This window comes from Mus caroli, unplaced genomic scaffold, assembly GCF_978045245.1.
Source record: "Mus caroli unplaced genomic scaffold, Mus_caroli_1 scaffold_3, whole genome shotgun sequence".
Lineage (NCBI taxonomy): Eukaryota > Metazoa > Chordata > Mammalia > Rodentia > Muridae > Mus > Mus caroli.
In genome coordinates this window covers 17,319,397-17,391,485 of record NW_028227258.1, presented here as the reverse complement: position 1 = coordinate 17,391,485, position 72,089 = coordinate 17,319,397, and the positions used below count along the sequence as shown (strand labels likewise).

General features: G+C 40.1%; 2 protein-coding genes and 1 pseudogene across 3 annotated transcripts in view; all 3 read left to right on the top strand.

Moving 5' to 3' along the window:
• The window catches only part of LOC110288302 (guanylate-binding protein 1), a 28,956-nt gene extending 10,688 nt beyond the window's left edge, over positions 1-18,268 (top strand). For both annotated transcript variants that reach the window (XM_085835462.1, XM_085835463.1), the window contains 5 exons: positions 714-994; positions 2,114-2,326; positions 10,172-10,274; positions 10,549-10,742; positions 17,223-18,268. In XM_085835462.1, coding sequence (XP_085691588.1) covers positions 714-994; positions 2,114-2,326; positions 10,172-10,274; positions 10,549-10,742; positions 17,223-17,333 — 902 coding nt within the window. In that variant the 3' untranslated portion in view covers positions 17,334-18,268. The remainder of the gene's footprint in view (positions 1-713; positions 995-2,113; positions 2,327-10,171; positions 10,275-10,548; positions 10,743-17,222) is intronic.
• A 1,307-nt stretch (positions 18,269-19,575) lies between these two features.
• LOC110290791 (guanylate-binding protein 2) lies at positions 19,576-37,493 on the top strand. The gene is made up of 11 exons (XM_029475563.2): positions 19,576-19,954; positions 22,855-23,066; positions 23,724-23,851; positions 24,646-24,755; positions 29,158-29,354; positions 29,705-29,947; positions 31,405-31,685; positions 32,774-32,986; positions 34,658-34,760; positions 35,214-35,407; positions 36,790-37,493. Exons 2-11 carry the CDS (start codon positions 22,877-22,879, stop codon positions 36,898-36,900), a joined length of 1,770 nt encoding a protein of 589 aa, XP_029331423.1. The 5' UTR covers positions 19,576-19,954; positions 22,855-22,876; the 3' UTR covers positions 36,901-37,493.
• A 590-nt stretch (positions 37,494-38,083) lies between these two features.
• On the top strand, positions 38,084-53,432 carry LOC110291948 (guanylate-binding protein 1-like; annotated as a pseudogene).
• The last annotated feature ends 18,657 nt before the right edge of the window (positions 53,433-72,089 follow it).

The window sequence follows — 72,089 nt, the reverse complement described above, 5'->3', positions numbered from 1 at the left end:
TGCCTTACAGTTGGATCTCATGGAGGCATTTCCTCAACTGAAGGTCCTTTCTCTGTGATAACTCCAGCTGTGTCAAGTTGACACAAAACTAACCAGTACAGACCCATTTACAGAGTGTGGAAACAGGGCAAGAAGCATGTAGTACTGAAAACTAAAATAAGTAAAAGAAGAAAGAAGAAAGAAAGAAAGAAAGAAAGAAAGAAAGAAAGAAAGAAAGAAAGAAAGAAAGAAAGAAAGAAAGAAAGAAAGAAAGAAAGAAAGAAAAAGAAAGAGGAAGGAAGGAAGGAAGGAAGGAAGGAAGGAAAGAGAGGGAAGAAGGGAGGGAGGGAGGGAAGGATGGGGAGGGGGGAGGGAGGAAGAAAGAAAGAGGAGCAACAAAATCTCTCAACTACAACAAAAGACAAGAGGAGAAAGGTGATGACAAGCTTTTTCTTTAGCCACTTAATGAGAGATAAAGGAAAGGTAAGGAGAAGGGAATACAGAAAGAGAGGTGATAAAGTAAGGAGACACAGTGTCTTGGTCCATCCAAGCCCTGTCCTGAATGATTCAATACTAAAACCATCTCTGGGATAAATGTAGAGGCAGTAAAAATGGGCTTTGATCTCTGGATCTCCAGGTTAACCCATTATCCATTTGGGTTTCTTTCTCAGAAAATTGTGAAAGCTATGTACTCTGTCCAGCAACTAATAGTCATTTTGGAACTCCTCATATAGGTCTAAAATGCCTGGTGCAGACCTATGTCAGTGCCATCTGCAGTGGAGAACTACCCTGTATGGAAAACGCAGTACTGACTTTGGCCCAGATAGAGAACTCAGCAGCAGTGCAAAACGCCATCACCTACTATGAAGAACAGATGAATCAGAAGATCCAGATGCCCACAGAAACCCTCCAAGAGCTGTTGGACCTGCACAGGACCTGTGAGAGGGAGGCCATTGGGGTCTTCATGAAGAATTCTTTCAAGGATGTAGACCAAAAGTTCCAGACAGAATTAGGGGTAGGTGTGGCACTCAACATCTTGAGAGTCAGGAATATATTTGTCTTTTTGAGAAGAGAATTGTCCTTAGACAGGGATACTGTTTAAGGTATCCCTTAGTGATGTGCACAGATTTATAATGACTATTGAAAGATTAGATTCTATTGGACATTGATTTAAAAAAAAAACCTAGCACTATAGTTAATCACATTTTCTACAAATTTTCTTTTTATTATGAGAAAACATGGGCATTTGATCAGTGATGATCTCTCCCTGATTAGCAATGCCCAGATTTTACAAATGATACATTGTTATGATCAAAACTTCTAGTGAAGCTAACTAGTCAATGTCAGTAGGAAATAGGCATCTTCTTACCTGAGGTATTTTTAGGATGGAATGTATATAGAGGTTCATTATGCTTTCTAAGTTTGAAATTCACATCACTATCATCTTCATCATTCATTAGCTTCAAAGTGACAAAATAACACAGAATTTTACAATATCAAAAAATATTTATGAAACTGGTAGCTGGGCGTGGTGGCGCATGCCTTTAATCCCAGCACTCGGGAGGCAGAGGCAGGTGAATTTCTGAGTTTGAGGCAAGCCTGGTCTACAAAGTGAGTTCCAGGACAGCCAAGGCTATACAGAGAAACCCTGTCTCAAAAAACAAAACAAACCAAAAAGTATTTATTATTTTATTGAATACTTTTAGTAAAGTCTCTGGCCTTAGAACTCTGTCTTACCTCATAATCTGAGTAGAGACCTCTGACATTGGTATTCTCCATCCTGCTTCACACACAAAAAGTTATCTGTCCACAAATGTTAAGGACACCAAGCAGTCCAGTGGCATATTCAGTGAGAACACAGGAACCTGTGTAATTCTAACCTTTGTGATCTGAACTATCCCTAAAATCAGAGACTTCTAAATAAAACAGTTTCCTATGCTGTAGTATCTGTGCTCTGACAATCACTTTCTAAGTCAGGAAGGGTGGGCAGCAGAAGGGATGCAGGAGGATTCCTTCAGGGATTAACAAACTAAAGACCAGTTTCTGAAGGGACATTACAGTGAGGTGAAGAATGAGGCCCCAGTTAGACATTCTCCTGTAATCTGTTGTGTATCTCCCTCCTGTGCCCTACCAGACCCAGCTGGAAGCCAAGCGAGATGCCTTTGTTAAGAAGAACATGGACATGTCATCTGCTCATTGCTCAGACTTACTGGAGGGCCTCTTTGGTCCTGTAGAAGAAGAAGTGAAGCAGGGGACATTTTATAAACCAGGAGGTTACTACCTTTTTCTTCAAAGGAAACAAGAGCTGGAGAAAAAGTATATCCAGACTCCTGGAAAGGGACTCCAGGTAAACTCAGCTGTTGGTAGCATATTGTGGTGCTTGGTGTAGAATCTCCATCAAATGTCAGTGGCTGCAAGGAAGCTACAGTGCAGTCTATGGGCTGTGTGCTTGCCTTACATTTAAATAGGCAGTCGGCCATTATACAGACAGCAGCTTCTTCCTTGGGAGTAAAATTGGACCTCTCAGAAATGTTTGTGGAAATCATTCATTCTCTTATTTAGTCATCGAATCATCCAATAGTGATTTATTTATCCCCAGTGTTTAGAGTACTTCTCAGGGAGCTAGGGCTACTGTGATTTAAGGAATAACCAAACAGAACCAAACCAAACCAAACCAAGGAACTAGTAATTTCTTTCTCGTAAGCTCTAGGCAATGCTAGTTTACAGACTAGTAATAATCATAGTAATAGCAGTTGATGCATAGATTGTCCTCACTTTTTCTAGAAATTAACTCACTGAGTTCTAGCATCAATTCTATTAAGTAATTATTATTATTATCTCATAGAGAGAAAAGGAAATTGTGGCAGAAGAAAGTTAAGACCTCACTCAGGATCACAGAGTCAATGGGCTTTACAGCCTCAATGAAAATCCAGGGTACATAGTCTGCCATGGACCGGCCTCAGTTGGCCTCCCTCAGTCCGAGGGAAATTAGGGTTCCAGACAGGTGGGCAAGGAGTTGGCAACAAAAAGGATGACAAACAGACATGGACACAAAGGAGTGCTTTATCTGGATGTAATTTTTGTCAACGTTAGCATCAGTTTTATATAATACAGAAAACAAAGGAGTAGAGTGTCACAGAAGGCAAGGTACATTGAAGTTATCTGACACAAAACAAAGGAATGCCTTCAAAGGACTGGCAGGAACCAGGCAATGTTTACAGTTAAGAATAATGACAGGGGCCAGGAGAGGATTTCATACCCTAGTCACAATTTATGCTGTTCCTTTGAGCCTGGTGAAAGGTAGCACCAGGGGATTCTGCTCTAGCAAACCTTATCATGAATGATGCAATACTGTAGCTCCTCTTAAAACCACAGGCCTCCTTTTTCCTAGGCCTGGGTAAATTCTTGCATATGAGAGCAACTTGGCTGTTCTTTTAAGTATCTGTAGGGAATCTCCATTTGTCAGAAGAATTCACCAACTTTCTTCTAACATGTAACATAGTTTGCCATACCTGACTGTAATGAAGATTCTAAGTATACTTTGCTAAGCCTGTCCTGAGACTTCCAACTCCTATCCAGTAAAATACTGTAAGAAAGCATGCAAGACCCTCTACACTATTTCAGGAATAAATCTGGGGGTATTCTTGCTATGGGAGTGCCGAGGTTCCAGGAGACTAAGTTTCCGTGAAACTCTTTGCTCTCTTTGCTCGGGACTACTTCCAGGCTTTCTAGGCCTGTCATGCGAGTCACTACTAGAGTGGATGTAGCAATAGTCTTTGCCTTTAGCCATTTTAAACTGCCCTACTTAGGCAGTAGAGGCCAAGATTAGATTTGGCTACATACTATTTATAAAGCACCACCATGACCAAAGCAAGTCTTATAAAAGGAAACATTTAATTTGGAGCTTGCATACAGCTTCAGAGAGTTAGTCCATTATCATCATGATGCTGAGCATGTCAACACACAGGTAGACATGGTGCTAGAAATGTCGCAGAGAGCTTTATGTCCTATGTTCTAGACACTGGCCTGGTATAAGTTTTTCAAACCATAAACACAAGGCATACTCCCTTGAGTAAAGCCATACCCCAAATCCTTCTCAAACAGTTTCACTCCCTGGTAACTAAAGATTGAAATATTTGACTCCATGGGGGCCATTCTCATTCCAACCACCACAATGACACTTCCTGAAATGTTGTGGCAGCATTCTAGGTGCTCTGAGAATAAGCTGCAGGACTCATTAAGGCAGGCAGGAAGGTCATAGCCCAGGAGGTTTGTTTGGACCAGATGACAAGGAAAAGTCCCTGGTTAAAGCTTCAGGTCAGAGTCCATTCCAAACAGTGCATAGCTAACACAAAACAAACTCAATGGTATTATTGTAGACATTTTGTCTCTTGTGTTTGGGTTTTTTTTTGTTTTGCTTGTTTGTTTTTTGTCTTATTGTTCTTTTGCTTGTATATTAATTGCAGTTTACAGTTTTGTATTTTAGTGGATTTTGTTTTGTTTCTTGGTTTTTGGGGGAGGGAGTTGGGGTTGTTTACCTGTTTGTTTTTTTTTTAAAGGCTAGAGGAAGAAAAGGCATGGAGTTGGGTGGGTAAGGAGGGAAGGAGGATGTGGGGTGAGCTGAGGGAAGAGAGCATGTGATCAGAATATATTGTATGACAAATTTATTTTCCAATTAATGAAGGTTACATTTTGAAGTGAAAATCAACATCATTAGGTGATAGTAACATATGAAATAAATATTTTGAGGGGGATAAGGCATCAAAGATGCAGCTAGATGAATGGAGTCACCTGTTACTACAATTTGAACGGCTTGAAATGATTGACTCTGGAATGGGACATCAAGTTGATTTTAAAACCTTAAACTTGAAATATACTGTTTGGAAGGTAATCCCTCAACAAACCTAAAAGAAGACAGCCACAAGAACAAAATGCCAACTTTAACAACAAAAATAACAGGAAACAACAATTACTTTTCCTTAATATCTCTTAATATCAATGGACTCAACTCCCCGATAAAAAGACATAGACTAACAAACTGGCTACACAAACAAGACCCAACATTTTGCTGCTTACAGGAAACTCATCTCAGAGAAAAGGATAGACACTACCTCAGAATGAAAGGCTGGAAAACAATTTTCCAAGCAAATGTCATGAAGAAACAAGCTGGAGTAGCCATTCTAATATCTGATAAGATTGACTTCCAACCCAAAGTCATTAAAAAAGACAGGGAGGGACACTTCATACTCATCAAAGGTAAAATCCTCCAAGAGGAAATATCAATCCTGAATATCTATGCTCCAAATACAAAGGAAGCCACATTCACTAAAGAAACTTTAGTAAATCTCAAAGCACACATTGCACCTCATACAATAATAGTGGGAGACTTCAACACACCACTTTCACCAATGGACAGATCATGGAAACAGAAACTAAACAGGGACACAGTGAAACTAACAGAAATTATGAATCAAATGGATCTGGCAGATATCTACAGAACATTCTATCCTAAAACAAAAGGATATACCTTCTTCTCAGCACCTCATGGTACCTTCTCCAAAATTGACCACATAATTGGTCACAAAACAGGCCTCAACAGATACAAAAATATTGAAATTGTCCCATGCATCCTATCAGATCACCATGGACTAAGGCTGATCTTCAATAACAAAATAAATAATAGAAAGCCAACCTTCACGTGGAAACTGAACAACACTCTTCTCAATGATACCTTGGTCAAGGAAGGAATAAAGAAAGAAATTAAGGACTTTTTAGAGTTCAATGAAAATGAAGCCACAACATACCCAAACTTATGGGACGCAATGAAAGCATTTCTAAGAGGAAAACTCATAGCTCTGAGTGCCTCCAAAAGGAAACTAGAGAGAGCACACATTAGCAGCTTGACAACACACCTAAAAGCACTAGAACAAAAGGAAGCAAATTCACCCAAGAGGAGTAGATGGCAGGAAATAATCAAACTCAGGGGTGAAATCAACCAAGTGGAAACAAGAAAAACTATTCAAAGAATCAACCAATCAAGGAGCTGGTTCTTTGAGAAAATCAACAAGATAGATAAACCCTTAGCCAGACTCACTAGAGGGCACAGGGAAAGCATCCTAATTAACAAAATCAGAAATGAAAAAGGAGACATAACAACAGATCCTGAAGACATCCAAAACACCATCAGATCCTTCTACCAAAGGCTATACTCAACAAAACTGGAGAACCTGGATGAAATGGACAAGTTCCTAGACAGATACCAGGTACCAAAGTTGAATCAAGATCAGGTTAATGATCTAAACAGCCCTATATCCCCCAAAGAAATAGAAGCAGTCATTAATAGTCTCCCAACTAAAAAAAGCCCAGGACCAGATGGGTTTAGTGCAGAGTTCTATCAGACCTTCAAAGAAGATCTAATCCCAGTTCTTCACAAACTATTCCACAAAATAGAAACAGAAGGTACTCTACCCAACTCATTCTATGAAGCCACAATTACTCTGATACCTAAACCACAAAAAGACCTAACAAAGATAGAAAACTTCAGACCAATATCCCTTATGAATATTGATGCAAAAATCCTCAATAAAGTTCTTGCTAACCGAATCCAAGAACACATCAAAACAATCATCCATCCTGACCAAGTAGGTTTCATCCCAGGGATGCAGGGATGGTTCAATATACGGAAATCCATCAACGTAATCCAGTATATAAACAAACTCAAAGACAAAAACCACATGGTCATCTCCTTAGATGCGGAAAAAGCATTTGACAAGATCCAACACCCATTCATGATAAAAGTCTTGGAAAGATCAGGAATTCAAGGCCCATACCTAAACATGATAAAAGCAATCTACAGCAAACCAGTAGCCAACATCAAAGTAAATGGTGAGAAGCTTGAAGCAATCCCTCTAAAATCAGGGACTAGACAAGGCTGTCCACTTTCTCCATACCTATTCAACATTGTACTTGAAGTCCTAGCCAGAGCAATTCGACAACAAAAGGAGATCAAAGGGATACAAATTGGAAAAGATGAAGTCAAAATATCACTTTTTGCAGATGATATGATAGTATATATAAGTGACCCTAAAAATTCCACCAGAGAACTCCTAAGCCTGATAAACAGCTTCGGTGAAGTAGCTGGATATAAAATTAACTCAAACAAATCAATGGCCTTTCTCTACACAAAGAATAAACAGGCTGAGAAAGAAATTAGGGAAACAACACCCTTCTCAATAGTCACAAAGAATATAAAATATCTTGGCGTGACTCTAACTAAGGAAGTGAAAGATCTGTATAATAAAAACTTCAAGTCTCTGAAGAAAGAAATTCTAGAAGATCTCAGAAGATGGAAAGATCTCCCATGCTCATGGATTGGCAGGATCAACATTGTAAAAATGGCTATCTTGCCAAAAGCAATCTACAGATTCAATGCAATCCCCATCAAAATTCCAAATCAATTCTTCAACGAATTAGAAAGTGCAATCTGCAAATTCATCTGGAATAACAAAAAACCTAGGATAGCAAAAACTCTTCTCAAGGATAAAAGAACCTCTGGTGGAATCACCATGCCGGACCTAAAGCTCTACTACAGAGCAATTGTGATAAAAACTGCATGGTACTGGTATAGTGACAGACAAATAGACCAATGGAATAGAATTGAAGACCCAGAAATGAACCCACACACCTACGGTCACTTGATCTTCGACAAGGGAGCTAAAAACATCCAGTGGAAGAAAGACAGCATTTTCAACAAATGGTGCTGGCACAACTGGTTGTTAACATGTAGAAGAATGCGAATCGATCCATTCCTATCTCCTTGTACTAAGGTCAAGTCTAAGTGGATCAAGGATCTTCACATAAAACCAGAGACACTGAAACTTATAGAGGAGAAAGTGGGGAAAAGCCTTGAAGATATGGGCACAGGGGAAAAATTCCTGAATAGAACAGTAATGGCTTGTGCTGTAAGATCGAGAATTGACAAGTGGGACCTCATGAAACTACAAAGCTTCTGCAAGGCTAAAGACACCATCAATAAGACAAAAAAACCACCAACAGATTGGGAAAGGATCTTCACCTATCCTAAATCAGATAAGGGATTAATATCCAATATATATAAAGAACTCAAGAAGGTGGACTCCAGAAAGTCAAATAACCCCATTAAAAAATGGGGCTCAGAACTGAACAAAGAATTCTCACCTGAGGAATACCGAATGGCAGAGAAACACCTGAAAAAATGTTCAACATCCTTAATCATCAGGGAAATGCAAATCAAAACAACCCTGAGATTCCACCTCACACCAGTCAGAATGGCTAAGATCAAAAATTCAGGTGACAGCAGATGCTGGCGAGGATGTGGAGAAAGAGGAACACTCCTCCATTGTTGGTGGGATTGCAAGCTTGTACAACCACTCTGGAAATCAGTCTGGCGGTTCCTCAGAAAATTGGACATAGTACTACCGGAGGATCCAGCAATACCTCTCCTGGGCATATATCCAGAAGATGTCCCAACCGGTAAAAAGGACACATGCTCCACTATGTTCATAGCAGCCCTATTTATAATAGCCAGAAGCTGGAAAGAACCCAGATGTCCCTCAACAGAGGAATGGATACAGAAATTATGGTACATTTACACAATGGAGTACTACTCAGCTATTAAAAAGAATGAATTTATGAAATTCCTAGCCAAATGGATGGACCTGGAGGGCATCATCTTGAGTGAAGTAACACAATCACAAAAGAACTCACACAATATGTATTCACTGATAAGTGGATATTAGCCCAAAACTTAGGATACCCAAGATATAAGATACAATTTGATAAACGCATGAAACTCAAGAAGAATGAAGACCAAAGTGTGGACACTGTGCACCTTCTTAGAATTGGGAACAAAACACCCAGGGAAGGAGTTACAGAGACAAAGTTCGTAGCTGTGATGAAAGGATGGACCATTTAGAGACTGCTGTATCCAGGGATCCATCCCATAATCAGCTTCTAAACGCTGACACCATTGCATACACTAGCAATATTTTGCTGAAAGGACCCAAATATAGCTGTCTCTTGTGAGATGATGCCGGGGCCTAGCAAACACAGGAGTGGATGTTCACAGTCAGCTATTGGATGTATCACAGGGCTCCCAATGGAGAAGCTAGAGAAAGTACCCAAGGAGCTAAAGGGATCTGCAACCCTATGTTGGAACAACATGATGTACTAACCAGAACCCTGGAGCTCTTGTCTCTAGCGGCATATGTATGGAAAGATGGCCTAGTTGGCCATCAATGGAAAGAGAGGCACATTGGACTTGCAAACTTTATATGCCCCAATATAGGGGAATGCCAGGGCCAAAAGAATGGGAATGGGTGGGTAGGGAAGTGGGGGGCGCTATGGGGGACTTTTGGGATAGCATTGGAAATGTAATTGAGGAAAATATGTAATAAAAATATTAAAAATTAAAAAAAAAGATATACCAAATATTATATAATTCAATTAAAAATCAAATCAAGAATACATATATTTCAATAGAAACTAAAGATTTCAGTATGTAATATAATGGGATAACTTTAGTCCAGTGAGACTTTTTTTTTTTTTTAAACAAAAGTTAATATGTTGCTGGGTTTATTGTTGATGTTTGATGCTGGTATTTCTACTACTTTCAAGTAAATGGTCTATCTTTTCAGTTCCTTTACCCTGATACTCATATATATTCTTCCTCAAAAACTCAGTTTCTGATCAGTGAAGCAGGCTGCACGTTTTCACAGTCTGCACACATGCCCGCTGGAACTGTAAATATCAGACAGTCCTGTGAACAGAAATTAGATCCAATGTGAGGATACGTATGTACTGCATAGTAACAATTATGGAAGTTACCAAAAGTGATTTAGTTTTTTGTTTGTTTGTTTGCTTGTTTGTTTGTTTGTTTGTTTTAATACAGTGGTTCCCTGAATCTCATGATACAATGCAGTACATGTAACACTGGACCAGAAAGTGGCTACTGTTGTGTGTAGTCATAATGTCACAGTTTTCTCCAAGCAAATATAAATAGCTCTTTTAATAGATTTAAAAAAAAAAAGAAATATACTGTTTGAATTACAAGGTATTTATTGCATAGTTGATAAAATTAAATTGAACAAAATAAGCATGATTTGTCTTCAACTCATATACTTACTTCCTCATTCTAACTCCCTTCAACATCTAGGCTGAAGTGATGCTGAGAAAATACTTTGAGTCCAAGGAGGATTTGGCTGATACACTTCTAAAGATGGACCAGTCACTCACAGAAAAGGAAAAGCAGATTGAAGGTGAGAGCTACTGAGAATATTCCCAATGTTGGAAATTCTTGGCATATGTTGCAATACTAGTCCATATCACCTCATCATTGTAGAGAAAAAAATGACAAATGTCACTCTTAACTTCATGGTGGCTGTTTTTAAACTAGTAGACATGGCACTCACTGTGCCTCCTTGTTATCCAGTTTTCAGGGTAAAGATTCCACAAGGTGGTAAAAAAAAAAACAAAAACAAAAGCCTCTCCCAAAATGTATTCTTCATCTCCTTTGCTTCTCTCTTTTCTCAGTGGAACGTATAAAAGCAGAAGCCGCAGAGGCAGCAAACAGAGCATTGGCGGAAATGCAAAAGAAGCACGAGCTGCTGATGGAACAGAAAGAACAGAGTTATCAAGAGCACATGAAACAGCTGACTGAGAAGATGGAGCAGGAACGGAAAGAGTTAATGGCAGAGCAACAAAGAATCATATCCCTTAAACTTCAGGTACCTGGCTGCACTGAGTTCTGGCTGCACTGGGTTCTTTGGTTGGTTAGTTTTGCGTTTCTTTGTTTTCTCTTGTAATTTATTTTATATTTAAAATACATCACAATTGCAATCCCTCCCTTCTCTCATCCCAGTTCTGCCCTTATAATTCCTTATCCTCATTACATCTGTCCCTTCTTCTTCTTGGGTACCACCCACTCTAGGACATCTACTCCCAGCAGAACAAGGTATATCCTCTCCTACTGAGACCCAACCATGCAGTCCAGGAAGGGGAAGGGAATTCAGTGGTAGGCAACAGAGGTAGAGACAGTCCCTGCTCCATCTGTTAGTGGAGCCACAGGAAGGCCAAACTTCACATCTGCTACAAATGGGGGTGGGGAAGCTAAGTCAAAACCCTGCCTGCTCTTTGATTGGTGATTCAGTCTCTGGGAGCCTCCATGGGTCTAGGCTACTTGATTCTGTGGTCTTCTTGTGAAGTCCTTGACTCACCTGCCACTTTCGTCAATTTTATCTCCAACTCTTCCATCAGACTAGACCTGATGTTTCGCTATGGGTCTCTGCATGTCTCTCCATATGCTGCTGGATGAACCCTCTCAGGAGATAGTTAAATTAGGTTACTGTCTGCAAACATAGCAGAGTATCATAAATAGTATCAGGGATTGACTCTTTCTCATCGCTCATCGGAGATGGGTCTCAAGTTGGGCCAGTCATCAATTGGCCATTCCCCCAGTCTCTGCTCCATCTTTATCCCTGTGCATCTTGTAGGCAGAACAAATTTCAGGTTGAAGGATCTATGGGTGGGATGATGTCCTCTTTCCACTGGAAGTCCTGCCTACCTATAGGAGGTGGTGAGTTCAGTCTCTATATCCCCTGCTGATAGGAATCTCAGCTAGTATCACTCTTATACACTCCCCAACCCAGGTCTCAAACCATTTGCCTGAAAAATTCAGGATGTCTTTGTTTTTAATAGCTGAATAATATTATATTTAGTAGATGTTATCATGTTTTCTTTATACATTCTCCAGTTCAGAGATGTCTAAGTTGTTTCTAGTTTCTGGCTATTACAAATAAGTCTGCTATGAACATAGTTGAGCAACTGTCCCGCTGGTATAGTGGGGAATCTTTGGGGTCTATACACAGGAGTGGTATAGCTGGGTCTTGAGATAGAGCTATTCCCAATTTTCTGAGAGCTGCCAAAAGTGATTTGTAGAAGTTTGCACTCCCAATAGCATTGGAGGAGTGTCCCTCTTTCTCCACATCCTTGCCAGCATGTTCTGCCACTTGAGTTTTTTATCTTTGCCATTGTGATGGGTATAAGATGGAATCTCAGGTCTTTTTTATTTGCATTTCAGTGATGACTAAGGATGTTAAAGATTTCTTTAAGTACTTCTCAGCCATTTGAGATTTCTGTGTTGAGAATTCTCTGAGAATTGATATTCTTGATTTCTTTATATATTTTGGATATTAGTCCTCTGTCTGATAAAGAATTGATAAAGATTCTTTCCCACTTTGTAGGCTGCCATTTTGTCCTATTGGTGGTTTCCTTAGCCTTGCAAAAGCTTTTCAGTTTCATGAGACCCCATTTATTTTTTATCTTCGTGTCTGAGCTATTGATGTTCTTGTTCAGAAATTTGTCTCCTGTGCCAAGCCAGTGAATTCAAGGCAGTTCCCCCAATTTTTCTCCTATTAGATTTAGTGTGTTCGGTTTGATGTTGAGGTCTGTGATCTACTTGGACTTGAGTTTTGTACAAGGTGATAGTTATGGATCTATTAGAATTCTCCTACATGCAGACATCCAGTTAGATCAGCATCACTTGTTGAAGATTCATTCCTTTTTCTTTGCATGGTTTTGGCTTCTTTGTCCAAAACTGTCCATAGATGTTTGGGTTTATATCTGGGTCTTTCATTCTATTCCATTGTTCAACCAGTCTTTTTATGCCAATACCATTTAGTTTTAATTACTATTGCTCTGTAGGATAGCTTGAAATCAGGGTTGGGGATGCATCCAATTGTTCTTTTATTGCACAAGATTATTTTAGCTTTTCTGGATTTTTGTTTTTCCATATGAAGTTGAGAATTGCTCTTTCAAGGATTGTAAAGAATTATGTTGGAATTATGATGGGGATTGCATCAAATCTGTAGATTGTTTTTGGTAAGATGGTCATTTCCACTATGTATGTTAATTCTCCTGATCCACAAGTAGGGGAGATCTTTCCATCTTCTGATATTTTCCTTCAGGGACTTGAAGTTCTTGCTTTTTCACTTGATTGGTTAGAGTTACAACAAAATATTTTATATTATTTTTTGCTATTGTAACAGGTGTTGTTTCCCTAATTTCTTTCTCAGCCCATGTATTGTTTGTTTTTAAAAGGGCTAGTAATTTTTTGTTTTAGTTGATTTTTGTATCTAGGCACCACTTTGCTGAAAGTATTATCACCTGTAGGAATTCTCTGCTAGAATTTTGGTGGTCATTTATGTACATTATCATACCACCTGAGAACAGTGGTACTTTGACTTCTTCCTTTCTAATTTGTATTCCCTTGATCTCTTTTAGGTGTCTTACTGCTCTAGCTAGAACTTCAAGAACTATATTGAATAGATAGGGAGACAGTGGGCAACCTGTCTACATGTTTAGTGATATTGATTTAAGTTTCTCTCCATTTAATTTAATGCTATCTATTGGCTTGTTGTATATTGCTTTGACTATGGTTAGGTTTGCACCTTTCATATCTGGTATTTCCATGACTTTTAATATGAAACAGTGTTAGGTTTTGTCAAAGGCTTTTTCAGCATCCAATGAGGTGTTCATAAGATCTACTTTTCCTTTCAGTTTGTTTATATGGTAGATGACATGGATTGATTTTCATAAATTGAACCATTTCTGCATCCCTGGGATGAAGTCTAGTTGATCGTGCTGGGTGATGTTTTTGATGTGTTTTTTTTTTTTTGATGCAGTTTGCATGTATTTTCTTGAGTAATTTTTCAATAATGTTCATAAGAGAAATTGGTCTGATGTTCTCTTCCTTTGTTGAGTCTTTGTGTGGTTAGTTATTAGGGTAAGTGTGGCTTTATAGAATGCCTTTGGTAATGGTCTTTCTGTTTCTATTTGTGCAATAGTTTGATGATTATTGGTATTATCTCTTCTATAAAAGTATGGTAGAATTCTGCACTAAAACCATCTGGCTCTTTTTTTTTTCTTTTTGGTTAGGAGACTTTTAATAACTGCTTCTATTTCCGTAGGGGTTTTAGGAATGGTTAAATAGTTTATCCGATCTTCATTTAAGTGCTCTCCATTTAGAAAGACATTCAGTATCATTCATTTCATTTAGATTTTTCCAGTTTTGTGAAGTACAGGCTTTTGTAGTAATACTTAAGGTTTCTTTGGATTTCCTTAGTGTCTGTTTTTATGTCTTCCTTTTCATTTCTTATTTTATTACTATGGATCCTGTCTCTCTGTCTTTTAGTTAGTTTGGATAACGATTTGACTATCTTGTTGATTTTCTCAAAGAACCAGTCCCTTATTTTGTTGAGTCTTTGAATTGTTCTCTTTGTTTCTAATTGATTTATTTCAACCCCAAATTTGATTATTTCCTGCCATGTACTCCTCTTGGGTGTGTTTGCTTTCTTTTTTCTAGACTTTTAAGGTGTACTTTTAAATTGCTAGTATGAGAATTCTCTAATTTCTGTATGAAGGCACTCAGGGCTATGAACTTTTAAGGAAACTTTTAACCCTGCCAACCCTGTTACATAAGTTTGGATAGGTTGTGCCTATATTTTCATTGAATTCTAGGAAGTCTTTCATTTCTTTCTTTATTTCTTTCCTGACCAAGTGATCATTGAGTAGGGAGTTGTTCAATTTCCATTAGTTTTTAGGCTTTCTGTTGTTTCTGTTGTTGTTAAAGTCTAACTTTAATCCATGATGGTCTGATAAGATACAAGAAGTTATTTCAATTATCTTATATATGTTGATGCTTGCTTTGTGAGCCACTATATTGTCTATTTTGGAGAAGGTTTCATGAAGTATTGATATAAAAATACTCTTTTGTGTTTGGGTGAAAAGTTCTATAGATATGAAAATCACTGAAGGATGAACCCAGACTCAGCTAGTACACATAGACAAAAGAGCATTTATTCTGCAGAAACAAATACCATGAAAGGTTTACACATGATTCCAAATGGCAACATCTGCAGATACATTCCAGTTCCTTCTACAACAGGACTTCTTAATTGCTTCTGAGATAACAGCAGACTTCTAAGACTTAGGGCATGTTCCAAGGTGTTACAGAAATCATTAAACAAAGGTCATAAAGAAGATATACACCACAGGACCCAGAAGCAAAAACAGGAGATAAAATATTGACTGAGTTTGTCAAAACAAGACTTCAAGGATGGCCCAGTTATAGTTTTAAACTTCCCAGGACCCTGCAAGAAGAAAGTTAAGGCAGATAATTGTTCCTAGTGTATATGTATGTAGGCATTCTCTGTTATAACCTGTTTTTAAATTAATTATCTGAATATGCAAACTTGCAGTGAGCTTTTACTATGTGAACACAAGCTCCTAGAGTTGTGCAAGACAAAGCTCAAAGATAAATCCCCCTCCCCCTTTCTCCCTGAGACTTCAACTTAGAGAAGCACAATTCCTCCCTCCCCCAAGAAGCTTTACCTGGCCTCCTACTGTGTCACATTGAAGTGCCAACTGGAGACTGGGGAAGCCATCTTTAAGGGACTAGGTCAGGCTGATCAGCTGCAGAACTTCAGAAGCAGAATACCTTCCACCTAGGATAGATAGGAAATGGTCAAAATGGTCCATGAATGCGATATGAGTAATGATCCCCCTCACTGTTAGGTCCATTGGATTCATAACCTCGTTTTCATTATTTCTCTGTTTAGTTCCTGTCTTGATGGCATGTGCTTTGGTGAAAGTAGGGTGTTGAAGTCTCCCACTATCAATGTGTGGGGTTTGATATGTGGTTTAAGCTTTAGTAATGTTTCTTTTACGAATGTGGGTGCCCTTGCATTTGGAGCATATATGTTCAATATTGAGAAGTCATTCTGGTGGATTTTTCCTTTTATGAGTATGAAGTGTCCTTCCCATCTCTTTTGATTAATTTTGGTTGCAAGTCTACTGTATTAGATATGGGAGTGACCACTCCAGCCTGTTTCTTGGGTACATTTTCTTGGAGAACTCTTTTACAGCCCTTTACCTGGTTCTTTATTCTTCTGTGGACCTGGACGGTTTTTGTTAGGCAGGCCTTATAGGGGCCAGCAGAGTTGGCTGCACCATTTAAATTTTCAGTTCTGGGTGTTCCAATCAACAATGTATATGGGGAGGCTGAGGCATTAGGTTCACAAGGTCTAAGCTTGAATGAGTTATGAATAGAGACCTGTGCTCCATCCTCCCCACTCTCAATCCAAGGGCAATAAATAACATACCATCCCCCAATGGCAGAATATCGCTCACAAACTGTAGTATATTCTCATCTCCGTACTGCTCTTTTTCCTAACTATTATTGGTCTTTAAGTCTGCTTATTGCCAAATGAAGCTCTTTACCAGGGTATGTCTATTAAACTGTAGATTTGAATTGCAAATTCTTCTCAGGTGTTATCTAGGATTTCTGTGATAGAATCCTCAACTAACTTATCAAGGACTATTATTTTCTCCTGTGCTAAATAGAGTAATTGTAATATCTACATGTAAAATGGGTTTTTGCATCATATTCTATGACACAGTATTCAGCTTTTAATTTTTTTATATTGAATGAGATCAGTAGAAATTTTGTGTCTGCCACGCCTAGAATGTTCTTAACTCTGGAAGCATCTTAAAGAGTAGAGTCAGTCTCAAATGTTTAAACAAAGTGGTCAAATGCTCAAATTGCCCATAACATCTTGTTTTCTGGCCATTCCTCCACATCTACACTAAGCCTCCATTGTTGTTAATGAAACTGCCTGAGCACTGAAGACCCGCTTGCTTCAATACGTCTTCTGTCTTGGTTACTACAACTGGGACAAGTAGTAAATCCCCTGATTGAACACCTGCCCTGATTCCGATTCAGGTAGTGACATTCCAGTTGGATTAAGCCCTCTTTATCACCTTCTTTCATGTGTTTGAGAATTTGTACAGCATGTGTCAGAGATGAGGCAAAGAACAACAGGCAAGCTGGTGCTGATTTTATACAAAATTGTGTTTTCCATGAATCTAAGGAAGTAAGAACTGGGCCTGAGTGCATTAGGGAACTGGTGTTCAAAACTGTCAGTCTACATTTCTAAAGCTGGAGAAAGAAATGTGTGTGTGTGTGTGTGTGTGTGTGTGTGTGTGTGTACAAGACAGGGGAGAGAAATTATGGAAGTTAAAGAAAAAAAAAGACTTTTCAGAAAAATGTCAAAATCCCCGCAGGGTTCAGTGTATCTACCAAAGCAGAGTCTGTGAGAGTCTGAGGAATGTGAGATGCCTTCTGAGTTCAAATTCCATCTCCATTTTAGGAACAGGAAAGACTTCTCAAGGAAGGATTCCAGAATGAGAGCTTGCAACTACGTCAAGAGATAGAGAAAATCAAGAACATGCCTCCACCTTCACCATGCTCCATACTTTAAAATTTGAACAGACTAAAGCTCTCTACCCTGTTTCCACTCATCAAGGAATAAACTTTGGACACAGCTTTGGACAGTGACACAGCTTGGCACTGAATGAGACTTGAACACAGTGACACTTTATTAGGAAGAAGCGAGAAATAAAGTTCACAAAGTGGAGTTTATATGTGAAAAGAATGTTTGGCTTATGAGGTGACTCAGTTCATGTTTGTGTTAGAAGTAAAGATTCATGTGATTTTTAATCGGTCTTATATTTGATACTGTAAACATGGACTCTGTAGACATACTAAATTGTATTGTTGGGATTGGTTTTTACAACACAGTGATATGGCACCTCTGTTCGGTTAAGACCTTTTTGATTCACACATACCCTTTCTGGATATTCTTAGTCATGTGCTCATAAGGAATTCAAAGATGTAGCTTGCCCTAAGCTGGGATTGGCATGTTGTAAACATGATAAAAGTCTGAACATAACCATAGGACACAGCTCCTAGGGTCTCATGATGTCTGCAGACATTGGTTCCCAGGGTAGACAATGGGCAGTGCTCAATGTGGGAAGGCTCTGTGGCTGCTGGGAGAGCAGAGAAACTCATTGGAGAGTGGGAGAAATTTCCCTCCAGACAGAATGCATAGGTGAGTGGGAGTTGCACCTCCCCCATTTAGAGAACTTCTTGTTTTCTTTCATGCTCCAGCCTACTGTGTTTCCTTAATAATCTCTCTTTTTATTTTCTAAAAACACTTTCTCCTTATAAGAGTTTTAGAATGACTTCTACAATCACAGAATGGAGAACTCAAAATAAATTTCGTTCTATTCCTGTGAGGCTCATGATCACAGTGCCACCTCTTGTGAAACCAACCTTCATTTTTATCTTTCTTTTGCTGCTATGACATGATTTGCATATCTCTGAGGATAAATGCCTTCTACAATGTGGCAGAAGCACGGGTTAAGTGAAAGCTGTTAATAAAAATGATCAAGCCTACCATAATTGTTTCAAGTGCATGCTGTACATTGTTCATAATGTAAGAAATGCCTCTCCTAAATTTCTGTAAGAGGGGAGGTCATTAGAAGACTCTTAGCTGTCACATAGGTGCCCAATGATGAGGGGTTCAGCTCTGCAGCTGAACATTCAGAATAACAGTACCACACAAAGGAAATGTCACAGTCATAGGGCTCTTCACTCTTGTGGAATACAGAAACACAAAGATAATTTCTGCATAAATATTTTTCTGGTGGTGGTATAGTGTTTTAAACCCAGGGCTTTAAAAAAACACTTCTAGTGGTACATTAACTTATAGCATAATAGTGGAGGGTATAGTGTTTCTGTAGTATACTTTTGAATGCATGCTTGTATCATGTGTGCTTGTAGAAGAATTCAACACTTGTACTCAAAGTCTGACCTACTGTCTTATTTGTGTTAAGTCCCTGGAAGGTTTTAAGTACTAGTCCGTGGGTAGATCAGCATAAGGATTAATTAGACATCTTCAGAGCTTCAAAACACAGTTTGGGACACTTCTCACAGCCACAGTACCAGTGGCTTGTCAACTCCATGGTCATTCCCAGCTTTAGCTCAGAGACTCACAGATGTCTGTCTCAGTTTTGACAGTGGCTTCCCTCAGCCTCTGAGAGATGTTATTTACACTCAGTGGTTTAGGGTCAGGACTCTGACTCACTTGTTTCTAAGGAAACATACTACAAATGACTGGAAACTCCACCCCTTTAAGCTTAGAAACAAAACAAACAAACAAAAAAAAAAAACCAGAAAAACAAAAAAACAAAAAAAAAAAAAAAGAAAAAAGAAATCTCTTTTGTTTACTCTTAAATTCTACATGATTGAAAATATTTAAGTGGTGCTAAAATTGTTGTGGGATTGTACATAATGTTAATAGCGATTATTCTAGTCAAAAAGACAAATGAACAAACTAACAAACAAGCTAGCTGATTTCCCAGCATTTGACATGTTTAAAGGAACTCAGATTCACTTTCACTTTCAGTGATTTTTCTTCCTCCCTCCTTCCCTCTCTTTGCCTCCCCCTTCTCTTTCTTCTTCCTTTCTCTCTCCTTGTCCCTCCAAATTCTCACCTTTTTCGTTCTATTTTTATTCTTTCACAGTACAGAGAAATGATTTTTAAACGATTCATGTCCACTTCTGAATTGCACAATTGCTTGCTAACTTTGTGTAACACAGTGGGGCTGGCAACTTCACAAAACAAACACTAATGGACAAAAAAGGACTGAAACATAAGAGAATGATTTCAAAACCACACCCTTTTCACCCTGCATTTTGAAACACCCACAAGAAATGGCACCATTTATCAATCTCTACCTGAGAAGTCCTGAGACCCTCCTCCCAAGAGCAGACCCCTCACTCCTGCTGGGCTGGTTGAGTCATCCCTCCACCCCCACCCCAGTTAGGAACTCTTTTAGTTTCACTTTCACTGTCTTAAACATAAATTAAGAGCGATCTCCTCACAAGTTCTCTGGCAAAAATCTGGAACTTCCCTGGTTTCTACTGGGTCTATGTCACAGTGCCTGTGAGAGAGGACAGAGCACTCTGCAGCCAGACTCAGAGGCAAAGCTGACCTGCATTGAAAGGCTGATTCTTCTCTAAAGGATTTCTCTTCAGGTAAGACAGAGGCAGGGGTGGAAAACTGTTTACCAGACTGCTGGTTTACCCTAACAAGAGGAGGCTGAAACCAGCACAGATGTGTGTGGCCCAGGGCTAGGTGACAGAGGCAGACTTTACCCTAGATGTCCCTGTCCCTACTAGGGCAAATTAATTAAACTCTGGGAAAGAAGACTTCACACTGAGAGCATAAATGTTTTGAGGTTCATATTGCTTTCTCGGTACCATTTTAGATCATTCTTACTATTTAATGATACTCAGACAAAATTCCTGAACTTGTTGCCAGTGTCTACCTAAATAAGTTAGGCTGCTTGGAATTCATAAAAAGAGACAGTTCCCCCACTGAAAATCTATTGAGCTACAATATCTTTGTGTATACTATTTTGAATACACACACGTTATTTATTCCTTGAGAACATCATATATGTCATGTGTTTTTGATTGTGTGTATATTCCCTACTCTTTCCTCCATCTTCTACCACCCATCCCTCACTCAGTTTCATGTCCTTATTTAATCAAGTCACTGCAGCTCATTGAAACGTGGGCATAAGGCCACCTAGTGGAATTCCGGTAACTTAACAGGGGCCATTTACTGAAGAAAACCAACCCTGGAGTCTGTAGCAGCCATTAACTGCCATTATCATCTCAGTTATGCTCTGGGCTTCCCGGTACTCTCACCAATCTATGGTAGAATTTTGATTGCTGGATTTTATGCATGTTTTCTTTTTTCTTTTGTTTTGTTTTCAAAATAGTGTGTCTGTGTAGCCCTGGCTGTCCTGAAACTCACTGTGTAAACCTGGCTGTCCTCAAACTCAGAGATCCATGTGCCTTTGCTTCCCAAGTGCTGGACTGAAGGCATGTGCCACTAACCACCCGCCTTTATGCAGGTTTTCTATAGGCAGCCACAGCTGCTGTGACTTTATGAGTTCAAAGACTATATCATGTTCCAGAAGATACTGGTTCACCTTAAAGCAATGCATATACTCCATGTGATATTTGTGGCATAAATACCACTGTGCACTGAAAGAAACCAAACCTTTGGGAGGAATTCTCAACTCTAGGGTAACATAGGAAAAATATGAGCTGTGTCTGGAAGACTGTGTGCTGGTAGAGAGTACCACAGCACTGGGAATGTCATGGAAGTCTACCAGCCAAGCACGGGATCCAGCTGAGGGAGCCTCAGTGAACACAGGGAACAAGCCAGGCAACAAACTAAGGAATGGTCACAAAGTCCTAAGTTACAAGGAATGAAATAATAAGTACTTAGCAGTCCATACTGATGCAACTGAATGAATGAATGAATGAATGAATGCAAGTAGGAACAATACTTCTACTTGCTGTTGAGCCCCCATTAATAAATATGCAGTATGATAAGAGTAGACAGTCCTCTGTAAGCAAATGCTAAAGTGGTTAATTTATAAACTTGAATTGTTAATAGATGCTGAAAGTAATGATGAAACTACATGAAGTATAGTGAAGTTGTATGTGCTGAGTGTCTTTCTAAAGGCTGCTTTAAATATATATATATATATACACATATATATACATATATATATATTCATACACAGATATACACATCTATATTTATACATATATATATCTATATATACATATGTATTATATACACACACACATCTGTACCTACACAATACTATATGTATCACAATACTATATGTATATACACCTATATCTACATACACACACACACACACACACACACACACACACACACAGAAGCAGTATTTGGTCATTTGGTAGTTCTTGTTGTTTTTGAGGAACCTCCATCCTGTAGCCACAGCAGTTAACATTCTTTTGTTTGTTTGTTTGTTTGTTTGTTTGTTTTGGTTTTTCGGAACAGGGTTTCTCTGTATAGCCCTGGCTGTCCTGGAACTCACTTTGTAGACCAGGCTGGCCTCGAACTCAGAATTCTGCCTGCCTCTGCCTCCCAAGTGCTGGGATTAAAGGCGTGGGCCACCACCGCCCAGCCAGCAGTTAACATTCTTAGCTGCAATTCATAACTCTTTCATTTCTACACCCTTAGAAGCACTTGTTATTGTTTTCTTAGTGCAGGATTATTCTCAGTGGGGTGAGATGGAACCTCAATGCATTTTTCACTTGTATTTCTCTGCTGATTAAACCCTAGACATTTTTTTCTAAGTATTTATTTGCTGTTCAAGTGGTAATTTTGATTACAAAATAGTAAATAGTTCTTGGCAGGTAGCCCCTTAATCAAGAGACTGTATTCAAAAGAGTACTATCAGAGCAAGTCATGTTCACACCATCCATCCTTTGATTTGATCAGTGATGATTGCAAAGTAACAATTCTATGACCTTCTTACCTTGTATATACTAGTCAAGTTAACATTAAGGAAAAAAACTAAAAAATTATCTAACTGAAGGGTACTCTACAAGGTAACTGCTATATACTCCTCTAAGCCATAAAGGAAGGGAGGATAAAGGAAGATTGAGGAGCTACTGAAGATGAGAAGAAGCTGAAGAGATGTGAGGATAAAGCAGGGATCCTGCATTAGATCAGGAAGCAGAAAAGGGGCGTTAAGAAGCAGAGGAAGTATAAGGCATGCAGCCTCATTAGGGCTGTTGTATAAATGCTGCAAACCCAGTCAGCCACTACACTCAGGATATGGAGGGTTCTGAGATTGGACAAAGCTGGGGAAATAGTATATGTCACCTTTTGAACCCAGTACATTAACTTTTCTGGTCCTCAATGAACTTCAAATTAGTTGTATTTAAATAGAAATAGTAAAACAATCTATAGGACAGCCATGCAGGGCTCCAAAACTCTTAGAAGTGTACATTTCAGAGAAGGAAAATTTTAGTACATAATATTTACTTCATCTAACTGACTAGAAATTGCAGTCCAATTTATCTTCTTCTTAGAGACAAAAAGAAACCACCCTGGACATGGCCTCAGAGATCCACATGTCGGAACCCATGTGCCTCATTGAGAACACTGAAGCTCAACTAGTGATCAACCAGGAGGCTCTGAGGATCCTCTCTGCCATTACACAGCCTGTGGTGGTGGTGGCAATCGTGGGCCTCTACCGCACAGGCAAATCCTACCTGATGAACAAGCTGGCTGGGAAGAGGACAGGTGAGTGCCACCAACAAATCTGTGCTTGGTTCCTTCTGTTCACTCATGTCACCAGCATCCTGAAAGCAGATGTGAGGAAAGAGTGTCAGAGAGAGGAGGACTAGGGAAGGATACTGCCTACCACCAGTGGAACTTCTTGCTGTTGAGTCATCCTTACCCATTGGGTCTTTAAACAGTACCTTTGCTTTCCAACTGAAAGGTATAGTAGGTGTGGTTTAGAGAAAGAACTAATACATTGAGAAAGTTAACTTCTTTTTTTTTTTAATTTTATTTTATAGACTAGGTTTCTCCATAGTCCAGGCTGTCCTGGAACTTGCTCTATAGATAGTCAGGCCTTGAACTCAGAGATCTGCCTGCCTCTGCCTCCCAAACGCAGGGATTAAAGGTGTGGGTCACCACCACCTGGCTAACTTCCTTAGGAATGAATTATAAAACATTTTCTAGACTGTCAACATAGGAGAAACAAGTATCTAGCTCTAAGAAATGAATATATTGATCAATATTAGATATTACAAATCCCCTATTTCTAGGCTAGGAGTTCAATCAATACTTGAAGTCGTTTTCTTTTTCAAATGTAACTATGTTATTTTTCAACTCAATATCATGAAGCACCTTCATTGACTGCCCTGCCCATCCCATGCCCATTCTGCTTTGCAGGCTTCTCCCTGGGCTCCACTGTGCAGTCTCACACCAAGGGCATCTGGATGTGGTGTGTGCCTCACCCCAAGAAGGCAGGGCAAACCCTGGTTCTGCTTGACACTGAGGGCCTTGAAGATGTTGAGAAGGTAAAAAATAAAAATACAAATCTTTCAGATGCTACTTGTAACTTGTCAAGAGTTCACCTTGCAGTACACACCCCATTCCTGCATTTATGCTTCTGAAATTTTAGATGTATGTACTATTCTTCAAGTTTGTCTAAGAGCTGAGAATAGCGGATCAGCCTTTAAATGATAGCTAACAATATTTGACTCATTCTTCTGTCAAATCAAAGTAGAATGTTTTGGTTGAGATTGTAATGACAACTTGAACTTGCCTATATGTGTTATAAACATGGCCAACTATTCAGTGTGGGACCATGATGCAAGTACAGTGTTGCAAATTATCAAAGAATTAATAAAATATGTTTTTTAAAAATAGTCATTTCCACAAAGGACTGTCAGTAAGAGAATGACAGTGCAAGATCTTCAACAATATCATTGTTTATGGAGAATCATGAGTTACTATCTGAGACAAAGAAAACTCCTATTGAAAGACCTTACTGTCACTAGTGCTAAAATGGCCCTTACCATACATAACATGTTCTGTGAGTGAAGCCCAGCATGCCAGTTTAGATTTTTGTAACTGACCAATATTATGACTTGTAAGTGTGAATGTCCTTCATACTCTCATATACATGGATGTACATTGTTGTATTTGAATTATACAACATAAATTTAAGATTCATAAAATCATTGTACAGGTACAAATTTATTATGTAGAAGAAATGACTTACCTTTGATGTCATAGCTGATGGGGGGACAGATAAAGGCCATTTGATGGACAGTCTCTTAGTCGCTCTTCTTCACTCACTGACCTGTAGGGTGACAACCAGAATGACTGCTGGATCTTTGCCTTGGCCGTCCTCCTCAGCAGCACTTTCATCTACAACAGCATAGGAACCATCAACCAGCAGGCCATGGACCAGCTGCAGTATCCTTTTGGTGTTCTCTAGCATCGTCCTAAACCTAGAAACAACAGCATCAATATGACATCAGTTAGATAGGCAGACAAGGACCTTAATATTTTCAAGTCTCTCATTAACAAATCCCTGATTCTCCTCATGTGAGTTTGCCTCACTTTTCACTACAAATTCAAACATCTTACATCATATATTGCCTTAGAAAGAGTGGTACACTGCTGAGAGCATCCCTATCTGGCTCGGTATCCTGCATTTGTCCAAATCTTCAACATGATTCAGAACCCATGTTCTCAATAGTCAGTGTTATCATTATCTCTAAATGTTAGTAGCATCCTGACTGCCCACTGAATGCTATAGGTAATATTTATCTTGCAAACTCATCAAGGGGTCTGAGCTGGAGATTACTCTTTAGCTGTACCTCCAGTGTCAGTTATTAATGTTTCTGCAATCTACAGCTTAGTCACTTTTTCATCCTCTGCCATCAGAAACATGGTGTCCTTTGAAGCCAGTACCCTCAAACCACACCACCTCCTTTTATCAAACCCCTAGGCCTAGCCCAAAAAGTCTTCCTTGCTGAAGATTTTATGTCTTGCTGTTTGGAGACTGTTAGCCAGTAGACACTGACTTTCACTATTCTCTCCTGGTTCTTCCTCCTCATATCATTCCTTCCTCTCCCTTCCCAATTACCAACCCTAAGTCACTATCAATGCCATTCATATCCATGAACTTAACCTCAGGTATCATACTGCCTTCTATGGATACTATGGATACTATGCTCAATCAGAAGTCAGATTATCTGATCCCTCAGCCACATTTCAAACATCAATTCTTTTCAGAACCACTTGCTTCTTGATCTAGAACTTCATCATTTACTAATATTCCACTTCCCTCTCTGGCTAACTGGTCCATTGCCTTTGAGGACTCTGAATGTCACAGCTCATCGCTTCCTGCACTTTTCTTCATTCTTTCCTCCTAATCCCTGGGCAATATTATTCTGTCTGATGGGTTTCTGTGCACTTTATATTTCAGTCACTATCAAATTTCCCTTTAAAACTGTGAGAGAATTCAATTTTTTCATATTCATATAGATCTTTAAGAGATGATTTCATCTCAAAATTTACAAAAACAATTCCCCAACTTTTCCCATTATGGCACATTCCCACATGTCCCACAAAGTTCCTCTGCTTAATACTTCATCTTGATCCTTTCCTTCATATCCTAGAAAGGATTCTCTCACATATGTTTAAAACTCTTATCAGCAGAGCTGTTTCCCTATAGCCCAGTCTCACTACCTTGCTCATTGTTTCTAGGTCTAATGCTCTTCCCGGAGAGTCTCACCTGTTGGATGGAATTCCAGTAGGGTGACTTTTTGAAATACTGCCATATCTATCTTCTCTACTCTCAAAATACACTGCTGGCTTCCTGCTTAGTAGAAAAAAATCTTAAAACTTCTTACTTTAGCCTTCAAACTTATATATTCTGCCACTTATTTCCTTAGTGATTTTACCCTATGCAGTGGAGTTCATACACGTGTTACATACACACTCATTCTATCACAGAAATTCTGACTACTATCTGGAAGAATGTTACCCAAACAGAAGTCTCAGATATTTCATTTCATTACTATTAATTGTGTTGTTAAGGCCTAGGTAACTGTTATCTAGATAGTCTACTATAAGAAAACTTTTTCATATGTTTCTGCTGTTACTAGGAAACTTTTGAATGCCAAGGTTAACTAGATATTCTGTTATGTTCTGTGCCCTTGGAAACCAATTATGATAGACGACAGTAGGACTGCTTTGTATAATTACCCACAATAATCTTGGACCTGAAACAACAACCAACACTTGCTGACCTATGTATAAGATTGTATAGTATTTGTCTTTATAAGCTGCCCCTGGAATGGACGCCAACATAAGACAGACACCTGCACCAATATAAGAAACTACTTAGAATAAGACTTACATTTTGAGTAGTGGTCTAGTGAATAAGTTCCCAAGACCTCCCAGGGACCTGACATCCTACTTGGCAGAAAGAGACCAGTACATGGCTAACACATCTTGGTTGGCAAGTTAAGACATAAAGATGAAACAAGTCTCATCCTGGTAGACAAATTAAGACATGAATATTTGACAAGGCAAGTCCCCTACCATGTGAGTCAAAAATGGGGTCCTGTGTCTATCTAACCACAGGGCTCGAGCCACTCATGGAGGTAGACACGGAACGTTTTGACTGTGCTCAACCCCATGGCCCTGGTGGGTGGGCATGCAGGACCCTCCCCTCCTGCTCTGGGGAAGGAGCAGACTGGGGTCCCTGTGGAACCTGCCAGAATTGGCTCAGGGTCCCCAGGAGTGCACAGAGGCCAAGGTAGACAAGTTCTCATGCTCTCATGCAGTTTTATATTTCAGAAGACCTGAGAAGAGAGTGGGGGATCAGCAGCCAGACTCTGGCCTGGGGATGAAGGGAAGGAAGAGGGCTCCAGCTGGTTATTGTGGGATAAGAGTCCTTGGCTTGCTCATCGGTGGCTTGGCTTAGGATGGTGGAAGCCATGGCTGGGAACACAGGGAGGGCTCCTGCAGGAGGTTAGACATGCAGCTCTTTGGAGGAGGACCTGCTCCATTGCTCCAGCAGTGTGGGTCCCGATGAGAAGAGGCAGTTCATGGTTTTAAGGTGTTTATTGTAGAAAGGCAGAGAGAGGGAAAAGAGTAGAGAAGCAGAGGCTGGACATGGCCATGTGGAGAGAGGGGGGATTTTGGGGGGAGCAGGACGGCAAGAGGTGAGAGTAAGAAAGTAAGAGCAAGAGTGTAAGAGAGGGAGGAAGAAGCAAGCAGCCCCTATTATAGTGGTCAGGAGCTACCTGCCTGTTGCCAGGTAACTGTGGGGAGGAGCATACCTGGCTTTTGCCAGGTAACTGTGGGGATGGAGTCCAGACAGAATACCAGGAGTTTGGGACATTGCCTATGTGACTAATGGCCACACAACTCTCTGTGGGGGAGGGGGCCTATGGGTGGCTGTAGCTGTGACAGGAGCCAGGGGCCCTGGAGGCGTGGCAGAACACCTGCTGTACCTTAGGGTCACCAGGGTTCAAGGCCTGTGCTCGTCCAGGGACCAGGCTGTATGTGCACAACTTACTGCCCCACACTGCCACAGCTGAATAACCCAACCAATGGGAGGAGGATAAGTATACAGCAAAGACATGTCCCTAAGGCAATCCTCCTTTCCTGAAATCTTGATTGGTGAAATAACTTGACACAGATGTTTGTAGATTTTTGTCTTAAAAACCCTTTAGAACCTGAATTCAATGTCATGATTCAGTTCCTGGCCAACCAGTCCTGGGGTGTATGCTCTATAAACTATCCTGGTCTGACTGAGATCAGCGTTCGTGTGGTATGTGAGGCACATCCTGGACCCCAACATGTGTGTGTTGATGCATATGAGCTGCTTCCTGAAACTAGAAGGATCACATTTCCTGAAACTTTAATTTCCCCAAATTGCAGGCTTTGGACATGGGTACTGGGGACTGAACTCAGGTCCTCTGCAAGAACATGAACTGCTCCTACCCACTGACCCATCTCTCCAGCGTCTCCACTGGGGCTTTCAGGGATGGATCCTCTAATTCTTTTACATTTCTGCTAACAAGTACTGCACAAGGCACATGAAGATCTCGTAGTAACTAGACACATACATTTATTCTTTAGCCTTTAGGCTAAGGCATTTTGCTACAAGAAGATGGTAGTAAATATCTGAGATTTTGAAATAATTTACTTATTGTTTTTGTTTCTGTTTTTATCTGTTACACCATAAACTCTATGATGGTAGCATTCATTCATTAATTTAAAAATGTATTCCCTGGGATTGCCTGATTTATAGTAGAGACTCAATAGATGTTGGTGAATGATTGAATCCTGTGAATGAATAAGCTAATGTCCTAGTTTGTTTTCTATTTCTGTGATGAACATTATGGTCCAAAACAGCTTGGAGATGAAAGGGTTTACACGCTACAGTCTATCATCAAGGATAATGCACAAACCAAGATGTAGAGGCCAGAGCAAAGATCTTGAAGGATTTCTTCTTGCTTCATGTACTTGCTAGGCTACTTTTCTTATACAGCCTGGAACTACCTGCATAGGGATGGCACCACATATTGTGGGCTGGGCCTTCCTGCATCAATCAGTAGTTGAGAAAATGTCTCCACAGACATGTCCACAGTCCTTGCTAGAGGTTACTTCTCAATTAAGGAATTTAATCACTCTTCCCAAGTGTCTGTAGTTATGTGAAATTGACAAAAACTGACCAACACAGCTAAACAAACAAACAAACAAGAAAAACACATTGATTTGGGGAAGCACTGGTAGAATATTTATCATAAAATGATAAACATGTTTTTCTAGTTTTCTTAACTTCGCATGCCAGCTATGTGACAGAGCTGACTGATCTCATCAAGTCAAAGTCATCACCTGATCAGAGTGGGATAGATGATTCCGCTAACTTTGTGGGCTTCTTTCCAACCTTTGTGTGGACTCTGAGAGATTTCTCCCTCGAGCTGGAGGTTAACGGAAAACCCATCACTTCTGATGAGTACCTGGAACATTCACTGACCCTGAAAAAAGGTACCTGGACTTGGTGAAATGTTCTGAAATGAGCGGAAAACAATTTCATAAATGTCATCTCTTCCCAGTTGGCAAAAGTCTTGAGTTTGTAGCAGTGTTATCCTAACTGGTGTTATAGGAAATGAAAACACAGCTTAGCAGAATCACTTGGACTCCATTTGAAATTTCACAAGCTACATCTTCTTAGAGAAAGGGTGTTTTCTTTCCCATTACTTTAAGTTTTTGTATTGCTCGTTCTTCATTAGCTTTTTTACGGCTTACCTAGGCTTTGCGAAAGTTACGGAAGTAGAAGAGTCATATATAGCAATAATTCATTGGAAGTTTATTGCATCTAATTCTAATTCTTGCAGGAGCTGATAAGAAAACTAAAAGCTTTAATGAGCCTCGACTGTGCATCAGGAAATTCTTTCCAAAGAGGAAGTGCTTCATCTTTGACAGGCCTGCTCAGAAGAAGCAACTTAGCAAACTGGAGACTCTGCGGGAGGAGGAGCTGTGTCGTGAATTTGTAGAACAAGTTGCAGAATTCACCTCATACATCTTGAGCTACTCTTCTGTCAAGACTCTGTCTGGTGGCATCATAGTCAACGGGCCACGTAAGTCATTCTTTTTACTTCTCACCTTGACTTCCCTTCTTTCTCACTATAGAGGATACTCAGGGAGCCACTTCAACTAGACTAAACATCATTAGTTGATGCCATTGAAAATGTAGTGCATGTATCACATGGTAGAATTTACTGGGCAATTAAAGCCATTTCTCACCATCTCATGTCTATAATAGCAAAAGGGAAAAAGAGAAAATGGCTAGAACCTAATTCAATCCTAAAAGCCTTCTCATTGTTCCCATGTATAAAAAGGATTAATAAAAGTCAGGAAAAGTGAAAATACCATATTTATGGAGTTTGCCACTAAGGGCTAAAACTTTCATGTACAAACAAAATGTTTAGTAATGACTTTAAAGAGCCAATTATTGAGTATAATGAGAGGTGAACAGATGTGCTTTCCATCATCCTTCCAACACAATATTTCCAAGGCAACAAACAAACAAACCCCCAAATTCACAGTGATATATAACAATTCACATAATTAATAAAAATAAGGAGCTGTTACTTGAGAGTCAGGTGTTTAGGCCAGTGGAACTTAAGTTGCTAGGGGCAGAGAACATGCTGTTCTTTAAGCTGATGGGTAAGGAGTAGATGAAAATGGGTAAGAGTCATCCAGAAGGACAGAGGGTAACATAACAGAAGAAGAAACAGAATAAATCACAACTTTGCAACTTCAAGAAAATGAGAGTCAGTTGACTGAAAGAAGAGAGTGGATGAGAGAGAGTGCCCCACTGAAGAAGTGTGGAAGGATGGTGTCCTGAAAGGACAGGGATATGATTTAAGGACATCACCATGGGTTCAAAGATCTATGGAGATTTTGGCAGGCAGGGATGTAAAGCTTTCTAGTCTATATGACTAGCTCTCTTGAGTGTTCTGCATATAACATGTTATGGTTCTCCAAAGGACAGGGCACATACCTGGAGTGTGATGTTTTTAGTCTGTCAGCAAAGCTCTGAGAAAACTTAGCTGATCCCCCTCATCAATGTACAGTTAGTGGGAGAGTATCTGGGTTGGTCTGTCATTATATAGCCAGAGATAGGAGAAGAAGGCATCAGCATTTAAAAAAAAAAAAAACCACAACAATGAAGTCAGCAGAAGTGACAAACCTCTCATTTTTTTCATTTTTGCTTTTTTTAATTGATTAAGAATGAAAGGACAAATGAATTCAAGGAAAGAAAGGAAATGGGGAAAGGGGAAGGAGGGTTAGTAAAGGAACTGGATTTAACATCACAGCTCTCCTTGCCCAGTATTAGAAGCCACAGAATCCAACATCTATCTTTCGAACAAATTAAGGAAGCCCAAAGCAGAGGGGTACATTTTATATCCTCTGGACTTCATGGTTAATAAACTATGATATTGCTGCTTTTTCTTAGAGACTTCTAAACACTTCTAAACGCTGTGATCAGTCTACTAACTGACAGCCATTTTCTTAACTTTGACTTTTGTAGGTCTAAAGAGCCTGGTGCAGACCTATGTTGGTGCCATCAGCAGCGGGTCTCTCCCCTGCATGGAGAATGCTGTGCTGACTTTGGCCCAGATAGAGAACTCAGCTGCAGTGCAAAAGGCCATCACCCACTATGAAGAACAGATGGATCAGAAGATCCACATGCCCACAGAAACCCTCCAGGAGCTGCTGGACCTGCACAGCCCAATTGAGAGTGAAGCCATTGAGGTCTTCCTGAAGAATTCTTTCAAGGATGTAGACCAAAAGTTCCAGACAGAATTAGGGGTAGGTGTGGTACCCAGAAATCATAAGACAAAGAAAGACAGGCACCATTTAAGGGATGAGTATTTTTTCTTAGTCTCCAAGGCAGTGACACTCAATGATGCACACATATTTATAGTAATTATTGAAATATTAGATACTTCTGAGAGCTGTGTTCTTAGCCATTGAGGGAATTGCACAAGTGCATTTACAAAGGATCATTTATTTGCTTTTTCATTATATATTTTTCATTCCTTGAGTGTTTTTAATCATATTCATCCTAATGTAGTTTGTATTCTTAAGGAATATATCATTGTTGCATTTCCCACTGGTAATGAGAAACTAATCATAAGATGTTTTGTTGTTTGACCAGTGGCAATGCTTTTTGGATTACAAAGGCAGGATTTTACAAAGGACATGTGATTTCATCCAGAGGTTCTGATAAAACAGTATAATCAATGTGAAGAGAAAATTGACTGCTCTCTAATCTAAAGGAGATAAGAGAGCTTCCATTTAGGAATTTTCTTAATGTCATTTGGAGAGATCGCTCTCTTGTTATATTTTCCAAACTCTAACGTGCTCTTTACATAATCTTCAGTATTTTCTTGGCTAAATGGTGAGAAAATACAGGTGAATATTCCCACATTAAAGGGCATTACATAGCCCATTACCCTTTTCTGGGTAATTCTATAGAGTTCCTCACACAGTCTGACAAGAGACCTCTTGAGACTGGTGTTGTTACTCTATCCTTATAGACAAGGAAACTTTAGTTCACTAATTACAAGGTCATGAAACCTCAAAGAATTGAGTTCAGGAAGTCCACACAGGCCTGCCTAGCTCTACATATTCCTTCAATTAAAGACTTGAATAGATAAAGGCTTTTCTCCTGAGAAGTGATACCTGTGCTCTGGGAATATCTCTGAAGCAGGAAAACAGGGATAAAGCCCTTCAGGAACCAAATTTGAAGTGTCAGATTCTATAGCCAGCACCCCAACTCCTTGGGGAGATTCTCCCGATAAAATGAAGAGCCTGTCCCCATTTAGACCTTCTCCAGTAGTCTGCTGTGTTATCTCTCACCTCTCAACCATCTTGTGATTTTTGTCCTTACCCAGAACCTGCTGGTAGCCAAGCGAGATGCCTTTATTAAGAAGAATATGGATGTCTCATCAGCTCGTTGCTCAGACTTGCTGGAGGATATTTTTGGACCCCTGGAAGAAGAAGTAAAATTAGGGACATTTTCTAAACCAGGAGGTTACTACCTCTTCCTTCAAATGAGACAAGAGCTAGAGAAAAAATATAACCAGGCTCCTGGGAAGGGGCTCCAGGTAAATAAAGTAGTTGGTATCATTTTGAGGGCTTGGTGAGGAATCTCTTCCAGATGCCAGTGAGAAGGAGGAAGATACAATGGTGTTGGTATAGAGTGTTCTTGTCTTGCATTCATCTAGGCAGACAGCCAACTATGAGACAGAAAGCAGATTTCTCCTTGGAAACACAACTGGACCTCTTAAAAAATGTGTGTGGAATTTATTCATTCACTCAACCATTTGGTCACCTAATTGTCTAAAATGATTTATTTGGCCTAGTGTGTCAAGAGCTTCTTGGGTTGAAAGAGACAAGATGATTAAAAGTAATGATGGTGGCAATATCAGTTAGCACTTAGATTGCTCTCCCTGTGTTTCAGAAATTGAGTCTCTTAATTCTCCCACCACCACACAATTCATGCATTATTATTAGTGTGTCTATAAAGGGAAACAGAAACTTTGGCACAGTGAAGCACAAGACTCACAGCCAATGAGCAGTACACCTTGAATGCAACTCCAGACAGCATTATCTGCATTTGTCAGGTCTAGACTACTCTGTGGTGGTAATAGAGTTTAACATTAGGTTTGCCTTTGTATTATCTACAAATAACAATATATTTTAAATGGCTGGATATTTCTTCTTTTACTTCTAGTCAATAAGTCAGGTCAGAACTCAGTGCCTCTATGGTGGCTCTACCAAACCTAATTGTTCCCAGACATCTTCCTCTCTTCTCCACCAGAACATTAGTCCAGCACCTCAATCTACAGGCTGTATCCATGCTTTAAGATAGCTGCAAGAGAGTCAGGCTCTACTTCAACTTTATACCCTGAAACAAAAAGGAGGGACAAAAGGACAACAGAATAGTGCACCAACTTCTCTTAAGATTTTGAAGATGCACCATGAGTTTTCTGATTATACACCTTTCACATGAATTTAATCCCATGGATATCCCAGATTTGAAAGAGATACTGTAATTTACTGTTTTGATAGATTATGAGGAAAAAATTAGCAAGTTGTTCAAAACTGTTAGAAAGACTACGGGCTATATACGGGATGGAACTTTCAAGCAACAGAAATAGTCCATAAAAGTAAATGAATGCATATTTCAGATTTAGCAAGAGACCTGATATTCTGGGAGGTAATGCACAAAATAAAGATTAGAAAGACATAAAGAAGATCTAGACAAGGAGCATCCTGGAGAAAAATGAAAAATGTCTGATGTTCTTTTGGATGAACTATAGTCATCTTTGAGCATTGGAGTAATAGGAGCATTCTTAAAGTGACATGGCAAAATTATAGATACTCCAAGATAAATGATCTGGCACAGTAGTTTAAGCCGATGCAAGTATATGGCTGTGAGATGTGGATGCAACAGAAGATAAGCAAAAGGCTAATGTTACATTTTTGAAGCTAAAACTGACATGATCAACTCATAGTTACATGAGATACGTGAAGAAGATAAGAGAAAAGATCAAAGATACCAACTAGCTAAAAAGAGTTAGGAAATACTAAAAGATAGGTCTGGGAAAGGATTGTATGGGGGGGGGGTAGTCTCTAAGTCAATTCTAGCTTCATTAAACTTAGGACGCTATTTGGATTGCTACATAGCAATTCAATTAATGATTGAAATCAATTAACATCAATGTCAATTAACAGACACATTGCCTTGTCTCCAACTTATTCTATACAACTAGGCAGAAGCGATGCTGAAAAAGTACTTTGATTCCAAGGCAGATGTTGTTGAAACACTTCTACAGACGGATCAGTCACTCACAGAGGCAGCAAAGGAGGTAGAAGGTGAGAGCTGCTGAAGCCACTGCAGATGGTGGAAGCTATTGACATGTTTAGCAATATTGGTCCATATGGAGTCCTCAGTTGTGGGGAAGAATTACAAGCATCATTCATGGTGTTCTTCTATGAACTGGCATACATGGATATCTGTTATTAGTTGGTTATTCTATAAAAAAAAAGTTGCCACAAAAATTTTATGAAGATAAGAGAATTTTTTTCTTTTATTTATTGGATATTTTCTTTATTTACATTTCAGATGCTATTCCCTTTCCTGGTCCCCCCTCTGAAAAACATCCTCCCCTCCCCCCTCCCCCTGCTCACCAACCCACCCACTCCTGCTTTTTGGCCCTGGCATTCCCCCACATGGGGACACACAGCCGATAAGAGAATTTTTTAAAGGGGATAAAAATCAAAAGAAACTCATAAAATGTAATCTTTATAATCCTTGCTTCCCCTCAGAGGAACGTGCGAAGGCTGAAGCTGCTGAAGCTGCAAACAGAGAGTTAGAAAAGAAGCAGAAGGAGTTCGAGCTGATGATGCAGCAGAAGGAAAAGAGTTACCAGGAGCACGTGAAGAAGCTGACTGAGAAGATGAAAGAGGAACAGGAAAAGTCATTAGCAGAACAGGAAGCCATCATAGCTGCTAAACTTCAGGTAACATACCACATCATCTCAGTGCATTCCTGTGCCCCAATGAAAAATAAGTGTATCAGAGAGCTGGGAAAACATCTTCGTAGTTAAGAGCATTTATCTCTCTTGCAGAGGACTCAGGTCTTGTTCTCAGCATCCACACAGTGGTTTACAACAGTCCATAACTCTAGCTCCAGGGAATGGGACCTCCTCCTCTCACCTCTGTGGACACTGCATATATGTAGTACACTTACATACATTTAAAGCAAAACATTCATCACTTAAAATATCATGAACAAATCTAAAAATCAAGAGAGATAACCAAAATGCAAGTTGATCATCAGGCTGAGGCAGGAAGATGACTAGTTCATAGTCAGCCTGGGTTATGAAGTAAGACTTTCACAACGAAGACTCCTGCAGTACAGTAAATGGTTCAGATACTCTGACATCCCATCATTGCTTAACTCCAGCCCTGTCCAGTGAGTAAGAGCTGTTAATGCATGGATGAAACCGTTTATTAGGCTGTCCACAGACAGTGGCTAGGAATTGCCTAAGTATCTTCTACTTATTTCCATTTAATAATTCTAGACTGTTATTGGTGTGTGTGAATGCTAGATGGGGACATTGTAATTTCAGGAGATGTGAGGTAAGTAATACAATGTACAGCTTGTTTTCGCTACTGAATGGAACTCAGAGAGAATTCATTTCTGCCACACCTAGTATGACCTTGTCTCTAGAAGCACCCCTAACCATCTAACAAGTTCATGGGTTAAGAACCAGAATTGCAGCACTTTGCATTCCTCTACATCCGTGCTGAGTCTCCATGATGGTCCAGAATTTCCTGTGAGGACTGCAGACCCCAGTTGCTTCATTATATTTCTGTCACCCATTTCTGTCACTAACATGTTGGGCATGTACTAAATCCCTTGACTGAACACCTACCCTGAATCTGATTCAGGTAGTAACCTTTCATTTTGTTTGAGCCCATCTTTATCACCTTCTTTTATGTGTTTGAGAATCTGCACCACACAGCTCAGAGATGAGGCAAAAAAGAACAGACAAGCTGGTGCTGATTTTATAGAAAACTATGTTTTACATGAGTCAAATGACATAAGAACTTGACCTGAGGGTTGTAGGCTCTTGGTGTTTTAGAACTGTCAGGCTACATTTCTAAAGCTGGAGAGAGCAGAGGAAACCAATTATAAGCTTTGGTGGGAGACAAGAGGGGGCGGGCGGGGGGGACAGACAGCAGAGAAAGACAGAAAGAGGAAGAGGATGTTAGAGGTGGAAAAGGCTTCAAGAAAAACACCAAAATCCTCAAGGGTTTAGTGTAACTACTAATGGAGAGTGTGACACACTGGGGAATGTGGAATGTGATCTGAGTTCAGCCTCCATTTCTGTTTTAGGAACAGGAAAAATTTCTTAAGGAAGGATTCGAGAAGGAGAGCAAAAAACTTATTCAAGAGATTGATACCCTGAAGCAAAACAAATCATCTGGGACGTGCCCTATACTCTGAAGGCCCAAGGCCCACACCTCTCTGCCAAGCTCTCTCCATCACACACTATGTTGACTGAGCACCTTCAGACTTTGAAACAACTGCTTATGAAACTCGATTCACCTCAGCTCAAAATCAATAATACGCGACTCCATTTTGGGGTCACTGTCTGACCACTGGGCACTGTCAGAGGAAGTCCCTCTGTGTGCAGAATGCATGTATGAGCAGAGGTTCAGTCACCTGTATTACAGGTACTCTCGGCCTTCATCATGCCCAGCCATATGTTTCTCCTGTATAATCTTAAGTGTTCCTCTTTCCTACAGATAGCTTCTGTAATCACAGAGCCGGCACCTTTTAACTAACTTGCAAAACGAATTCCCTTTCATTTCTCTGAGGACTTTGACATTTTTCTACAGTTTTTCAAAACCTAAATCCCATCCCGGGTTTCCCTTTTATCTCCCCACTGTGACAACATGTCTTGAAATTACTCAGGACAGATGTCTTGCAAGAGCACAAGTTAATAAAAATGATTAGCCCACTGTAATTGTTTCTGAATGTGTATTATCATGTGTGGTTCACTAAGGAAATAAAAGAATGTTCTAATAAACTAAAAAGTTACTAATTTTTATGCCATTTGGTCGTATCCAGGGTCCCTAACTCTGGGATATTAAAGTGTCTATTCTATTTCATAAGAATAATGGCAGCAACCAAGGATAATGTTGAAGTCATGATTCTCGTCATGAAAACACAGAAACAAAAATACCTTTTGTATGTACATTTTTAGCTGGTGCTCATATCAAACCCGGGGCTATGGCAATGCATTTTGATTAAACATTAACTCACCAAATAACAACCATACACGTAATGTTCCCTTGACACAGGTTTGAATTCAAGGTGTTGGCACTATGTGTGCTCATAGAAATGTCTCAGCATCTACAGCTAAGGAATCAGGAATCCTGTGTGTTTCTGTGTGAGATCAGATGCAGGCCTCAAGATGCTCCTGAATGAATAGCACAACAGGAGAGTTGACAACTTAGAACTGGAAAACACATCTTGGAAACAGAAACTCAGTTAATAAGGGTTCATGAGTTGACCAGTTTTACAGGGCTGGTGATGTACCTCAAACATTTCTCTTGGGAACACACAGGTTTTGAGTAGAAACCCCAGGGAACTCAAAAGACACCTTATATGCACAAGCTTAGCCATGCTGTGGAGGGAGTGTGGCTTCAAATATACTCATCTCTTCTGTTTCACCGCAACTCACAACACCCAGTCTCTGATGTTAGATGGTGCAGAGCATCAGTACCAGTCCGTGCAGTGTGGGATGCATTTAACAGCTTTGGAAGGGACCTGAGCAGCCCCTAGCTTTGCTTAGCTTGCAAGGGGCGTGAGCAGGAGCAACCTCACATGGTTCCATCTGAAGCGCAAGGAGACAGAAGGAGACATGGGTATCAATACACTGTCATAATTTTCTTCATGGAATTCCCTCTTGTCAGTTTGCATCTCTCTAATATGTCCATGACGAATTTGTTGGGATTGCTACCAAAGGTTCCACCCTGTCTTACTTGTATGCTTTTATGTAAGGTATAATCACACCTTTAAAGTTGGAGGTACAGTACCAGAGAATTTTGAAGAACTATAGGCAGAGGCAATCTAAACTGCCCACTAGTCATTCTACTGAAGCAGGGAAGACAGTGGGCTCAGCTGCAACGTGCTGAAGTTCCTTTCAAAGCAGAGTAGGGAAGAATGGAGGAGGCTCCTAGAATCTTTACAAAATGTATTGCTGGTAGTGATGAAGTAGAATGAAGGTACTGTGAGCCATGTATTCAGTCCAGAGAGTTTTGGTCTAAACTACGGAATGCATCAAACACTGAAGCTCAGATTGGTCCTTGGAGCCTCCCAGGATGGAGGGTAACTAAACAAGGGGTTCCATAGTTAAGATGATGATCTCTTTACACAACATCTCAGACCGGACAAACTGAGAAACAAGGCATGTAGGCATCTGTGGGGTGGGGACAGGTCAGGATGTACAATGATAGACTTCAGAATGCCTTAGTGGACCTTTGAGAAAACTGCAAATAACTGAAGAGTATGTACAGAAGACAAGGAGTGCTGGCTCCATCAGAGTCTCAGATAGTGGAGGACCGGCCACCATTGTGATTTCACAGAGACTCAGAGACAAGTAGAGGAACAGGAAAAGTTCATTGTGGAAGGAAGCTCCAGGTATCTTCTCATTATAGGCTGTTGCCCTGGGGCTGAGAGATGGTTAACCATAAGCACGGTACTTCAAATGTTTGGTTAGGGAATACTAAGTCCCTGTAGTCAAAAGTGAACACAGGACCAAGGACCTCTCCTCCCATTGATGGCCGACTAGGCCATCCTCTGCTACATATGTAGCTAGAGCCACAAGTTCCCCAGTATAGGGTAATGTCAGGACCAGAAATGGGAGTGGGTTGGTTATAGAGCAGGGGGAGGCAGGAGGGGATAGGGTATTTTCAGGGGGAAAACTATGAAAGGGGATCACATTTGAAATGTAAATTAAAAAAATATCTAATATAAAAAAAAAAGTGAACACAGTGGTTTTTTTTTTTTCCTGCAAGGAACACTGGGAAAATCATTGAAGCATCACAGTTGGTGCTGCAGTAAATTCTGCCCTGCATATTACCCCAAGGGAAAATATATCACCAGAAGACTCACGTGAAAATTTAAAGTGGGAACAGAAAAGCCACAAACTTTCAATTGATACATGATACCAAGACATCAGAACAACATCAGATCTGTGGTGAGCAACCCTCAACACTAGGAAAACAGGACCAAAATGTATTTCATGCTTTGAAAGTAAATATTGTGCATCCAAAAGTGTTACATCCATCAATATTTCTATTAAACCTGGTTAAAAATAAGAATGTCTCAAGCCAAACAAAACTTCAAGTAATTCATGGCAAAGAAGCTTGAGGAGCTGAAAGTTCTTAAAGCAGTACTATCTACAGAGCAGTAAGAGAAGAGGGGTGGATACCTGGGTCCTTCTTAGAAGGGGGATCAAAATACCCAAGGGAGGAGATATAGAGACAAAGTGTGGAGCAGAGACTGAAGGAAAGGCAATCCAGAGATGGTGTCCCATAGTTACATAACCCAGACACTATTGTGGAAACCAACAAGTGCTGGCTGACAGGAGCCTGATATAGCTGTCTCCTGAGAGGCTCTGCCAATGCCTGACAAATACACAGGTGGATGCTCACAGCCACCCATTGGACTGAGCACAGGGTCCCTAATGGAGGAGCTAGAGAAAGCACCCAAGGAGCAGAAGGGGTTTGCAACCCCATAGGAGGAACAAAAAACAATGTGAACTAACCAGTAACCCCAGAGCTCCCAGAGACTAACCCACCAACCAAAGAGTACACAAGGAAGGACACAAGATGGCATATGTAGCAGAGGATAGCCTTGTGGGACATCAATGAAAGGAGAGGCCCTTGGTCTTGTGAAAGCTTGATGTAGGGGAATGCCAGGGTGGGGAGGTGGGAGTGGGTGGGTGGATGCTCACAGTCAGCTATTGGATGGAACACAGGACCTCCTATGGAGGAGCTAGAGAAAGTATCCAAGGAGCTAAAGGGGTCTGCAACCCTATAGGTGGAACAACATGAACTAACCAGTACCCCCAGAGCTCGTGTCTCTAGCTGCATATGTAGCAGAAGATGACCTAGTCGGACATCATTGGGAAGAGAGGCCCCTTGGTGTTGCAAACTTTATATGCCCCAGTATAGGGGAATGCCAGGGCCAAGAAGTGGGAGTGGGTAGGTAGGGGAGCAGGGCGGGGGGTTATGGGGGACTTTTGGGATAACATTTGAAATGTAAATGAAGAAAATACCTAATAAAAAATTGGAAAAAATAAATAAATTATATAAGATTCATCTTTATAATTTATTTTAATTATCCAGATCTGTGGCATTAAATAAACTAATACATCTGTGCATTTCCCAATCCATCTCTAGAACCAGACCATCCCACTATTCCACATGCTATATCTGTGATGCTCACTGTCCTAGCAGTGTCACATAGGTGGACTCACACAAAACATGGGGATTTTCATTGCTTGTTCTCTCACTTAGCATAATACCTTCAAGGCTTGTCATGGTGAGAACAGAACGGCAAAACAGGCTTCCCTTTTCAGGGTCAGTGATCAGGTATCCTTGACATTGTCTTATCCATTCACCTGTGGACAGGAGAATTGAGTGCTGAAGGATGCTGACATGAAGATGCTATAGATACCCGTCTGAGCCCAGGCTTTCAGGTTCTGTTAGTCTCACGCAATGTAAGAAAGAAGGGTTTACTCCACTCACAGTCCAGGGGATATCAGTCCACTATGGCAGGGGAGACAGGGCTTTGTGTCTCCATGTGTACTGATAGGAGTGTGTGGGGTTTTGTGTCATGGCTGACCAGGAAGCAGACATCACAGGGCCACAAGCAAGTCTAGTATTAAAATTCCACATCATTCCCACTGCCAGGTAAATCCTACCTCCTAATGCACGCATTTCTCCCCAAACAGTGGCACTAACTGGGACCAAGGTTCAAATACATGGTTCTGTGGTGAATATTTTATATGTGATCCATAGCATTCTGCTCCTATACCCTAAATGCAGTGACTCCATCTTCAAAAGTTCCTATAGTTTTTTAGCTCTAATAGTGTAAAATGAGTCCGAAGGCTCATCTCTGACTCAAGGCAAGCTGTGATATGCAGTGTCATAGAATGAACTTTCCCATTTCCAGGGTTCAGGAGGATAGCAAGGGAAGAACAGTCCACGACAGACTGAACTCCAGCAGAGCAAACCCCAGTTACTATAGTTCCATGTGCAGCATATAGAACCTGTGGGTTTCTTCATCTTGCAGACCCTCTCTCTACTGTCCTGCTCCTTAAAGGACACAAGGGATCTCTCAGACTCAAGTGCACTCACTGACTCCAGCTTTCCTCAGTGGGCATCCCTCAGTCCTGGCATCTCTAACCATCTGGGTCTCCTGCTTACATCTGCTTTACCATCACAGCTTCACACACAGCAAGCTCAGCAGCTCCACCTGAAAGATTGACTTTGCCACCCATTTCTTTTGGAACCTTGATGCAAGACTGGAGGCCTCGTGACTCTTGCATTCTGAATATCAGAAAATGAGTATCCGTTATAACTGTGATTGTGAGATCAATGCTAGCTTTAATTTCAGCTAATTCTCCTGCCTTGCTTGTGTGGATTTTTCAAGAAAGATTTGCTTATTTTAAATTCACATGTGTGAATATTCTGTCTGTGTACTAAGTGCATTCCTGGTATTCACTGCTGCTAGACAGGAGCAAAGGCTCCCTGAAACTGGAGTCCTACAGTTGTCAGCTGCTCTGTAGATGCTGAGAACTGAACTGTAATCTTCTCAAAGGCCAGCAAGCACACTTCACCCCTTTCCACTTCCATTATGCTAATTTTTTTGACCAAAAAAGCAATTTTTTAATGCTATAGATTGTTGTGATCATGGTTATCACACTTATTTCAATACTTTATTACATTTATATACAAAAATATTGATATTGAATTCTCCTTATTTGAAAATTATGCTAATTTTATTACCACTTTCTGGAAGCCCTGATGCTAAGTGTCTAATCCCTCCTTCCCTCTCTGCTTTCCAGGTTTTTCCATGGGCTCCACTGTGCAGTCTCAAACCAGGGGCATCTGGATGTGGTGTGTGCCTCATCCCGAGAAACCTGACCACACCCTAGTTTTGCTTGACACCGAGAGCCTAGGAGATGTTGAGAAAGTAAGAATGAGGTTCAATTTGTGATTCAGCCTTGATATCTGAGTATTCTATGCTTTTTTCTATGCTGTCTTTAAATCTTTCATTATTATTATTTGTGTGTGTGTGTGTGTGTGTGTGTGTGTACATACCTATGTGTGCGTGGATGTGCACTTATAAGTGTGTGGGTTAGTTCATCACAAGTGTCATCTTGCATGAGTTACAGTGCACATGTGGAAGTTACAGGACACTATGTGGAATCAGTTATCTTTTCCACTGTGTGGGTTCTGGAATTTGAACTCAGGCTGTAAGGCTTGTAGTTTTTCAATAAGAATTTGAACATCATCATTGCCTCCTATACATTCATACTTACATGACATGTAGTCACGTTTAGCCAACAAAAAAAGGAGAATTTTCATAAGACTGGATTGTATAACAGCAAAATGGTAGTCTGCAGTATTAAAACACACACACACACACACACAGAGGAATTCCCAGCAGTCCTTGTGTGCATCATCACAAATGAATCTATAAACTAAGAGAACATTCACCCTGCAGGTGCTCTGAACAGCATCTGCAGGTTTAGTGTTGTTTCTGTTGTTTGGCTTTATACCTTGCATAGGTTACAAAGCTTTCATTTGTAAGGCTAATATGCCCTTTAATGAGTATGTGTTCTTTACTACTGCTAATTTGGAAAGTGACATAAGAACAAGACATACTCTCAACCTATTCATGTGCTCTGACTTCCAGGGTGACAACCAGAACGACTGCTGGATCTTTGCCCTGGTTATACTTCTAAGCAGAACCTTTGTCTACAACAGCATCGGGCCATCAACCAGCAGGCCATGGACCAGCTGCAGTATCCTTTCTATAGTTCATTCCAACCTTCATGACTCCAGATTTTTCTTAATGCAACATAAAATGATGGTAAGTCACATATATGTAGCAGGCAGTGTTCACACTGAAGTTAGGGATAAAGAGAATGAAGCTTTTGGTCTAGGTTTGGGAAGATGTGGAATTATTGTGGCCTTGGAAATCTGGAGCTTTGGATAGTGCTACAGTTGTTTCAGTGGCTTTCCTTAGTTAGCTGATCAGCTATGTGACAGAGCTGACAGACAGAATCAGAACAAGATGCTCCCCTGACCATCAAGATTTGGAGGACTCAGATGAATATGTGAGCTTCTTCCCAGACTTTGTGTGGACTCTGAGAGACTTCTGTCTTGAACTGAAAATAAATGGGCAACCTGTCTCAGCAGACGAATACCTAGAGAATTCCCTGAAGCTTCTTCAAGGTAAGAGACTTACAACTGGTAAATGAGAATACAAGAAAAACAAAACAAAACAAACAAAACTGCGAGTTCGGCTTCTTCTATCTATAATTTTCTTATACCTCGACTTCTTATTTCTTCTAGCTGACTTCACATAGAAATTAGTGTTTAATATATACTTTGTCAGATTGACTTGAGCATTTTCTCTTATTTATTTGTCTTTCAGAGTTTCATTTACAGAAATTAATTTGACTATTCTGCTTTAGAATGAAGATATATTTGAAAAGAAAGCTAGAATGAAGTGTTACATTCTCCAACTGTTAGAATAGTGTGGCCCCCAGACATGATGGGTTGCCAATAGGCTATGGAAACTAAATGATGCTGGATATATGGGTTTGCGTGTTGTCTGTGTGAATAGTCCACATTCTCCAAGTGGGTTGAATCCTTAGAAGCCACCTTTCCTGATAAGACTAGCAGAGCATTTATTATGCCTTTTACAAAAATTGGAAGATATTTAAAGCAGAAAACACTGCCCAACCCCCACACATTCCCATTCTCTTTTCTTGTTTTGTGTTGTCAGGATCTCACTATGTGATCCAGGCTGGCCTCAACTTATAATCCTCCTGCCTTCAAGTTTTGAGTGTTTTAGGATTTCAAATGTTCACATGATGGAATTTAAAACATATACTCAGCTCACACATCCTGACTGGGTATCCTGTTTTTCATTCCATCTAGGTTGTAGTCAAAAAGAAAAAGAAAAAGAGTTAAATCTGCCTCAGCTCTGTATCCGTAAATTCTTCCCAACTAAGAAATGCTTTGTCTTTGAGCGCCCAGCACCCGGGAAGAAGATTGGCCAGCTGGAATCACTGCAGGATAAGACCTGGACTCTGACTTCATGAAACAAGTGGCAGAGTTCTCTCCCTATGTTTTCAGGTCTTCCAAGATTAAAAAAATTCCAGGAGGCCTCAAGGTCAATGGACCGCGTAAGTCCTTTTGCAGACTCTCTGCTCACTGTATCATGAGACCATGGTATCATGAGACAGCAATGACCTACGTCAACTGTGAAGAAATGTTAGTCTATCACCACTGCACTGCTAAACTGCAGATGAAACCAGCACTTATAATCAGATTTTCTTTTTGGAAAAAGAGAAAAGGAAACAAAAGAAAGTTAAAAAAATGCTTTAACTCACCTGGGCACCATGGACTTAAGTAGACCAATAAGATAATCACTAAACAAGTATAGCTCTTAAATTTTAAAGTAAGTCCAATATAGTGTACATGGGGCTGCTCATTGTCAAGTTACCACACACAGAATGTTCTCTTAGGAATGGTAAGTATTCTAATCAAACTGACAGAGAGTCTTTGACCATGATTTGTTCCCAAATGGGAGTGATATTTACTATGCACAGTGTTGGCGATGCAGACAGCCATGAAGCAGGTATGGAGCCTGTTCTCATGGTGCCTATGTTAAAATGGATGCAAACATTCCATAGACACAGGCCCATGAAATCTCCATCCAGCATTCTTAGCCTTTAGGGTTGCAGGCACCTCATGAGAGGATCTTGCTAAGAGGAAAGTCTAATTCTATCAGTATGAGACAGAGGCTGGGATGCTTCCGTTTGTCATTCTTTCAAACGATGCTAAGGACACTGATGCTTTACAACGTCATATCTAGTGACTGGCATATCTAGAATTTCACAGAATAGACTTGTCTTCACCCATCTGTTGCAAATATTGTTACCTGTTTCCTGTTTATAGAACTAAAGAGTTTGGTGACAACCTATGTGATCACCATCAGCAATGGGTCTCTGCCCTGCATGGAGAGTGCTGTCCTGGCTCTGTCAGAAACAGAGAACTCAGCAGCAGTGTGAAAGATCATTGCCCACTATGACCAGCAGATGAGCCAGAGTCTGAAGCTGCCCACAGAGACCCTCCAGGAGCTGCTGGACGTGCACAGGAGCAGTGAGAAAGAAGCCATCAATATTTTCATGGAAAATTCCTTCAAAGATGTTGACCAAGTGTTCCTAACAAAATTAGAGGTAATTTTTTTCTCAAGTTTCTGGAATGTAGATTTTTAAAAGCAAGTCAAATGGGAGTTGTGATTAGGCAACTGCAACTAGATTTTGAAGTAGTAACAGATACCTATTAATAATCACAATAAATAAAAATGAATTGCAATAAACTCAAAACTTTGAAACATTTCTCCTATCATGAATAAGGTAGTAATATCCCCCTTCAATGAATTAATGACAGAGAGCCAATTAGTGTATCTGATCATATTGCATGCCCAGTGTCAGCAAACTGATTCAATATTCAAGCCAATAACAAATTCACATTGAGCCATGTTTAGTCCTTGTGTCATCTTTAACTCAGTCTGAAAAAGTAGTTTAACATCTAAAGGTGAAAATCTCTGCTCTGAACTTCACTGTCAAGGCGCAAGGATGACGTCAGTAAAAGCTGGCAACAGAGGAAGAGATCTAGTTACAGTCAGCACTCATATATTTTTCTTTGTTTTGCATTTGTGTTTGTTTTGTGTTTTGTGTTTGTTTTACTTTTAAGGAATTCTCCCCAATTCTAAATTCTAAACTCTGGCTTTCTTTTTCTTCTTATTTTTTCTTCATGTATTTATTATTATTATTATTATCATTATTATTATTATTATATTAAAGACGGAATTAGAAAGAAAACAAAGGGAATTCTGTAAGAAGAATCAAGAGGCATCCTCAGATCGCTGCTCAGTTCTGCTTCAGGATATTTTTGGTCCACTAGAAGAAGACTTGAAGCAGGGTGTTTTTTTACAAACCAACGGGTTACTGTCTTTTCAACCAGAAGATACAGGAGTTGAAGAGAAAGTACTATGAGGAACCTGGGAAGGGGGTGCAGGTAACCAGGGTTCTTCATGCTCTGGGAAGTTTTTTACCATCAGGCTGCAGTGTCCCCAGGCATCACTGGGGAACTCCAGCGTATGCTGTTTGTGTGTCACATACCTGAAGGTCTTCATACTGGATATTTCCTGCTCATCCATCAGAGACACTACACTCACTTAACAATTGAGTTCAAACTGACCACCTTAGCCACCAGTGTGACTGTCACCCTCTGTTTCAGCTAGACTCTTTATGTTGCAAAGAACTCAATGACAACCCCTTAAACAAAACTTATAATTCATCAGTTTGGGCTTCACATTATCTTATTTATTTATTTATTTATTTATTTATTTATTTATTTATTTATTTATAAGTCTGTGAACAGTATTTTACTGAAACAGTTCATAACACAGAAAAGCTGTCTAAACTGTACAGTTACTGTCTCACACAATGACAGATCCATTTGCAAAGACTCATATGAATACAATAAATAGGAGGTTTACATACTAATTTATACACAGAAACTGCCCCACAGCCGTAAAATTTTATATTTAACAGTGCAACATATCATTTAGTCATCATTTAGTGCAACATATCATTTAGTCATCTGATTTATTTTACAAGTTTCTACTGTATGTGCAGAGTGAGGTAACAGCAATTCAGAGGGGCAGGTGCTTAACTTGGCTGAGATAGTCTGGGCATTTTTGTATGCCTCTATCCTTATGGCTAGCCAGTTCCTGGAATGACTTCACAGCAACAGCCTTTGTTCTTTGCCCTTGGCCCAAAAAGGCCTCCTAATTAGCAAGCCGCATGAGTCATGGACCTTGAATTTAATTTTCTTTCATTCCCCTCTTCTTCTACTAAATAATTCTAATCTTAGAATTTTACAGGTCTATATCTCTATGTGGGGAATAGAAATCATACTCTTCTTCTATCTTAACTATAGGTTGGTATTGACGCTGGAGGACCATAAGCTGCACTGCATTCACTCTATCTTTAACATGGGAACAAAAACAGAATAAGAAGGGACAGTAAACAGGACTAGGCAGGGACCCATCCAGTTAGACTTGAGGGTCTGGGCATGATGCAGGTGCACATAGATCAGATCGCTGACTGGAACTGGTGAGATGTCTTTGGGGTACCCGGCTCGTTTGCTGTAGCCAGTTGTGACTAGACTTCTTTCTGCATCACCTGCAAGCCTTTTAACGTAGCATATAGATTATTATTATAACAAAATATGAGCTCAAACACATCATTTTTTAGACAGTGATGGGCATGGGAGCCCCATAAAGGATCTCAAAAAGAGTAAGGCTGAATCAAGAGGGAGTATTTTCAGTTCTAAATAGGGCAAGGGGAAGGAGCATCAAGTCTGCGCCAGTCTGTGTGGTTAATTTTGTCAAGGTTTCTTTTAGAGTTCTGTTTATCTTCTCTACCTGTCCTGAACTTTGGGGCCTGTATGCACGATGTAACTTCTAATCAATCTCTAATATCTTGGCCAGTTCCTGACTTACTTGGGCAAGAAAGGCAGGTCCGTTAACCACACCTTTTAATTTTTTTTGGCCCCCAAGTGGGTCAAGTAATGTAAGTTGGTAACATACTTGTGTCCTTCTTCTCATGGGAGAACTAGTTCCTTTACCAGTCCTAGTTTGTCCATAACTTGATAGTCCTCAGGGGTGTATCTAAAGCTGGTCTCTCTGACATCATAATCTTTATGCCAGGATCATTGCTCTTTGGGCCGCCTGCTTGGCGGTTAGATCTGCCATCTGATTCTATTTAGCCACAGCATCTTAGATCTTTTTCTGCAGATGTCAACAGCTCTCTTTGTCTGTATATTGCTCCATACAGTGGCAAAAGTATACCTGCTTTCAGTGTAAATGTTGATAGACTTCCCTTTTGCCATTCGTAGAGCTTGTATCAAAGCCACAAGTTCGGCTTTCTGAGATGACGTCCCTTCAGGGAGGCTGCTGGCCCAGATCACCTGCTTTCTGTCCACCACTGCACTGCTGTCCCCACCTTCCACTTACCTTTAACCATGAAGCTATTGTCATCCGGGTACCAGATCGAACTCTCAGGGCAAGACTGATCTGATCCTTCAAATTATTTTGAGTACCAGTTTCTTCTGCCAGAATGTTAGCTCAGTGATGAGTAGGTGAAGTTTCAGGCAGTAGGGTAGCGGGATTGAGGACAGCGGGGGTGTGGGGGGAGCGAAGGCCACTCGTTCAGTCAACAAAAGCTCTGAAAATGTGTCCATCGGTCAGGGGGACTGTTGGATAATGCTTTTAAGAGCATGGGGTGGGGCTGGTGAGATGGCTCAGTGGGTAAGAGCACCTGACTGCTCTTCCGAAGGTCCAGAGTTCAAATCCCAGCAACCACATGGTGGCTCACAACCATCCACAACGAGATCTGGCGCCCTCTTCTGGAGTGTCTGAAGACAGCTACAGTGTACTTAACATATAATAAATAAATCTTAAAAAAAAAAAAAAAAAAAAAAAAGAGCATGGGGTGCCACTACAGTTATTTGCTGTCCCAGAGTGAGCTTATCAACATCCTTGATAAGCAGAGCTATGGCAGCAATAGCTTTCAGGCAAGAAAACCACCCACTGGCAACAGGGTCTAACTTCCTCGATAGGTAAGCCACTGGCCTTTTTCAAAGTCCCAAAATCTGAGTAAGGACTCCTCTGACAACCCCTGCTCTCTCTTCCACATAAAGAGTGAAAGGCTTGGTTAGGTCAGGCAAGGCCAAGGCTGGCTGTCAGCAGGGCCTTTTTAATTTTTTAAAAGGCTTTCTGGTGATCTGGGGTTCACACAAACACCTCTCTTTCTTTGGCTAGGGGGTACAACGGGGCAGCTAAGGTAGCCAACCCAGGTATCCAGAGTCTGCAGAAGCCAGCGGTGCCCAAGAATTCTTTTACTTGCCGTGGTGTAGTTGGGGTGGGGATCTGAGTTAGTCCTTTTCCTGGCTTCTTTTAGCCACTGCTTCCCATCTCAAAGGATGTATCCCAAATAAGTAACTTCAGTATGACACAGTTGAGCCTTTTTAGCTGAGGCTTGGTACTCTAACTCACTTAATTCTGTTAAGCACATTGGTCTTCTGTTGCCCAGGTTTCTAGGTCCTGTCTTTTTTTTTTTTCTCTCTTACCACTGTGGCCAAAATTTTAATCAAATTTCTCTCTCTCTCTCTCTCTCTCTCTCTCTCTCTCTCTCTCTCTCTCTCTCTCTCTCTCTCTCTCTCTCTCTCTCTCTCCTCTCTCTCTCTTGTAATATGCCTTCTCTGCCTCTTACTTACTGGTTCTTACTCTAAATATTTCCCATTTGGAGTATCTCTCTCATCTCAGACTTCTCTAATCTCTTTCATCTCTATTTTCACTTTTCTTCACTGTTAATCTCTCTACTTGTCACTGTCATCTATCTCTCCTGAATCTGCTGAAGCTTTGTTCTTCCTTACAGTCTAGGCTCACTTCTTTTTAGACCTCTATACACTTCTGTATTTTTCTTCATCCTCTCTTTCTTCTTCCTCTCTTTCTTCTTTTCTTCTTCTTCTTCTTCTTCTTCTTCTTCTTCTTTTTCTTCTTCTTCTTCTTCTTCTTCTTCTTCTTCTTCTTCTTGCACTTTCTTACCGACTTACTCTGTCCTTTTTCTAACTTCTGTAATTTCTTATTACTTTGGTCAGATTGTTGGGGCTCTTTCTAGTCTCACAGAGACAAGACCTCTATCAGAGCCTGGTGGTTAGACTCACAGGTGCTCCTTACCTGGGACAGGAGAAGTCCCCAGTGGGTGGATGCCTCCCTTATTGGAGCTTGGAATAGACTCACTGCCAGCAGCTCAGGGTGGGGCCACCCAAGAAGAGAAGACACATGGAGCAGGGAAGGGAGCACAGCTCTCACAGCTGGCTGCACTGGGCCACTGACATCTCAAAGTGAAATCACCTTTTTTGCTAACAAGAGGCACTCTGGTACTGTCAAAGCCTGGAGATGGGCAGGTGGGATGTAGGGGAAAGGAAAACATAATTAGGCAAGTATGAGAAGCAGCCAGAGAAGGCGCTTCTGGCCGGCCACTCCCACAGTCTCTTCCTCTTCTCCCTGTCCATCCATCTAATGGCGGCAGGCCAGGGTCAGGGGCAGGGGAGGTCAGCATGCGGTGTGGGCATACTGCCAGGTCCGTGCAGGCCTGGGGTGCATGAGGGAGCAGGCCTGCCCGTGGGAAAGCAGTGCTGAGTTGTTTTACTTAACTATCACTGACAAATTCTGTCCTCTTGCCCTAACTAACATCAGTCCAATAGTCCACAGTCAGAGACAAAGGGGTTCACACTGTCTGTCCCATAACAAAACTCAGAAAAAAAAAAAACAAACAAACAGAAACAAAACAAAGACACTAGACACTAGTACATCTAAACACATGCATCCGCAGAGGAGTTGGGATTCTACGTCTACTCCCTTCCCGGTAGAAGGAGCATTCCATCTCCTTTGTTCTGAGAGACAACAGCCAGGCTCTCCTGACTTTTCTGACAGGGGTGGGATTCCACATCCACTCCCTCCACCCATGGAACGTCTTCCAGGGTTGCAGTCTGCGATCCTAGGACGTCTCCTTCTGCAGCCACTGGGTCTTTATTGCCCAGAGTGGCAGCTCCCAGAAAACTGAAACCAAACACAAACTCAGCAATGCCGCACTCAGACAACAGACAACGTATAAGACTCACACAAACGTACCTCCAAGGGGTCTTCGGGTTCCTAGGTGTCATGCAAATCTCGGTGGAACCTCCAAATGAAAGACCTCAGTGGGGAGATCCCCACCCACAAGTCCCGAGATGGTGCACACACCCAAGGAATCACGAGAGACTGTCTTGATGCAAACACATGAGGTAGTTTAATGATGGAGCTCCGGGACAACACGTATCTCACTAGGAGACAGAGGAGTCAACCATGAGGCTCAGAAGCTAGGGGTTTATATACAAAAAAGTTGGGGGCAGGGGAAGAATTGGTGCAGTTACACACAATTGGACAGTTTAAACATCAGCAAATTGTATGTGCAGAGTGAGGTAACAGCAATTCAGAGGGGCAGGTGCTTAACTTGGCTGAGATAGTCTGGACGACCCTGCTGAGATAGTCAGGGTGTCTTTGTATGCCTCTATTCTTATGGCTAGCCAGTTCCTGGAATGACTTAACAGCAACAGTCTTTCTTCTTTTGCCCTTGGCCCAAAAAGGCCTCCTAACTAGCAAGCCGCATGAGTCATGGACCTTGAATTTAATTTTCTTTCAATGGCAGGCACATTATCTTTAAATGATATTGTCCCATGTCCTCTGTCCATCGTCTTTCCCAGCCCCATGCTTCCTTCCGCACTTTCACTGATCTTTTTGTTTTCCTTGAGGGATTACATGTTCAGCAAACTTATGCATCTATTAACTCCAAAGTTAATTAAAGTTAGTTAACATTAATTCCAAAGTTAGAAGCCTCAGTCTAAAAAGATAGTCTTTGTTTTCTAACAGAGGCCTCCAATAACAAACATTCCTTACTGGAGTCCAGCCTAGACTGTGTGCTTGCCTCTGTGATTGGTATCATTAGAGGAAAGTTCAGTAGGAAGGAAGGTACAAAAGCTTACTGTCATTCTTCCTGTAAACTTTATGTTCCCTCTACTCAAAGGCTGAAGAAGCTCTCAAGAAATTCTTGCAGACAAAGGATGATATAATAGATGCAGTTCAACAGAAAGACCAGAGTCTGATTGAATGTAAGGCAAAAGTTAAGGGACAATGTGTCCTCAAAAGCCAGGAAAGGTTTAAATAATCTGTAATCCTGGGACCCTAAAGTAGAGCTAAAAGAACAAAGCTGTATCTTACTGGCTGGCATCAGACATGGGTATCACAATGAAGTCAGCAGTAAAAATGAAGTCTTAGAGGAAGAGTAGAACAGCATTTACACCTTCTTGCTTCCTTTCCTTCACGGTGCTAAATATGAAAACTGTAGTTGTGGAGAATGCCTCAAAACTGCTGGAGGAAATTCAAAAGAAGAATGACCAGTTGATAGAACAGCAAGAGCAGAAGCACCAGGAGCACATGAAACTGTTGCTTGAGAAGATGGAAAGAGAACAGGCACAGCTGAGGGAGGAGCAACAAAGAGCCATTGAGCACAAAATTAAGGTATTACAATTGCAGAACCTGCTATGTTCTCTTCATTAAAAAAAGTTGAGAGAGAGAGAGAGAGAGAGAGAGAGAGAGAGAGAGAGAGAGAGAGAGAGAATTTGCTTGTATGCATGTAATATCTCTAAAGGCCCAATGAGGGAATGAAATGCCCTGGAGCTAGAGTTATAGGTATTTGTGAGCCACAGAACTGGATGCTTGGAACTGAATTAGACAGATGTGTTAGTCCACCAGTGGAACTGTTTCTGAGCTAAGGGGAACCCTAAACACTAAAATTTACTTATAAATAAAAACAGATTAAAATTACAATAAAAATTAAGGCTAGAGTAAATTCTAAGAAATGAAATAATAAAAACTAACTACTATAGAACCTGCATAGAACAAGGGAATCAACCCGGTGCAACAGTTCATTTTCTCCTCCTGTCACTTTTTAGGAAAGGGAGAAAATTCAGCAGGAGTGTGAAAGACTTCGGAAAGAGAATGAGGATCTCAGGGGGAAAGCCAGTTCCAGATGTATCATAAGCTGAAGGCCTGATACCCAGCGCTGTCCTGCCACCCAAAGCAGAGCTGAACAGCATACAGAATTGGGAGCAAGCCGCACCCTTGTTGATAACAATTGGTTCTGGCATCAGAAAAGTACAAGTCAGGAAAGACACACAATGTGATTGTTGAAATCATGTTTATCCTCCTTAAGATTGTGTACAGAGGGTATCACTGACACTCTACCATAGTAGAGGGATCAACAGATTGCTCAGAAAAAAGTCACTTTTCCAAATAATTGTCTCCAAGGGACAAATGGACCCTGAGCATATTCATAAATCTTGGCGCATGATTAGAAACTAAGTTGAACAGGGGCGTGATGGGTCTGAAGAAAAAGAATAGCCAGCCGCGGGGCTGGTGAGATGGCTCAGTGGGTAAGAGCACCCGACTGCTCTTCCGAAGGTCCAGAGTTCAAATCCCAGCAACCACATGGTGGCTCACAACCATCCATAACGAGATCTGGCTCCCTCTTCTGGAGTGTCTGAGGACAGCTACTGTGTACTTACATATAATAAATAAATAAAACTTTAAAAAAAAAATTCCCTTTAAAAAAAAAAAGAAGAATAGCCAGCCACATTTCTTACAATGCGAAGTTGTAGGATTCACTGCATTGTGAATCAAGACATCTCCATGGAGACCTGGGGTCCTAATATATAATATTCACAAAAATATGGGAGAAACCATTAGCATGAAAAAGAACCTGAATCCCAAATGGATGGGCTGAAGATGGAAATGTTTCAGTTCACATAAATTAAAACTGTAACGGGACGTTTGCAAATTTAACAGGTGACCCTGGCTTACATAGATGCCTAAGGACAGTGTAGAGCAGTAACTTGAAAGACGGGCTTTAAATGATGATGAGTAACCTGTTAGACTCAAAAGTCCTTTAGTGATTTATCTGTAACCACAAACTCACCCTTGTCTTTCCCTGCATCTGTATTTGAAATCCTTTTGATTTTTCCCTAAGCAGAATAAAGGCACTTGTTCCCATATTTTGACCAACTCTTAGTACTTTGAGTATATATAAAGTATATCCCAACTGCCAAAGGGGCAAGGCTAGTGGTTAGCATCTTTTAAAAGGATGGAGAAATTTTATCGGACAGGGTTCAGTGGGAAAAATGCTTTGCAATCATTAGGACCTAAATTTATATCCTTGCATCCACATAACTAAACACATATTGTGTTAGACACCTGTCATCCTAGCCCTGAAGGTGGAGTAAGAATACACAGCAGGATTCATGGAGCTTAGTAGCCAGCCAGCCTAGGCAACAGATAAACTCTGGTTTCTCTGAAGACCCTCTCTCAAAAATAAGGTAGAGAGCAATTGAGAACAGAATCATGGTGTATGCTGGAAGCTGATACAACCACAGATAATCATATTAAGCCTATTAAATCAGTCTCAAGAGGACATATATGTGTTCTCTTTAATATATGCTTCTAGCTGCATATAGACACACACACACACACACACACACACACACACACACACATATATATATATATATATATATATATATATATATATATATATAACAAAAAGTCATAGTGAAACTATCTAAGGAGACAGAGGGACTAATGGAAGAGGCATGGAGAGGAGGGTAGGAGCAAGGAGATGCACTAAAGATACTAGACATGATTATATAAAGATATCATTTTACAGCACAGTACCATGTATAATGAATATACACAATGAAAATGATAAAAAAACAGTCTGTGATAAATGAAGAACTTTTTTAAATGAGCATTCTGACAAGTGAGTGTAAGTAACAGTGATAGTCCAGATAGATAAATAGATCAACAAGCTTCTCAAGGAACTAAACTCACTGGCTCCTTACTTCCCTGGTTGTTGTATCAAGATACCAGAAAAAGCAACTTGAGCAAGGTATGGTTTCTCGTGGCAGGGATATCAAGATGTCAGAAGTGGGAGGAGCTTGGTCACATTGCATGCTCAGTGAGGAGATGGAGAGAGGTGAGTGTTAGTGGTCCAGTCGATTTCTCATTTCTATTCAGCCAGAAACTTCAGCTTGTGAAACTGTCTTTCCACAGCTGGTGTAGGTCTTCCTACCTACCTCCACTAACAATCTAGTAACTCCATCAGAGGCCTGCCTCGGAGATGTCGCCTTGGTGATTCCAGATCTTGTCAAGTTGAAATTCAATACTTTTAGCTGTCAAATTCATGTTTGATAATGAGTTCACTTGAATTACAACCTTTCTAGAAGTTAGACTCGTAGTATTTAAAAAAAAAAAAAAAAAGACCCAGAAACCACTTCTCCAGATCCAGAAAGTGTTCTCTTTCGGTACATGTAAAGAAGAAATGATAAACAAGGGGAATCATTTCCTAATTCATTCTATGAGAACAGCACCATCTTGATATTAAAATCAGTCCAAAAAAAGATACAAATCAGAGAAACCCACAGATTAGCATCCTTCATGAACGTAAATGCAAAATTTCATGACAAAATATTAGTCAACAAAAAGACACTGTCAATAAGACAAAAAGGCCTCCAACAGATTGGGAAAGGATTTTTACCAATCCTAAATCTGATAGGGGACTAATATCCAATATATACAAAGAGCTCAAGAAGCTGGACTCCAGAAATTCAAATAACCCCATTTAAAAATGGGGTACAGAACTAAACAAAGAATTCTCAACTGAGGAATACTGAAGGGCTGAGAAGCACCTGAGAAAGATGTTCAACATCATTAATCATCAGAGAAATGCAAATCAAAACAACCCTGAGATTCCACCTCACACCAGTCAGAATGGCTAAGATCAAAAATTCAGGTGATGACAGATGCTGGTGAGGATGTGGAGAAAGAGGAACACTACTCCATTGCTGGTGGGATTATAAGCTTGTACAACAACTCTGGAAGTCAGTCTGGCAGTTCCTTAGAAAATTGGACATAGTACTACTGGAAGATCCAGCAATACCTCTCCTGAGCATATACCTAGAAGATGTTCCAATTGGTAATAAGGACACATGCTCCACTATGTTCATAGCAGCCTTATTTATAATAGCCAGAAGCTGGAAAGAACCCAGATGTCCCTCAACAGAGGAATAGATACAGAAAATGTGGTACATTTACACAATGGAGTTCTACTCAGCTATTAAAAAGAATGAATTTATGAAATTCCTAGGCAAATGGTTGGACCTGCAGGGCATTCTCCTGAGTGAGGTAACCCAACCACAAAAGAGGTCACTTGATATCCACTCACTGGTAAATGGATATTAGGCCAGAAACTTAGAATACCCAAGATATAATTTGCAAAACACAAGAAAATCAAGAAGGAAGACCAACGTCTGGATATTTCATTCTTCCTTAGAATAGGGAACAAAATACCCATGGAAGGAGTTACAGAAACAAAGTTTGGAGCTAAGAGGAAAGGATGGACCATCCAGAGACTACCCCACCCAGGGATCCATCCCATAATCAGCCACCGAACCCAGACACTATTGCATATGCCAGCAAGATTTTGCTGAAAGGACCCTGATATAGCTGTCTTGTGTGAGGTTATGTCAGTGGCTGGCAAATACAGAAGTGGATGCTCACAGTCATCTATTGAATGGAACACAGGTCCCCCAATGGAGAAGCTAGAGAAAGCACCCAAGGAGCTGAAGGGATCTGCAACCCTATAGGTGGAACAACAATATGAACTAACCCCAGTACGTCCTGTCCCCAAGGACTGAGGACTAGGGTAACACTTTCTTCCCCTTTGCTCTAGTCCTCTATCTACTATCTTTGTCTCTTAATCCCTGTCCTTTGTTCTTCTGGTGGTGGTTGGGGGATTTCCTTTGTGATGAGAACCTGGTTTTAGGATATCATGAGCTACCTCCAAAGTCTCTTTAATACTAACATATAATTCTTACTGAGCACTCAGTCTCTGTGAAGGTGATTCAGACCCTCTCTTTACAGTTAGTCCTTCCTGAGTGTGGTGGAACTGAAGTAACAAAGATGTGTGGCCACATTGCCTAGATGCTAGTGGACATCAAAATAGGTCTAGAAACATAGAACAACCTTTCATCTCAATGGAAAGGGAAGAAATGTGGCAGCAAATTCACCCCAGGCCCCTACCCCCTGTAGAGAAAGACACAGAAGACAGGAGAGCCTAAAAAAAATCCCAACACACTTTCCCATATTTTATTACAGAGATCTTCTCATCTTAGGTCAGTCACAGTCTCCCTAGTGAGCTACGTAAGATCCCATAGAAAATCACAGCTGCCTATACTACAGGGATTACTTATTCAGAATTCTTTGTTGGACAGCAACATGAATTGGGAAGTAGGGGTAGACAGTTCAGTAGTTAAGCACACTGGCTACCTTCCAGGAAACCTACGTTTGAGTCCCAGCACTCATGAGGGGGCTTACAACCATCTCCTACTCCAGTTCCATGGGATCTGATGCCTCCTTCAGACCTCCATGGCCAAACACATGTACATGATACACATACACACATGTAGACCAAACATTCTTACACAGAAAAGAGAAACAAATAAATTTCAAAGAATTGGGATTAGGTAACTGTCTAATAGTGAATAAAGATAATAAACACATATTCACAGAAAATGCCCTAGGAAGAGAGAGGAGACTCTTATTCCTTAGAAAGAGGTATTTACTCCCCCATGCATCATGCCAGCACATCTCCTTAGCATGTGTTAGCCACATTCCCTGAACAGACAAGCAGTAGAGAAAAAGAAAAGAAAAATATAAGGCAATACATAAGAATGAAAACCTACCAAATCCATCTAAACACATCTTTCTTTAGTGAAAAGAACTCAACAGCATTACTTGATTCAAAGCACTAATTAGATTCATAAAATTCAGACAGCAAAGTGTGCCATCTAGTGGTTATCACTTTCATTGCTACCTATGAGTATTTATTGTGCACATTTGTCTAGAACATAAGGCCTAATTGACCTGGTCTTTTTTTATGATTTTGTTGGTCTTGTTGTTCTCATTTTTGTTGTTTACCACAGCACCATCAGAGTCTAAAAGGCATTCTGCCACACAGTAAATGCTACAGCAAAGCTTTACACCTGAGCATCATATAATAGGATTTTATCCTCCCAACTCTACTTCTGGTCCTTCTCCCTCAGTGTTTACTGCTGGGTTACAATGTATCACAAGAGTATTTCAGGAGATTTATGTATATTTATATTCTGTTCCTGTTCTACTTCAATCAAAGCATTTCATCATTATTAATCCTAGTGAACCTTAGTTGACTTACATTACTACAACAGCCTCAGGGACTAAACGTGAAGGTAGCATGTAGCAGTGACTTGAAGAACTGTTAATACCAGAAGGATGTTGTACAGTAATGACAGAATGAGTGAGCAAGAGAAGACTTACACTGCTCTAACAATGTTTTATTGTTCATTTGTGCCATGTACAGAATTTTTATGTAGCTATTTTTGTAACCCAGTCTTTTATTTTGTCTTATTAAGACTTCAGTGTGGCTGAGCAGTGGTGGTACATGTCTTTAATCCCAGCACTTGTGTGACAAAGGCAGGCATATTTCTGAGTTTGAGGTCAGCCTGGACTACAGAGTGAGTTCCTAGTAGGCAACCCATGGACTAACTGCCCCATTCTCTCACTCTATCAGTGCTCACCCACCCTATCACCACTCCTCTCCTCCTAATCTTCCAATCCAATTCCCCAACCAGGACAAAGACTCCTTACTCTACTAAAGACCACCCCAGTTGCCAGAAGTCCAGCTGCCAACTCAGGACACAAGGGCCAACAAAATCTAGCCATCTAATTGAGTAGAGACCCCCTAATCAACCACAAAATATTTCATGATAAAGTCAAATTTAAACAATAACTATCCACAAACCGAGCACTACAGAGGGTTCTAGAAGAAAATATCCAAGTCAAGGAGATTAACTATAACCATAAAGCTCATGAAATAAATAATCTCATAGCACCAAAACCAAAAGAAGGGGAAACACACACACACACACAAACACACACACACCAACACCAACATCATCAACAACAGCACCAAACAAACAAACAAACAAACAAAAACCCAGGCCTTGTAAATTGTTGGTCATTAATATTTCTCGATATCAATGGACTCAATTCCTAAATAAGAAGACACAGATTAACAGAATGGGTGCAAAAACAGGATCCATCCTTTGGCTGCATGCAAGAAATACTCTTCAGCAACAAAGATAGACAATATTTCACTGTTAAGGGCTGAAAATATATTTTTCAAGCAAAAAGAACATAAGCATCAGAAACAAGAAACCCAGTTCTCCCAGCACATCAAGTCCTGGATACCCCAACAAACCTACAAAGCAAGATTCAGATCTAAACTCTCATTTCATGAAGGACATTAAGAAGGGCATAAGTAACTCCTTTAAAGAGCTACAGGGGAATACAAGTAAAAAAAAGTAGAAGCCCTTAAGAAGGAAACACATAAATCCTGTAAAGAAAGACAGGAGAATGCAACTAAACAGGTCAAGAATTGAACAAAACCATCCAGGATCTAAAAATGGAAATAGAATCATTAAAGAAAACTCAAAGGAAGACAGCCCTGCAAATGGAAAACCTAGGAAAGAGAACAGGAGTCACAGATGCAAACATCACCAACAGAATACAAGAGATAGAAGAAAGAATCTCAGTGGCAGAAAATACAATAGAAGATATAGACACAACAGTCAAGGAAAATACAAAAGCAAAAAGCTCCTATCTTAAAATTTCTAAGAAATCCAGGACGCAATGAAAAGACTGAACCTGAGAATAATGGGTATAGAAGAGAGTGAAGATTCCCAATTCAAAGTGCAGCAAACATCTTCAACAAAATTATAGAAGAAAACTTTCCTAACCTAAAGAAGGAAATGCTCATAAACATACAAGAAGCATACAGAACACCAAGCAGATGGGAACAGAAAAGAAATTCCTCTCATCACCTAATAATTAAAATACCAAATGAACAGAATAAAGAATATTGAAAGCAGTAAGAGAAAAAGTAACATATAAAGGCACACCTATCAGAATTACACCAGACTTCTCAACAGAGACTCTAAAAGTCAGAAGCTCCTGGGCAGATGCCATATAGACCCTAAGAGAACAAAAATGCCCTCTCAGGCTACTATACCCAGCAAAACCCCCAATTACCATAGATAGAGAAACCAAGGTATTCCAAGACAAAACCAAATTTAAGCAATATCTTTCAACTAATCTAGCCCTACAGAGAATAATAAAAGGAAAAGTCCAACAGAAAGAGTAAAAGTACACCCAAGAAAAAGCAAGAAATTAATCTTTTCACAACAAACCCAAAAGAAGAGAAACACACAAACATAATTCCACCTCTAACAACAAAAATAACAGAAACCGACAATCATTGGTCCATAATATCTCTCAACATCAATTGTTGTGTCCAACCAGCAGATCACAGACCTGGGTTCTAGCCTGGAAAGGCATTTTGGAAACCTGGAAGAGAAGAAGGGCTAGGCTGCTCAAGATAAGGAAGGAACCAAGACAAGGCTCTCTGCTCAAGGTTCAATTTTTACTATTCCAGCACTCCGTTATGAAGGAAGGGGGAGGGGCCAGATTCCTGCCAAATAATCTAGGAGTAAGGTTGCAGATGAACATGTGATGGCTTCAGAACAGCAAATCGGCAAGCTCCACCCCTGAGCAAGCAGGTTTCAGGCTGGGGGAGGGGAGACTACATCTCCTCCCTGTTGTTAATAAAAAACAGAAAAGGCTAGCCTAAGGCAAAAAAAAATTTATCTCTGCTCAATAGTTCTGCCTGAATTCTTAGGGCTAAAGAAAAAAACCTGTCTCCGTGGGATTTCCTAACTTTTCTTATGGTAAACCGTATCTGGATAAGACTGTCCTTTCTGACCTAGTAAACAACTAACAGAATAGCCCTGAGCTGTAGGCTCTGACTTTATAATGCTAATTAGTGCTGAATAGGTAACTTCCTAGTTGAATTTTAAGTAGGACGTTGGAACCCTGGCGAAGGTTGACTGTACGGATTTGAAATGCACTTTATTATGATTAACACTGAGTGGATATTCCTCCGTATTTTTGGATGACAGGTGGGGAACAGGGAGAAGGGGTATGACCGGCTCCGTAGTACAAGGCCAATTGGCTTTTTTAGGGTGGGAGGCTGTGAAGGGCTTGCCCTTCCAACAGTACGGTCTCCAACCTCTCTCTCCCCTATTAATTAAGTTTAATAAGGCCATGCTTAACTGAGGTGACCAAATGATTCTCTCATCTGTAGATGAGTGGGCTTTTAACCTTGGCTTGTGTGGAAATTAACCCGATTCCTCCCATGGGTGCTGTCACGACCCACACCTGTGGCTCTTGGTATCTTTTGGGGAGGGGAGGCAGAGCCTTGGATATTTTTGATTGTAACTGGAAATAGATACCAACCTCCATCCAAACCGGGTGATTCACACAGGGAACTCAGAAATGGTCAAACTGGACCTTCCGCTGCAGTAAATCTCTGCACTAAGCGATACCCATACCGTATTCTTATGATGAAGAAACAGTATGCACAATTCTGAGTATTGTGCAGCTCCTAAAGGAGAATTGTCAACCTCAGATTTAGCAAGGCCTAGACAAGAATTATGTCCTTAGTAACACCACGGTTTGTGGCTAAAATAGGAGCTGGAAGTCATCCTCCTCATCTCTGTTATTCTCACAGCCTGAGGAACTAAGGGGACCTTGCAGAAACAGCAAGGGTGAAAAACCAGAGGCCAGCTAAGGGATTAAGCCTGTCTATCAGAATAAAAACCAATCTCTTCTAGTATTAGAAATATCTGCCTTTCTAGCTAAGCCTAGATCTCAAATCAGACCCAAAGTCACAAAACGTGCTGAAATGAAAATAGTAGCTGCCTCCTGTATGCTCTAGGGGGCAGGGATGCACGCCAGCTGCGGTTCAGCTGGAGGATGTTGATTGACCTGCTTGAAAAAAACAAGATCTAGCCAATGAGAAAGTAGCAATGCAAATCTTCTTTTGGGGAAGTCCAGGTACTTTATTCAGTTGCAAATTAGCAACATTTAAGCTCAGAAGGCCAGAGACTCTCTGAAAGTAGGGGATGTGCTCTGAATTAACTTTGTTAGGTAATTAAGAATATAGGAATCTCTAATATTGGACTGAATATTAGGCCAGTCTAAGATTGAGTTAGAATGACTGGTCACACTGAAGAAAAGAGAAAAATCATTCTGACTCTATTAAATGACTAATCTCATGAAGTCAGAATATACAGTCTTGATGTACTATTGCCATAAAGTTAAAAGGCTAGAAGCTAATCTAAACTGGAAAAATGGCAAGCAAGGATGGATCTAAAACATGAATCTAATTTAGTTTCTTAGTCATTTCAATCAGGACACTGAGTCAACTTACCTGCCAGCTCATCACACGAATTAACCAATATGCTTTTGCAGCGTTCTGTGGAGAGAACTTGTTTTCCCTTTCCTAATAAGGTAGCTGATTTAGGATCAATCTATAAGCCAATAAGTAGATCCTTTTAAGATACTATAAAGCATTTATTAAATTCTTGACATTTAAATCTCAAATTTTGAGAATATAGGTATGATTTAAATAGTGTGCATGCAAATGCACTAAATAGTATGTACGGGGATACAATTTCTCTCCTTTTTGTCTTTTAAGAAGTTAAAGTTTTAAAGTTTCACAATATCTAACATTTTGAATTAATAACTTGTTGACAAAACATTTTAAATACTTGGATGTAAAGGAGCAGTGACTAATGCACTTTCAATCATTTTTCTTAAGGAGCGGTTGTAACTAGAAAGCTTGAAAAGTTATTAAGAGTCACATGTGCATGATTTATTTACTTATTAACTAGAATTTAGAGCATTTATTTATAGCAATTATTAACTAAAAGTCCTCTAGAATTAACATTATTATGTGGAAACAAGTAGTAACTGAGGACACTAAAAAGAAAGAATTATACATGCACAATTTTTAAGAATAATAAATATTGTCTTAAACCATAACTGCTCTGAATATATAAAGAATGAGGTTATATATCTAACCTATTTTATATGGATGGCCTTTGGACCTTCTGAGATGTAAATTTATCCTGGCATTATTTTAAAAATGTCCAGGCAATTAGGACAATTTAATAAATGTCTAAAAACCGTCTTTTTTAAAAATTAGGTATTTTCCCCATTTACATTTCCAATGCTATCCCAAAAGTCCCCCATACCCTCCCCTCAACCCCCCCACCCACCCACCCACTCCCACTTTTTGGCCCTGGCGTTCCCCTGTACTGGGTCATATAAAGTTTGCAAGTCCAATGGGCCTCTCTTTCCAGTGATGGCCGACTAGGCCATCTTTTGATACATATGCAGCTAGAGTCAAGAGCTCTGGGGAACTGGTTAGTTCATAATGGTGTCCCACCTATAGGGTTGCAGATCCCTTTAGCTCCTTTGGTATTTTCTCTAGCTCCTCCATTGGGGGCCCAGTGATCCGTCCAATAGATGACTGTGAGCATCCACTTCTGTGTTTGCTAGGCCCTGGTGTAGTCTGACTAGAGACCGCTATATCAGGGTCCTATCAGCAAAATCTTGCTAGTGTATGCAATGGTGTCAGCATTTAGAGGCTGATTATAGGATGGATCCCTGGATACGGCAGTCTCTAGATGGTCCATCCTTTTGTCTCAGCTCCAAACATTGTTTCTGTAACTACTTCCATGGGAATTTTGTTCCCAATTCTAAGAAGGGTCAAAGTGTCCACACTTTGGTCTTTGTTCTTCTTGAGTTTGATGTGTTTTGCAAATTGTAACTTATATCTTGGGTATTATAAGTTTCTGGGCTAATATCCACTTATTAGTGAGTACATATCATTTGAGTTCTTTTGTGATTGGGTTACCACACTCAGGAGAATGCCCTCCAGGTCCAACCATTTGCCTAGGAATTTCATAAATTCATTGTTTTTAATAGCTGAGTAGAACTCCATTGTGTAAATGTACCACATTTTTTTGTATCCATTCCTCTGTTGAGGGACATCTGGGTTCTTTCCAGCTTCTGGCTATTATAAATAAAACTGCTATGAACATAGTGGAGCATGTGTCCTTCTTACCGGTTGGGACATCTTCGGGATATATGCCCAGGAGAGGTATTGCGGGATCCTCCGGTAGTACCATGTCCAATTTTCTGAGAAACCGCCAGACTGATGTCCAGAGTGGTTGTACAAGCTTGCAATCTCACCAACAGTGGAGGAGTGTTCCTCTTTGTCCACATCCTAGCCAGCATGTGCTGTCACCTGAATTTTTTATCTTAGCCATTCTGACTGGTGTGAGATGGAATCTCAGGGTTGTTTTGATTTGCATTTCCCTGATGATTAAGGATGCTGAACATTTTTTCAGGTGTTTCTCAGCCATTCAGTATTCCTCAGGTGAGAATTCTTTGTTTAGCTCTGAGCTCCATTTTTTAATGGGGTTATTTGATTTTCTGGAGTCCACCTTCTTGAGTTCTTTATATATATTGGATATTAGTCCTCTATCTGGTTTAGGATAGGTAAAGATCCTTTCCAAATCTATTGGTGGCCTTTTTGTCTTATTGATGGTGTCTTTTGCCTTACAGAAGCTTTGCAGTTTCAGGAGGTCCCATTTGTCAATTCTCGATCTTACAGCACAAGCCATTGCTGTTCTATTCAGGAATTTTTCCCCTGTGCCTTTCTCCTCTATAAGTTTCACTGTCTCTGGTTTTATGTGGAGCACCTTGATCCACTTAGATTTGACCTTAGTACAAGGAGATAGGAATGAATCAATTCCCATTCTTCTACATGATAACCACCATTTGTGCTAGCACCATTTGTTGAAAATGCTGTCTTTTTTCCACTGGATGGTTTTAATATTCTATCTCTATTTAGTGCATTTGTTGTTCCGATTATTATGTGTCAGGAGGAATTTCTTCTCTGGACCAGTCTATTTGGAGTTGTGTAGGCTTCTTGTATGTTCATGGGCATCTCTTTCTTTAGGTTTGGGAAGTTTTCTTCTATAATTTTGTTGAAGATATTTGCTGGCCCTTTGAGTTGAAAATCTTCATTCTCATCTGCTCCTATTATCCGTAGGTTTGGTCTTCTCCTTGTGTCCTGGATTTCCTGGATGTTTTAAGTTAGGATCTTTTTGCATTTTGTATTTTCTTTGATTGTTGTGCCGATGTTCTCTATGGAATCTTCTGCACCTGAAATTCTCTCTTCCATCTCTTTCTTTTTGTTGCTGATACTGCATCTATAGTTCCAGATTTCTTTCCTAGATTTTCTATCTCCAGTGTTTCCTCACTTTGGGTTTGCTTTATAGTGTCTACTTCCCTTTTTAGGTCTTGGATGGTTTTATTCAATTCCATCACCTGTTTGGTTGTGTTTTCTTGCAATACTTTAAGGGATTTTTGTGCTTCCTCTTTAAGATCTTCTACCTGTTTAGCAGTGTTCTCCTGTATTTCTTTAAGTGAGTTATTAAAGTCCTTCTTGATGTCCTCTACCATCATCATGAGATATGCTTTTAAATCTGGGTCTAGTTTTTTGCGTGTGTTGGGGTGCCCAGGACTGGGTGGGGTGGGAGTGCTGCATTCTGATGATGGTGAGTGTTCTTGGTTTCTGTTAGTAAGATTCTTACATTTGCCTTTTGCCATCTGGTACTCTCTGGAGTTAGTTGTTGTCGTTGTCTCTGGTTAGATCTTGTTCCTCAGGTGATTATGTTAGCCTCTATCAGCAGATCTGTGAGACTAGCTCTCTCCTGAGTTTCAGTGTTCAGAGTACTCTCTTGCAGGGAAGGTGTCCAGATATCTGGTGTTTGAGCCTGCCTCCTGGCAGAAGTTGTGATCCACTCACAGAGCTCTTAAGATCCCATGGAAGGTCCTGTGTATACCTCACAGGTGTCTTCAGACTCCACGCCCAAGGTACCCCTGTGCTGGCGTGGACCGGAAGGGACTTGTGCCTCTGATCAGGCCCGGTTTTCTGCATAAGCAATTGCAAATTTGAGAATTAATAGTATCTGAGGGACGAATAATCTTAAGCAATTGTGAGCTCAGAGATACAGCATTGACTATTAGTATACAAATTCAGGTTTGATTGTTTAGCATTTTAAAACACCATCTACAACACACAACTAGATTATTTGTGCTGAAACAGGGGGAACTTAAGAGACTAAGCATGTGATCTAATTTACATTTACTTATGTCTCATATTGGGGTTGTTATTAAACACAATAATTGGGATGTAGGCATGTGTGAATTCTGTCCCTGCTACCACAGCTGCTTTTGTTATCACTGCCACCACCTTGGCCTTTATTTCAGGCTAGAAAACTTAAACAAGGGTGGTGGAGCACCCCGGGCCTTAGTGGGAAAAATATGACTACCCTGAAAATATGGCTACTCTGGTCGGGACACGTGGAGTCTTGGGGCAAATGTGAGCACCTGAGTTTATTGTAGGACTGCCTGCCTATGGCGGCCTCTTGCAGTACTATAGCTCTGGGAAACTCTGTCTCAAGGCCCCGCCCCATAGCAGCCAGCAGCTAGTTGGGCCCACATGGGCCAACCATCAGCTGGGAGGATGAGAAAAATGACTTTACAATAATGTTTTTTCTGGCCAAAGAATTGTCTTGGACACAGCTAATATTTAATTACCAATGAATATAATTAATAACAATTATAAAAGCTTTCTTTATTTTTTGTAAAACCTTTGTAGTAAACGAAAACCCTAAATAATAAAAGGATATTGTTTCTGAATCTTTTGGGTGAGAGCAAGGATTTAAGATAAACTTCCCTTGAGAAGCATTTGTTAATAAAATACTTTCCAGTTAGGAAACAATATATACTGAAAGATTTAAACTTTTTGCTTCTTGTATTGAAGCAGACAATAAAAATTTTTTACATATTATGAAGCCCTGTTAGCCATACAGAGAGGCAAAATTATCTAGTAATCACCAGTTCACTAAAAGCAAAACTCTGAATTTAAGCATTATTCTAAACATTTGAATAGATCTGCAACACTGTTAAAAAGAAATTTTCTTGAACACAGGGAAAAACTTTTTCAGGCACTGTTTAGAAAACACAAGAATGCCACAAGCCGCTCTGGGGCTCCCCTGAGCCCTGCATTAACTCAATCATAAAATATTTTTTAATCTGAGCATCTTGGCCCTCCTGCAATAAGGACCGATTCTAGAGGAACAATTTAACTGTCTATACCTCTAATTTTTGATACTCTTTTTTAAGATGACTTACAGTTAAAACGTTCTTCACAATCTTAGTGTTGTGAAAAAATTGCCCATACTGCAATTTCCTGCCGGGCAGCAACTATAGACAAACTAATTGTTTGAGGGTCTAATCTATGCACAAAGACAAACATAGCTAGATAACTCTGTCACAGTTTTATATGAAGTGAGCTGTATTAGTGCTCTCATAAGATTACTCTTGTAATAATCTTAATTAACAATATATGGGTGAGTAGAAAATCTTAAATTTGCAATCAAACTGCAAGGTGCAGTCAATGGAACACTGGCAGTTTTAACCCTAATTTTCAAGTTTCTTTTGCAATGTTAGGATAATATCTACAACCTTGGGAAAGCAAAACCCAAGTTTAAAACAATTTATCATCTTTAAAATCAATATTAGAAGCATTACTATCATATTACAAAGTTTGGCTGCCAATTAATACCTATGAATACATGCAAGCTTTAATGTTTTAATAAAGAGGCATTGCTTTAAATCTTATCTTAAATTTTACTTTTTAGGATAGGAACCACATTAATTATTATCTAAACTAGAAATATCTTTAGAGACCCAGCCTCTTGGCCTGCCTTATGCCACATGTCAGAAGGACTTTAAACTTGAGTTATCAAATTTAAGACTAACCATCTGTAGCAATGTAACAATTATTAATCTTAACCAACAATTTATGAGCTGAATATGAAAACACACAGAGCACATTACCAATAAAAAGGAACCACATGAAGCAGTTACATTTAGACCAATCAGAAAATATTAATTTTTCTAGCTACAATCATAGAATAAAAGGCCCTTTATCATTTGTCAAACACATTAATCACGAACCATTTATCAACTTTTTTACCCTGATACTAAGAGTCTGTAGGCTTGCCCTTTTTTCCTAAAACGAACAGTTTTTCCAGCAGGGACCCTCCTGCCATGTGTCTGATTCCTGGTTGAAGCACGTGGCAGCTCTCGGCTTTGCAGATCAAGTATTTTACACCATCTTTATTATCCAACATAAAACATAGAACATTCATTCATACAGACTGGACACGAACATACATGAATTGAACACGTGAACAGATTGGTGCACCAGACATTAGACAAGACACAAAAGGGGACAGAGTACTTCTGCTATAAGGCCCAGAGAGAACAAAGCATGGCACTCCTGAAATTTCTCTCTGCTTTTTGGGACATTTTCCTCCCTTGTGATGCAGTTTTTTGGTTTTTTTTAACTGCAGCAATCCGCCTGATTATAAATTTCCTTTTAATAAACCCTTTCTTTCCTCATGCCTAAAAATGTAGCTTCTGAGAGCTACAGCTAACCACCTGTTACAGTTACCAGCTCCTATTAAGCTTCACTGCTGAACCTAAGTGAATTAGTGCTCAGGTTTAACACTGTTTCAACTTAGCCCATACCGACCTTCTCTGGTATGAATTTCCTTTAATTATTTTCTTCTTCTATGGAGCTCCAAACCAGCAGTGCTTCTTCCAAAAGTTCTTTGCTGTTTCTCAGTCCCGCGTTGGTTCGCCAAATGTTGTGTCCGGCCAGCAGATCACAGACCTGGGTTCTAGCCTGAAAAGGCATTTTGGAAACCTGGAAGAGAAGAAGGGCTAGGCTGCGTGAGATAAGGAAGGAACCAAGACAAGGCTCTCTGCTCAAGGTTCAATTTTTACTATTCCAGCACTCCGTTATGAAGGAAGGGGGAAGGGCCCGATTCCCCCCAAATAATCTAGGAGTAAGGTTGCAGGTAAACACGTGATGGCTTCGGAACAGCAAAGTGGCAAGCTCCAGCTGTGGGCGTGGCAGAACAATTGAGTGGCAAGCTCCACCCCTGAGCAAACAGGTTTCAGGCTGGGGGTGGGGAGACTACAATCAATGGACTCAATTAACCATTAAAAAGACATAGACTAGCAGATTGGATACATAAACAGGATCCAGCATTTTGCTGCATACAAAAAACACACCTCACACACAAAGACAGATATTAACTCAAAGAAAAGGGATGGGAAAAAATTGTCCAAGCAAATGGTCCCAAGAAACAACCTTGAGTAGCCATTCTAATATCTAAGAAAAAAACACTTTCACCCAAAATTTGTCAAAAAAGATGGGGAAGGACACTACTCCTTTGGCTACCCTGATGGAGATACTCATCAAACGAAAAATCCACCAAGATGAACTCTTAATTCTAAATATCTGTGCCGCAAATGCAAGAGCACCCACATTTGTAAAATAAATAAATAAATAAAGATTACTAAAGCTCGAAGCACACATTGAACCCCACACAATAATAGTGGGGATATTTCAACACCCCCCTCTCACCAATGGATAGATCATGGAAACAGAAAGTAAACAGAGACACAGTGAAACTAAAAGAAATTATGAACCAAATGGATTTAATATATATTTACAGAACATTTCACCCTAAAACAAAGGAATGTACCTCCTTCTCAGCATATCTTGATACCTTCTCAAAAATCGACCATACACATGGACACAAAACAAACCTCAATAGATACAAGAACATTGACTTACCCCATGTATTCTATTGGACCACCATGGAATAGGGCTGGTCTTCAATAGCAACAAAAACAACAGAAAGCCCACATACATATGGAAGCTGAACAACTATTTATTCAATGATAACTTGGTCAGGGAAAAAAACAATGAAAGCAGTGCTAAGAGGAAAACTCATAGTTCTGAGTGCTCCCATTTTAAAAAAAAAAAATGGAGAAATCATACTCTAGCAGCTTAACAGCACATCTGAAAACTGTAGAATAAAAAGAAGCAAATAGACCCAAGAGGAGTATTTGGCAAGAAATAAAACTTGGGGTGGAAATCAACCAAACAGAAACAAAAAGAACTATACAAAGAATCAACAAAACTAGGATCTGGTTCTTAGAGAAAATCAACAAGATAGATAAAGCCTTAGCCAGACTAACCAGAGGGGGCCAAGACAATATCCAAATTAACAAAATTAGGAATGAAAAGGGAGACATAAAAACAAAACAGGAGGAAAACCAAAACATCATCAGATCCTACTACAAAGGGCTATACTCAACAAAACTGGAAAATCTGAATGAAATGGATGATTTCTAAACAGATACCAGGTACAAAAGTTAAATCAGGATCAGATAAACCATCTAAACAGCCCATAACCCCCAAGGAAATAGAAGCAGTCACTAGAGGTCTTTCAGCCAAAAACACACACACCAAAAAAAAAAAAAAAAGGCCCAGGGACAGATGGTTTTAGTGCAGAACTCTATCAGACCTTCAAAGGAGATTTAATACACATACTCCTCAAACTATTCCACGAAATACAAACAGAAGGAACACTACCCAATTTGTTCTATGAAGCCACAGTTACACTGATACCTAAACCACAAAAACACCCAACAAAGAAAGAACACTATAGACCAAATTCCCTTATGAATATAGATGCAAAAATACTCAATGAAATTATCACAAACCAAATTTAAGAACACATCAAAGTGATCATCCACCATTATCAAGTAGGCTTCATCCCAGGAATGTAGGGACGATTCAATATATGGAAATACATCTATGTAATCCACTATATATACAAACTCAAAGAAAAAAAAACACATGATCATCTCATTAGATGCCAAATAAGCCTTCGACAAAATACAACACACATTCATGTTAAAAGTATTGGCGATATCAGGAATTCATGGTGTGTACCTAACTATAATAAAAGCAATATACAGCAAAACAATAGACACCATCACACTAAATGGAAAGAGACTCAAAGAATCCCATTAAAATCAGGGACAACACAAGGCTGCCCACTCTCTCCCTACCTATTCGATATAGTACTTGAGGTTCTAGCCAGAGCAATTAAATAACAAAAAGAGATCAAATTGGTACAAATTGGGAGGGAGTAAGTCAAGATATCACTTTTTGCAAATGATATGATAGTATACATAAGCGACTCCAAAAATTCTACCAGGGAGCTCCTACAGCTGATAAACAACTTCAGCCAAGTGGCTGGATATAAAATTAACTCTAACAAATCAGTAGCCTTTCTCTACTCAAAGGATAAAAGGGCTAAGAAAAAAATTAGGGAAACAACACTCTTCACAATATTTACAAATAATATAAAATGTCTTGGTCTGACTCTAACCAAGCAAGTAAAAGATCTGTATGTCAAGAACTTCAAATCCCTGAAAAAAGAAATCAAAGAAGTCCTCAGAAGATGGAAAGATCTCCCTTGCTCACGGATTAGCAGGATTAATATAGTAAAAATGGCCATATTACCAAAAGCAGATACAATGCAATCACCATCAAAATTCCAACTCAATTCTTCATAGATAGAAAGACCAATTTGCAAATTCATTTGGAATAACAAAAAAACCTAGGATAGGGAAAACTATTCTTAGCAATAAAAGAATTTTTTGGAGAACCACCATCCCTGACCTCAAGCTATACTATA

What these genes read in the sequence shown, in the direction of transcription:
- LOC110290791 (XM_029475563.2), top strand. Translation starts at nt 22,877, where the DNA reads ATGGCCTCAGAGATCCACATGTCGGAACCCATGTGCCTCATTGAGAAC. An exon ending in CAGGCCATGGACCAGCTGCA is followed by an intron (nt 24,756 to 29,157) that starts GTATCCTTTTGG and finishes TTCGCATGCCAG; the next exon opens with CTATGTGACAGAGCTGACTG. An exon ending in TCATAGCTGCTAAACTTCAG is followed by an intron (nt 35,408 to 36,789) that starts GTAACATACCAC and finishes TTTCTGTTTTAG; the next exon opens with GAACAGGAAAAATTTCTTAA.